Raw genomic sequence first — 72089 nt, forward strand, 5'->3', positions numbered from 1 at the left:
CGTCAGGTCCATAATAGATTTCTGGTATTTGTTCCTGAGGTAAAGAGGAAGTTTGAACAGTTATGGATGTTTGAGGATGTACCAGTTGATCTTCTTTTGATATGGTAACAAGTTCTGATTGTTCAAACTCAAGATCCAAATGTTCTGGTAAAAGAATAGGTTCAGGTTGGGCTTCTTGAACAACTTCTGGTCAGAAGTAATTTCTGATTGAACAGTGATAGGTTTAGGATCAACTTCTGGTTGAACATATTCAGGTTTAGAAGTAATTTCTTGTTGACCAACTTCAGGTTAAGAATCAACTTGTTGTTGAACAACTTCAATTACCGTTTCAATAGATTTAGTTCTGGTTTCCTCAGGTAATTATTGAGATTCCACTTTAGTAACAGATGTAGCAGTAACTGTAGGAGTAACAGGGTTCATAGTACTCATCAATATAAGTGCTTTTGGTAATTTAGATGAAGAACCAAAAGTTTGTGAAGTGTTGGATCCAATCAAACGAGACCGCTTCGACCGGATAGGTGTAGCTTCGAGCAGTAAAGGCAGTTTACTCACTTCTCTCCGTGAACGACGGGGTAAGGGTTGATGTTCCTCCATGATTTCTGATTGATTTTATTACAAAAAAGAAATAAACAAAAATGGGTAAGCTAGGCCAAAAGGTTTACCAAGCAATTGTGAACTACAGAATACCTCCCGGCAAATCGAGAAGTACAGGCAAGAAATCTCCCCGAATGTTGTGTTCAATGTATCACAGTGTACAAGGCGGCCGACTCAATTACCTAAGGAAGGATAGCAACCTAGTGTTGTCTTCCCATATATACCTGAAAGTACGTGGAGGCCCAATCCATATTAGTGTTATTTAATGTGAAACCACACAATGAGAGCATTTCTTTATACTTTACGTACTGTAACACCGCCCTATATAACCAAAGGTACGTGGATGAGCTACGATATACTCATGTACATGGAATGAGGTATCACACTCCAAATGTATTGGAGACAAGTTAGCGAGAGCTGCTATGTTTCACGATGCTGGAACACGTCTCTAGCCTAGAACCTCTAAATGTTTTGCGTTAGGTGACAATGCTCCATTAGGTTAATTGAGGTTAATTTTTAGTTTACCTTGATTAGGAATTTTCCTTTCAAGGTTCACCACGTGATGTATTTAAAATTCCTAGAATGAAACTAATATGATAAGCATTATTTTCATTCAATTTCAACAATGAAAACCTTAACTAGTAGGGATAGAGAAATCATATTCTTTTAATCAAAGAATAAAGAACACATCTAATGCAATTTCCCTAAACTATTCCTATGAGCACACTCAAAATTTTTCAATGCATAATGCAAGTTTTTCTTTTCAAATCCCTCAATGTTGAAATGAACAAAAGGAAACTAATGCACATACAATCAATCAATCATTTTGCAAGAACGAAGACTTTACGACAGTTCTTTTCGAATGAAATGAATACTTTTACAACACTTTATTTTGAACAGATATTAATCGACTATAAACTAACGTTGACAATGAGTTGATAGTGATAAAGAAATCATTTAAGAAACACTAAACACTCAAGGCCAAAGTAGGGCTAGCAAAGGAAACACAAATTGATTTCAGAGACACAAGCATCATTGATCTTTCAGTAAGCAAAAACAGAAGGAAATTTGGGAAAAATCAAGTCAAAGGAGGGATTTTTGGCCTAAGGAGGATCAACGTAGCCTTGAATGGGAGACAGTTTTCTTTAGAGCACTGTCCTTAAGTCAATGGTTCTCTATAGTGCTCTATCTCTTGACCAAACCTGCGCTGGTGCCAGAGAGGCCATCCTAGGGGCTTTCAAGCACAATTTTTACCAAAAAACACTTCAAAAAAGGTTGAAACAAGATCAATGGAAGCAAGTAAAGTCTACTAGGGTGTACTAGGATGAAGGTAAACTACCCGAAATGATGATCATTCCCCAGCGGAGTCGCCAATTTGTTATGTGGAATTTTGCATCTACAGATAAACACAATTTCCCTAGGTGGGTAGCTACACCTAGAACAACATATTTAAAGCGCTTAACCTTTTTCTATAGAAGATAAATAAGACAAGGGACCTACTTGTTATCTTTTGCTTTCCCTTTGTCTCCTTTGTATGGCTCTCATCGCTCCTTCTTGAACTTAATTCGCTCAACAAGTACCTGCAATCATAAATAGAGGACAAAAACCAATCAAAGAAAGAGATCTATCTACTATAAGCAAATGGAATCGAAAGCATTTACACATATAATCATCATACATAAAGACAACAATATGGGAAAAGATGTAAACAACTTTATTCAGTATACGGAAGAGTTACAACCATGAAGTCCGATCCAATGTCACCCCTCTAGCTTGGCTTCCAACCAACATCACATCAATAACACAACACTCAAGCTGCATAACAATACTTGCTTACAATCTCAAACCTGACACCAACAATATCTCCTTACAAATTCTCAAAGTCCATCCCCTGATCACTTAGATGAGTGCTCAATTTATAGGCAAATGGAGGAGGTTTGGTCATAAATGAGGGTATTGAATGCCCTTCCAAACTTAGAGTTAGTTTCCATGGAGGAAGGGATGAGAGGATAGGAGGTTACTTAACTCATTCCCTATCCAATTTTGAGCTCATAGGAGATGATAAGTGTGGGAATATTCTAGAAAGCTCTAGAAGATAAGAATATTCCCAGAAACCTATGATGATTTTGCTCAATCTCGCCTAGCGCAAGTCAAAGTGGGCCTAAGTGCTCTAAAGAGCACCCTGACATGGGCCTACCTACGATGAAGCGCACTTACCATGACCAAGGATACACTAGTCCCTCAAGGAGGCATTTGTGGAGGGCTTAAGGCCAAGAAACTCTCAGGGAAGGAGGCAATCAAAATGATGACTTGTCTAGGGCATGCAGCAACTGAATTAGGGTTTGATGAGCCCTAAAGGTACTAATCTGAATGATGCGAGTGATGTTCCCAAATGGATATGTAACAATATTTCCATAATTAGCGCATGAAAAATAGTAACCATTAAATAAACGAACATACCTGGAAGATTTTTCATTCTTATTTGGGGACGGTGTAGTAGTTTGTTGTGGTCCTTTGTTCTTGATTTCTTTGGTCTGGTTCTTTGGAGTTACAAAATTCTTCTTTGGATTTTTACTTTTATCAACTTCCTTCTTAGAATCATCCTACGAATATGTGGAGCTCGTACCTTCATCAACTAGAGCTTTACAATCTTTAATTTTCTTCATTTTTGCTTCTTCATCTATATTATCTTGTAAGTGTTATTTTTGTGATCCCTTGAGTTTGTTGATCTCACCACAGGTTGCATCAAGTTATTATTTCTTTTGAGCAATATCTTCTTGAAACCATCTTTTCAAGATCTTCCTTCTTTTTTCTGCCTCCTCAACCTGTAGCTTGAGAAGAGTGGTCTTCTCTACTTCTCTGTTGAGAACCAGTATCTATTCCTTCTGCTTCTCATTTTAAATCCTAAACCTGTTTATTTCTACTGAAGATGTTTCTAATTCCTTTTACTTTTGGCCAACAAAAGATATGTATCTTTGATCAGATTCATTCCTTTCAATTTTTTCTTCCTGCATCTGTTGTGTGATTCTACTAATATCTACAAACGTTGTGTCGAGTTCTTGTTGCTTATGTTGGAATTCTCTCTTGAGGTCTCGTGTCACTGTATTCTTGATTTCTTCCAATTGAGTTCTAAGACTACTAATCATCTTCTTAGACCCTTCATTTTCTTTGATGAGTTCTTTTTCCGCCTTCAATTCTGCTTCCAAAAGTCTTGTCTTTTCCTTTTGACTTTTAAGTTCCTTTATCACCTTGATCACTTTATTTTGAAAATCTGTTTTACTTATTTCTCCCATTTATTCATCATAATCAGAAGAATCCAAATTTTCAATAACATCTTGACCTGATTTCTTTGTTGAATAGAGATTATGAAGCTTTTCCCAAAGAGCTGTCGCTGTTGAACATTGACCAACTTTTGTTTTCACAGAATTTGGCAAAGCATTCAAAATTACATTCATGGCCTTTGAATTGTACCTTTTAGCTTTGTCTATAGATGTGTCTCCAGAAATAATTGATTCCCATACTCCATGTGCCTGCAAATTTACTTCCATCCTGGATTCCCATATCTAGTAATTATCTGCATCAAAATCAGGTGTTGGTACACAATACTCACTTTCTTCAAATTTTGTTGTACTTGTACCTTCCTTTGCAATCCTTGTAACCTGCTTCTTTGACTTTCCCATCTGTATGCTCTAAAAATTGACTTCTAGCAGTTAAGCTATTACTAAAGGAACCAAGCTCTAATACCAATTGCTAGAAATACTGGGGGGGGGGGGGGGGGGGGTGAATCAATATTCCTTAGAAATTAACACTTTTAAATATTTTTAGAGCATTAGTTAATCTTTAATTATTATTAATGTTTGTGCAGTAATAACAGTAAATAAAATAACACAGTAGACACAATAATTTTAGGTGGAAAACCCCCTCCAGGTTAAAAACCATAGAAAACTTTTCTAATAAATTCTTTAATACTTCAGCCCCAACTGAAATGAAATTAGCAACTTCATAGAATTCTAGAAAAGAATTCTTCTCCAGCTCCCACTGGAAGGATGCCCCAATGCCTTGGTTTCTTCAATATTCAACTGAATGGATGCCCCAACATCCTAGACCAACCTACCACCTTGAATTGTTCACAGGCTCCAACCTGTAAGTGACTTCATGCACCAGCGTAGCACCTCCCTGCCACCCTATAATGACTAAAATGAGACAAGAGTGTGGATTCCCATACCACGAACAACAATCCACGATACAATGTGATTTACAATGATTTTGACCGAACAACCAATCACATTATGACCTGAAACCTAACCATGACATCATCCCAACAGAGGCTCCTATACCTCCCAATAATTCCTTTTCGACTCTAGGCAGATTGACTCTTTTACAATAATGACTCTTCTAATGATGACACTTTTACAAATGACTCTTGGCCTTGACAATTCTTCACAATATACAGATGGTTGTCACATCTTCAAGGGATGTCCCACTACAATGCTTCCTTTGATTTGATACTTCTATTGTTAAATTCTTGCTTGAAGTTGTACTTGAATCTTCTTATACCTGCATGCAAAATTTTCCTGGCAAAACCAATCCCAAAACAGAACAAAATACCCTTCAACTTACCTTTTCCCGCAAAACACATGTAAGTGCATAATAATGAAAAAATACAAATTAAAATTGCAATGCGTACCTGAAGTGTGCTTGTCACTTTTGTTGTTGACTTGTTGCAGTAGTATACAAAGACCCCCACTCTTGATATAGGTCTGGACTCTATGCAAGACTATATCCAAAACTGACCTAAAGATATATACAATAAAAATTGATGGCAAACCCTAGACTTGTGATGGACCAAGTTCTAAGCACAACAACAAAGACCATTCTATCAACTATGACAAGACAAGTAACATGAAGTTACAATATCATATAGATTTAGCAAACTTAGTGTAGCATAAAGAATATGTAGCATAAAATGTGTAGTATCAAGAATAGGACATCCGAAAAACTAACTGTGAGATATAGAGACAGAGATATAACCGAGACACTGTATATACTTATGTTGTCCTACAAAACATATGTGAGAGATAATCCTCAAAATTAACATGTAAACACTAATAATACATACCTTGTTGTAGGAGACTTAGCGTTGACTATTGATGTCTGGTCCTTACTTTAGTGATCCTTGAATGTATGCTTTTTCTTGCCTTCTTGGAGCTCGATATTGAATCTATTGTATCTATGTAATTTCATATCTCTAGGGTCCAAAATTTCGTCTTGTAGTAGCCCTATGAGTCCTTTTTCCAACCTCACAGGTCTGATCAAGATTGGATTCTTCAAGAAAGAGTTATGCCCAACCTCGCACAATGACGTGATTATAGACTTGTTCAGTAGAACAAACTTGTACGAAGTAGCATGTGTCATTGTTGTGACCTTCGGCCTTGAAAACACTACTCAAAACAATGCAGTCCGTCCTCTTTCTGTGACTATTTATGAAATTTGAATCCAATTCTCAGAGAGAAAGTTATGACGATTTTCCCAATGTCACCTCTTTGACATGGAATTTGGGAGCCTCCAAAAACCCTAACTTCCTCAGATCATATCTCCAAAAATATAGCAAACTAAGATCTGAAATTCAGTCACGAGGTTCATTAAGATTTTGGCTCAAATGAGTTTTAATTTCCACTTCGGAAGTTTCACAGAAGAAAAGTTATAGCAAAACTTCCACAATGTCTTGTTTGAAGCCACAAAATCCCTCCTAGACGAGGATATGAGGGTCATTATTTATATAAATGTCTTGAGTTGAGAGGGTCTTCAAAAGTGAATGTTAGAGGGCTTTAGGAGCAAGAAAAACATATTATTAATTATTTACTATTCAATGACCACAACCAATTATGAGTGCCATGCCACAACCCCATAGGGTTTTAGCCCACTAACTAGGGTTACTAACTTCAAACATGAATATCTCTCATACCGTGAAGAATTACTTGGTGTGCCATATCTCAATGGAAACATCACAACGATTATAATACATCTAAAATATCCCTGACTCAAAATAGAGTAAGTTTTCAAATCAAAATTCCCTTGCAATATCGGGTAGCCCCTGGTGCTGCTTGGTTTGACATCAATGACAACCACTGATCAACATAAGTATGGTAAGTAAAGAGTATATTTTGAGGTACATCTCTTGGTGAAGCTTTAAGGACTTCTTATCATTGTCATATCATTCTATCTTCGATAACATGCATGTTTGCAGGCACACAATCATTTCATGTGTTTCCTTTATGTGTCTTACTTCCTTTTCACTTGTTTGACCAAATATATTCTTTGGCATGTTGATTGCTATGTCATGCTTGCAAGTTTGTTCTGGCAATTTTGAAGGATTTTCTTTAGGTGCATGAGTTTCTTTCGCTTTGTGAACATAGATCGCACTCACACACAAAGTTGCAAATACTGTCGTGCAAGTGTCATCATGGTCATTCGAATATCTGTCTCAAGTGTCACACTTGTCTCTCTTAACCTTTGAGTCAGTCCCACTAAGTACTTTCTTATCTTGTTTTTTTGAGGTGTCTTGTCATCGAGATGTGCTAAGTGTGTGATCACAATGTCATGTATACAGAAGTACACTTTCTTTCACAGTTAGTAATTTTTCCTGAAAATTTTTCAACCAGACAACCCTCCTTCAACCAGACCCCAATCTCAGTGACCTTGCACTGCTACCTAAAACTACATAGAGCTTGAGGTTTTCCCCCGGGTAGCCTGCACTACGCAAGTTTGGAGATGAGCCAACTAACTGACTCCCACAACTGTGTAAAAGTTGTCCCAGAAGCTGATCTAGTCTGCGCTTCCCCTAAGACCTCCCACCAATCCTTCCATTAGTCAACTAGAGAAAGAACTTGAGCAGTGACCAAGGGTTTTACTGAGCTCAGGAACTGTGCAGAGTTTTCCTGTCCTTCCCTTCTTCCTCACTTTTCAACCAGCCCAGGAATTGTGCAGAGCTGTCCTTCCCTCCCAACCCTTCTTCCCCACTCTGCAACTAGCTTGGGAATTGCGTAGAGATGTCCTGCCCATCCCTTCTTCCCTACTCTCCAACCAGCTCAAAAACTGCATAGAATTGTTCGAGCCTGGACTCTCTCTTAGGATTGCACAGTTTTGACGAGCAGCTCCCGTAACCTGACCTTGTGTTCTTCTGGAAAACTGCGTATATTTTTCTACCATCGCTTCCTGCTACCCATACTGTCTTCCCCAAAGAAATTGCGCAGATCCCAACCAGATGACCTACCCAGTGCTCCCTTAGAAAATTGCGTAGATTGGCCTTGTAGCTCCCTGACACCCCACCTAGTCTTCCTCTTGGAAACTACACAATTCTACCTCCTAGCTGGGTTTTCCTTCGCAACTATCACTGTTGTCTCAGATTGCTAAAATCTTTCTCCCAGTAACATTTGTGTAGTTTTTCCTGACAGTGCTCCGGAGCCTCACATCCCGGCCTATGTTGTGCTCCCGCAGTCTCAGTGCCTTATCCCTCTCCAGGTCACCTATGCCAAAACAGAAAATAATGCATAATGTTAGACTAGGAGATTTTTGGATTTGATGTTGTATCATCATGAGCGATTGCAGAAATAGGTACATGGATAGAACATGGCATGACAATGAACGAGATGAATAAGAAGCGCATGCTAGAAGACTTGCTCGTGGTTGAATGAACACATGAAGCACATCGATCAACCAACAACAAGGACACATACACATGCACCATCAAGCGAAAACCAGGACCATCAAAGACCCCGCACACTTTGTCATGTGGAGGTGAAGATATGATACACCAAGAGAACACTCATTACTCAACATCATAACAACTTGACCTGGACACCATAGTCATGTAGTACATGTCAGCAGTGTCATGTCAAATTGTGTCATGAATCGTCTCTTCCAAATCACTACTATGGGCCATACTTTTTGTAATCAATGTAATGAAGTTAAAGAGTCACGTCAGTTGAAAAGTCATAGGAAGTCAAATAGTCATGGGGGAAGTTGAAAATTCACAAGGGTCATATACCCCCTCATTGTATGAGCAAATGACTTTTCACCTTGGCTCCTCCCACAAAGCCTTGAGATTCTGTTAGAGCCTAGATTTGTCTCAGGCTGAAAAGACAAGGTTCTAGGTCCACATCAAACCACGCTCAGCCTCGTAGCTAGCCCTACGAGGACAGGAGAGGGCTCTCTCCAGGTTAATCTCGGCAAAAGGTAATTGATGAGGCTCAAGATGACTAAATTTGCAATTGATCTTAGGCTAGGTATGAAGTACAAGGAGTTTGAGGTTGATTTTTGAGGTTTTTGTTGAATCAAAGGGAAAGGCAATTTTGGGTGCGAGGATGAGACACAGTTTTTGTAGAGGTCTATTTGGGGCAAGGTAGGCGATCGTCTTGATGCTTTTAAAGAGAATGAATGAGTAGATCTGACTGGTGAGAAGCTAAGGAGAGCAAGAAGCTTTCAAGGATTCTCCTTAAACAGATGAAAACATGGAAAATCAAACAAATTCAAAGGCAGAGCATAACAATCTATGGATTCTACCTTAACACTTCATTTTTTCAATTGCAGAAGATGAGAGAAGGAAAATGATACACTTAACAACTTACAATTACTGAAATAAGCACACCATCAACACATAAAGCCACATGGATCCCATACAGTGCTGCAAAACCCTAGTCTTTCCTTTGCCAAAAATGCAGAAGTGAATGTACAATAGAGTGTCAAGCTTTTCCCCCAAGAGTCCAACCATGAAAATGCCTTAGAAATTACATAATATAGGCAAGCCAACCTCTTCCCTTGCCTCTAGGGGTCGAGCTCATCATTCTAGGAGCTGTTTCAACCAATTCTAAACGAAGCACTACAATCTAGGCAGTCAAAACAAGTTGCCTCTATAAGGTAGGAAACTGATTCATTCATTAAATTTTCACTCTTTGGTGAATGAATATTCTAGAACAAGTAACTAAGTGTCAAAATTACATCATGTTTAATCAATTACATCAAGAGAAGTCAAAAATTACATCACAAAGCAAAACTAGTCAAACTAGCCGAATTTCTAAGCTGAAAGATGAAAAATTGGGCAAAAAATCTATATGCGCCGTGCTGATTTCTATATGCACCGCGCTACTTTGCTACTAATTTTGAGGCACTTTCTGAAGTTCAAATTGAGCTTAGGTTGGCTTGTTGGAAAGCCCTGCCTGTCTACTTTCCAACCCAAGTGCATTCTCCCAAGACTGCTTCCTGTGTGTCAAAATAGGGGTTGTGAGGTCATTTTTTGCATGTTTTTTGACCTTTTGGGGACCCATAACTTGCCCAAATTTCTTGTCCAAGTACCAAAATTCATGATTTCTCATGAAAAATCCAAAACTGCAATCCATTTGTAATTTGGAGCTCCCAATCCTAAGCTCTGCGCAAGGTGCGCGACGCATATAGGGAAAAAGCCTGTTTTTTACACAAAAATTTCCAAAATCACCAAAAATGACCCAAATCTCTTGAAGTTTGGGCTGGAGCTTCCTTATCACATGTGATGCTGGGCTAAAGAGGCCTTAGCCAAAATCTGAAGATGATCGAGCTCCCTTTGCTTCTTGATTCCCTTCTTCAAATTCGCCTTTAGATTCCTTATCCGAGCCTTGCAAACTTTGTTCCGTGCCCTGTAGTGGACAACCATGTGTCTCAGTAATGCATTGTCCCTATTGGCCTTGTTCAGCAACCTCACCAAGTGAATGTTGACTCTCTCGAGATTAGACTCTCGATCCTCATTGATCTGTCGCTCTAAAGAAGTGAACTCAATCCTCCTATGTCGGGCAGCTTGGTGATTCTCACGGATGTTCTGCAGCTCCATGATCGCATGCTAGTCTTCAAGTTGCTTATTTCTTTGCTCCAGATACCTGATGTTCCATTTGGCCATCTCCAACTAGATTTCCAAGGCTTGAATGTCTGTTTCTTGCTCCTCGATGGTCCTTCTATGTTTGGCATTCTCTGAATCTGTATCTGTCTCATCATCATGAACGAGAATGAAACTTGATGGCTCACCTGAAGGCCCCTCCTCATGCTTGGGCTTCTTGCCCTTGTCCTATACCTGTGGTGCTGATGTCGGAAGCGAGGCCCCTTCCACGCCAGGTGGAGATAACACTCGCTTTGCTGCTGCAAACAAAGGTCTGGTGCCTTTCGGATAGCCTTTCTGATATGTAATGAATACTGGCATGGTCTCATGATGCTCATACTGCTGAGAAGGTTCACCTTCGTGTTTCACCTCTGATACTCTTCGTGAAGCTCTGAAGAAATCACGAGAGATGAAATCATCCCAAGTGATGCCCTGCAATCCAAGCTGATGAACCACCAAAATCTTTATAAGAGCAAAATGATAGACACTGTTAAGTTGCTGCTGAGGGGTTCTATGCTGTATAAAGGTGGTCATCCTCTCTATGTTCCAGCAAATGAAATACGGAATGTTCATCATCCGCACCCTGGTGAAATGCATGAGCAACCTGATGTGATAAGCATAAAGACGAGAGAACCGTCCCTCACAACTGAAATATTTCATAATCAATCTCATGAGTGGAGCATATTCATCTTTCAGGTATCGGAACGGGAACACTCTCTTGAGCTGCCTCAAGAAATTGGTTTTGATGTATGGCTCATAATGTTGCCGGTCAATCTGTTGTTTCTTGTGCCATAGTTCACCAATATTCGGTATACCTGTTGCTAATGAGACAGATTCTGGTGTAAGTGTGAAGGTGACACCAGCCAAGATAGCTTGATCTCCGTGCAAGTGCAAGACAAAAAGATGAGCCAACTCATGATGAAATTGGACATCAGCCACCTTTTGACAAAACTCATAGCATGACTGATGCTCAAAACACTACATAGCAAGAGGACAGGCATGCAATTCTATAAGGGTGATTGGTTCTTCCCTAACATGTTTGCCACTTTTACGAGGCCTCCGGGGTTCCTGTTCTTCCAAGGGAGAATCACTTTGGGTTTCTGCCTCATATTCAGATGAATGACCAGACGACATCACTGCTGATATACAAACTGCTTTGAATGACTGCTGATGTATGAATCTGTTGTATACAACTGAACTTGGACTGCTCTTTTTGATATAAACAATGTTGTAACCAAGGGGAAAACAAATGTAACCAGGGAATATTAGGAAGGGGAAAATATTAGGGGATTAGGGAATATTGAAATAAAATTTAATTAGGGAGAGGAGGGGAATTCTATATATGAGAATAGGATTTTAGGGTTTGGGATATTGAATAGGGTTGAGGAGTTTTTATAAGGGTAAGGGTTTAGGGGTTTAGGGATTTGAATGTAGTGTAGGATTGATGAGGGGATTTTTGGGAATGAGGAAACAAAAGGGAAATGGGGGAAGGGGAAAAATCCTTGGTGACAAAACAGTGTTTCAAAAACCCACAACAAATTTCCTTACTTTCAAAGGGAGGGTTCAAATTCTTGTTTCAACGGCTATCATCCATAAACCAATCACATTCATCACCAAATATAAAGCAACAGCATTGGATGAGAGCCTACCTGGAAAATTGATGCAAGGTTTGGGCGATTTGATGAGTTTCCAAGCAAGTTTCGGGCTTGAATCTATAAGCGCCACACTCATTACCCAGTGCACTGTGCGCACTATATGCGTCGTGTTGGTGCAACTTAACACTGGGCAAAAGTCCTATGTGCGCCGTGCACACTATATGCGCCGCGCTGCCTGTTATATGCGCCACGCAGGTGAACTGTGAGCCAATCTTCTCCAAAACACACAAACTCGACTTGAAACGATTTTCTCCAGCCTTGGCATGCAAAATGGCTTGAATCTTCATTGGAAAAACTTTATATAGACACCAGTTTGATTTTTGCCTCTTCAATAACCCAATTTGTAATGTTTTGCAATTGACACTTTTTCAAAATTAATAGAATTTTGACCTTTTTGTTTCCTCCTTAATTTCGGTTGAAATAATGAATTTCTTTGACAATTTTTTGCAGGGATAGCTGACATATGATCTGGCAAAGGAGACTAGGGCTGCGCCTGGAAAATTCAAGAACTGAAATTTTTGAAAAATTATTACAAAAACGAAATGTCGACTTATCTTCAAAACAGAGTTTTGAAGAGAAGTCATAATCCATCCATATGACGATAAAAATCTTTGAAATAACAACTTATCAAGGACCTCCCTCTGGACCTCTAGCTTTATTAGACTTTGTGAAAGACCAAATTGACTAACCCTAGACCTAATGACTAAAATAACTGTTATGACCTAGAAACTGAAACAGGACTGCAAATGACTTTTCAAGATTTGATTTTTATGAACAGACCTGATCCAACAGTACAAAGCATGAGGGGCATGAGTGACACAAGCCCTTCCATCAGATTTATGGCATGCTCCTAACGAAATGCAATTGATCGAAAGAGATGGGACACCTAAACATGAAATGCAAAAAAGAGTTTTGGTCTCTGATAGAGGGATGACCAGACCAACTCTAACAGATTCTATAGTTTGTTCTTTGAGGAGTGAAGAGTGGCTCCAATGTCTCACTACTGGGACTAGTGATGTATGGTGTACAGATGTGTCTTGGATATTTTGATTAATTCAGAGCTTGTCTTAGGCCAACCCATTTTCTCGCATGTTTTGTATCCGTTTGTAAGACTATTCTTTAAATGTTTGTAATGCATGTTTTCTTAACCTACACTAAGATAGTTGAAATAATCCAGTTATTTTAGTACTCATATTGTTGAAGATTTGTTGTATTGTTTATCACTGTTGTCCCATATGTGTCGACAACTCCGTCAGAAATTAGACAGAACATCTTTGTGTTTTCTTGGTTTTAATGATCGTCACCCCCGTGAGGACTATTCTGTTGGACAATGTACGTGTTTTCCCTTGAACTTTGGTTTTCACGATTGTCGTATATGCTGTGGACTATTCTATTGGATGCTGGGCAGACCCTTGTTGTTGTTCGCGTGTGTTTCTTCTTGGTTTGGGACTATTCCCTCTCATCAAGCGGCTCACTTTACTCGCTCCTTTTGACAGTAAGAGAACCCGGACATAGAGTTACATTACGCACTCACCAGGCACACTCGCCTCGCTTTCTTGAAGTTACAAGCATAACACTCTCATGTGTTGAACAACAAGAGCTAAGGAAAATATCTAAGATAAAGGAAACCGAACCATCATACCGGATGGGACTCCTACACCAAACGGTGTGAGGTCTAGTTGGGACTTCATAACCGAGGAGATCCCCTAAATGTCGGCAGGTCCAATAGTGTCAATATAATTTTAAAAATTAATGAAAAAAAAGAAGCAAATGGACTATGTTTCAACTATGACAACAAGTATAATAAGAGACATAAATGCAATAAGAAGAAAATGTTCCACATAGACTATGAGGATGAAGAATATCAAGAAGTGGAACTATCACAAGATCTAGAGTTAGAAGAGACTACTCCAACAATATGGTATCATGTTTTGGCCAACATCAATACTCTACAAACCCTCAAGATAAAATGATATATATAAAAGAAAAAGGAAACAATATTGATTAATTCAAGTACCCATAACTTTGTCTATTACAAATTGACATAAGTTCTTTATTACTTTATATATCCGATAAAAAATTCAAGTAATAATTGTAAATGGAGGCACCATAAATTGGTTAGGGAAGTTCTATAGTATTAAGTTGAATATGAGGGAGTATTTATGGGATAGTATCATGATTTCAATCCAAATGGGTGGTGCTAATGTAGTATTAGGGATCCAATTGTTACAATATTTGGGAACAATGACCTTTACCTTTCAATATATATTCTTAAGATTTCCCTCAGAAGGAAACAAAACTGAGCTTAGATGTTTCCAAGGAAATCAAGGTAAAATGATAAGCTCTAATATCATGGATATTTTTTTTTTAAAAGGACACCAAGGTAATTCCACAATTGTGTTCATTAGATGTCCAAACATATATATTATTTGCTCTAGTGGATCTCCAAAATTCTATCAACAATCATTCCAAGGTATTTGGAGAGATGATTAAGGGTCTTCCACCTACTTGATATCATCGCCATGCTATTCTTTTGCAACCTGGAAGTGTATCACCTAACAATAGGCCTTACAAGTATCCATGCACATAAAAGAGTGAGGTTGGCATATGGTTCAAGAAATGTTAGAGGCTTGCATCATTTAACCTAGACAGAGTGATTTCTCTTCACTAGTGAAAATGGTTCTAAAAAAGGATGGTTTATGGTGCATGTGTCCAAACTATAGACAACTCAACAAAATGAAAATCAAAAATAAAATTTCTAATACTTTCATTGATGAATTATTAAATGAATTACATTGAGAAATTTTCATTACTAAGTTGGATCTCCATTATGGATGTCATCAAATCATAATATGGTAAGAAGAAATTACCAAAATAACCTTAAGCACACATGAAGGTTCATAAAAACACCTCTTTTTGTAATTATCTTACAACTGGGTTATAACCTGCCTATGAGTCATACAATTACTATAGTTATGTACTCCTTTAGTTGATTATTCTTGTAGTCACTATAGAGAGTGATCTAATGCCTCTCACATTGTTGCACTATATTAATGGTGACCTTGAGTCATGCTACTAGGTCATTAATGTTTCATGCTATATATTCAATGAAATTAAACTTGGGTCGGTCATCTGCTTGCCTCATTGACCTTTTGTGTTGGTCATTCCTAGATTGGTTATTGGTGACTCTACCTCTTTTCATCATATCTCAATTTTTGTTTCATGTCGATTAATGGGGGATACATCAATTCCCTCCGAAAAATTTCTTCCTATCAATTTGAACTCTTTATCTAGGAAGTGGATCTAGAAACTAGTTGGTACCTTGAAGCTTACAGGTCTCAATGGTAGGTTTTCTTATGATCTACGATGGATTTACCTTGTTGATTCTTACTATTTCAGCTCAACTAGTGTTTAACACTAGTTCATTTATTCGCACTTATTAGATTGTACTTGGTACCTTGTGGTCCATATTCCTCCTTTATGAGTCCTCTCACTTCTATTTGCATTAATAATTGGTAATTAGATGGATTCAACCATGTTTGACATTAATGCATATGTTTGCATGTTGAAGAATCTACGATCATGATTGAGCCAAAGACCTTGGGGCTTCAAGGGCACCTCGGTCATGCATCATGACCCCACATAAACTACGTTTGTTTTTATCATTAGGCATTATGAATTCTACTTGGGAACTCCCATTGGTGTATGTTATCCTCCTAATATACATTGTGACATAGCTCCATATTACATCTACTTATAGTGATGGTCTCTTGCTTATATCATGGATCCACCATGTATTCTCTTGTGTCCATGATCTTACATATTATTACATAGATCCAAAGTGTATTGATGGTAGCCATTCTTTACTTCTATTTTGAGCATGGGTATTCCTACCTTAGGGAAGATCTATCCATTTTGGCTTATTACTAGTTCCAGTTACACACTAATTCCTCAATCTTAAGCTCCTTCCATATGTTCCCTCATGCCTTTTAGGTATAATTTGTTTTGGTCATCACTTCTTCTTCTAACCTTGCGCAAATCATTCTAGACAAATTTTATGTGTATGCCCAAAATTCAAAATTGTGATTTGCAAAGCTACAAGTCTTGTAGCCTTATTTTGCACCCCACTTAGTCTTTGAGGACCATTAACTTGTTAAGACACCATTTTTATTTCCCTTGTTTACTCAATTTTGAGGGTGGTGACACCCTCCACTCAGTGCAAAACATGATTTTTTGCACCTTGCTATACTTGCATCATAGGATTGTTATGGGCTACATACCTACTAATGTGTGACCACCTCATCAATTTTAAAAAATTAATGATTTCAAGAAATCTATGCATGATGGTTTAGATACTCCACATGCATGATCATGAAGTTATATTAGATTTTAAGCTCACTCAGATCATTGAAAGATCTAAAATTAACCCCCTAACCTATTATAGGTGACCTATCATATATATAATAATGGTTATGCCCCAAGAAAATGCGAGAGAAAAATTTATGTAGAATTAAACTGTCATAATTTAGATTTTATTTATAACCTTTTGCTATCAAGGTTATGATACTTTTGTGAGGACGACGGAAGAATTTGGACAAGGAGCCAAGAGAAACTTGCAACTTGGACTTGAGGTATTCTCATTTAGTTGTTTTATTTTTATTCTCTTTCTTTTATAGTAGATCTATACTATTTGCCCTTCCCACATATTGTGTATTGAATGTGCATGATAAAGTTCTTTGGTTCATCCAACTTTTCTTGAGTGAGCTAAATTAGTTTCAATTTTAGTCAAGATTTATTTTGGTTTCAAAAAGTTGAAGTGGGTATATTGTAAATTTCTGTGTAAAAAGCAAGAGCCATGGACCAACCAAGATCATGTGCCAATAACTATTTAAATATGTACAAAGCATATTTTTTCTCTTTTCTAACATAGAATAAGATTAATTGTCTTTGAATCTATTAAGACTTCCCAATGTTTTAACCTTCTCTATTTTCTATTTTAATTTATCTTAACTCAAGGGTGCGTCCAACAAAGAGCTCATGTATCCATAATTTTTTTTATCTTTATCATATATTTAGATTAAACAAATTCATTAAATTTGAAAAATAAACAAATAATTAATAATAAGTAAATGCATTTATAAGTAAATGGAAGAAAGTTAATATTAAAATTTTGAATAAGAAAATATACCAACGTTTTGACTTCTTGATAATATGATTAAAATTCCTTAATTAAAAGCTAAATGAGCCTACCACTTTTCAGTAAAGGAGACATGCATACAGATTGAGTAGACAACTTCAAACAATTTTTCAAATAAAAAATCATGAAATAAGATGCCTTGGTGCTCATCATGGTACACTTTCCATTTGTGTGAAAGAAAATATGGCTCCTTTGCAACTCCCAAAATCTGCCCATCTGTGGCAAACGTCACTATCCATCCCTTGTCGACATCTTCTCCATCCGCATCCAACTCACTATAGAGAGTTATCTATTGCCTCTCAGAGAGTGATCTAATGCCTCTCTTGTAGTCACTACAGAGAGTGATCTAATGCCTCTCACATTGTTTCACTATATTAATGGTGACCTTAAGTCATTCTACTAGGTCATTATTGTTTCATGCTATATATTCAATGAAATTAAACTTGGGTCGGCCATCTGCTTGCCTCATTGAACTTTTGTGTTGGTCATTCCTTTATTGGTTATTGGTGACTATACCTCTTTGCATCATCTCTCAATTTATGTTTCATCTTGATTGATGGGGGATACATGAATTCCATCCTTCGAAAGATCTCTTCCTATCAATTCCAACTCCTTATCTAGGAAGTGGATCTAGAAACTAGTTGGTACCTTGGAGCTTGTAGGTCTCAATGGTAGGTTTTCTTGTGATCGACAATGGGTTTACCTCATTGATTCTTATTTTTTCAACTAAACTAGCATTTAACACTAGATCATTTATTTTCACTTATTAGATTATACTTGGTAGCTTGTGTTACATATTCCTCCTTTATGAGTCCTCTCACTTCTATTTACAATATTCATTAATAATTGGTAATTAGATGGATTCGACCATGTTTGACATTAACAAATTTGTTTTCATGTTGAAGAATCATACTATCACAATTGAGACAAAGACCTTCGGGCTTTAGGCCCACCTCAGTCATGCATCATAACCCCACAGAAACTATGTTTCATTTTACCATTAGGCATTATGAAGTATACTTGGGAACTCCCATTGGTGTATGTTATCCTCCTAATATACATTGTGACATAGCTCCATATTACATCTACTTATAGTTATGGTCTCTTGCTTATATCATGGATCCACCATGTATTCTCTTGTGGCCATGATCTTACATATTATTACATAGATCCAAAGTGTATTGATGGTAGCCATTCTTTACTTCTATTTTGAGCATGGGTATTCCTACCTTAGGGAAGATCTATTCATTTTGGCTTATTACTAGTTCCAGTTACACACTAATTCCTTGATCTTAAGCTCCTTCCATATGTTCCCTCATGCCTTTTAGGTATAATTTTTTTTGGTCATCACTTCTTCTTCTAACCTTGCGTAAATCATTCTAGACAAATTTTATGTGCATGCCCAAAATTCAGAATGGTGATTTGCAAAGCTACAAGTCTTATAGCCTTATTTTCCACCCCACTTAGTCTTTTAGGACCATTAACTTGTCAAGAAACCATTTTTCTTTCCCTTGTTTACTCAATCTTGAGGGTGGTGACACCCTCCACTCAGTGCAAAACATGATTTTTTGCACCTTGCTATACTTGCATCATAAGACTGTTATGGGCTACATAACTGCTAATGTGTGACCAACTCATAAATTTTAAAAAACTAATGATATCAAGAAATCTATGCATGATGGTTTAGATACTTCACATGCATGATCATGAACTTATATTAGATTTTAGGCTCACACAAATCATTGAAAGATCTAAAATTAACCCCCTAGCCTATTATAGGTGACCTATCATATATATAATGATGGTTATGCCATGAGAAAATGCGAGAGAAAACTTTATGTAGAATTACAATGTCATAATTTAGATTTTTTTCTAACCTTTTTTTATCAAGGTTATGATACTTTTTTGAGGGCCACCGAAGAGTTCGTGATGCAGGAGCATATGGACTTAGCCAACAATGTGATTGTATGTTCACATTTTGTGGCTAACATGAGATGAATTTCATTGACCTGAGTGGTCAAAATTAGTTTAGTAGAGAGGGTTGGATCTCTCGAATTTATATTTATCTCAATTATTGTAATAATTGGATTATTGTATTATTTTTAGAACATGAGATAAGTTGTTAGAATAGGTGTGTATCATAGCTTGAGAATATGGATTTGATAGTTGAGTTGATAAAAATAAAGATTGAGTTGTCAATGTTGTTAGGATAAGATTCGATCCATAAAAGAAAGGAAAAAAATGTGATGATAGAGATTTAGTTGGAATGATAGAGTGAGAAAGCGAGAGATTGAGAGAGAGAGATAGGGTTGGAGAGTGAGACAGAGGTCAGAAAAATTGTTGTAATCAAGCCGAGAGGGCCAAGACTCTGTAATTTCTATATTATTGAATAATTGATTAAGTGTGGTGTTGCTTGTTATTCCTGGTGCAGGATTTCTCTTGAATCTGTGTATCGGCGTTTTGTACCCTAATCAGGTATTATTTCCATTTATGTGTTTATTGTTGATTACAGTCAATTAGCGTTCAGGGTTATTACTAAGAATAGGCGCTAAATCGTATTAAGAACATTTATTAAGGGTTCTTTATTAAGCACGTGGGTAGTATTTTGAAAACAGTAAGTGGTATATCATATGGAAAATAGATCGTAAATGGTATTTTTCCAATATGCGCGATTAACCTAAGCTGGTGAAACATAGCACGGGAAAACCACTTTTCTCATGCACTCTCAACCTGATATCAGTTGAGAAAAAGTTCACGCGAGATTGTGCGATAACCATTGGATCGAACGGGACAGATTGATGGTGGGGATCGTTCGACTAGTTGGCGCATGATATGACGCGATATTCGTCGGATCTGAAGAAGCCAGATAAATGGTGGAGATTGAAGCGCTCGGGGAGTAAGAAGTCAAAGTAAGACTGACGGTGATTGGTCAAACAAGCGAGACCCTCAGGAAGAATACACGTACATAATCTTATTAACGTGCAGCTGATTGGTTTTCAAGTGAACCATTAGTCTAATTCTAGACTACCACATCAATTTTGGTAACCAACCACATCATTTGATATCAAATCCCAAGGATTAAGTCTGCTACAGTAAACATGCCACCTAGGAGAGGAGCTGGCATAGGTCAGGGGAGACCTGTAGCGAATGCAGTTATGCTGGAAGAGATTCGAAATCTGTGTACAAGGATGGAAACAATGGAAACTGCTCAAAGGAGAGCACTTGATGAAGGAGATGCCAGTGCTACAGAAGAATCTTCTGAGGAAGAAGAGGATGAAAGTGAAGTTGCCGAAGTTCTCAAGATATTGGGCAAAGAAAGTGGAAGTCCAAAGGTGGAAATACCTTTGTATGATGGGAACCTCAATGTAGAAGAGTTGATGGACTGGATCAGTACATTGGACAAGCATTTCGACTATGAGGAGGTTGATGATAAAAAGAAGGTGAAATTTGCGGTTACTAGATTGACTATCTGGTGGGATGAACTACAAACATCCAGAGCAAGAAAGGGGAAGTCCAAGATCAAACAATGGGATAAAATGGTGAGTAGATTGAAAGCTAAATTTATGCCAAAATATTATCAGTTAAATCTTTTTAGACAATTGCAAAATTTGAGACAAAAAGGACTGACTATCAAAGAATATACAAAAGAATTTTATAAGCTGAGCATTAGAGCAGGATATGTAGAGGATAATGTAAGAAAGGTAGCCATGTACATCAATGGCTTGAGATATGACATACAGGATGAAATCAACTTGCTGAGTCTGAAGAAAATTGAAGATGCCTATCAAGTAGCTTTGAAAGAAGAGGAGAAGATGTTGAGAAAACAAAATCAAAGGAACAGAGGGAAAAGTTTAGCAAGACGTAGAGGAACTACCAGATCAAGATTTCAGCACCCTCGGGGTGAAGCAGGAGGTTCAAGTAGAAGACCACCATAGAGAGACTTAGAGGGAGATTTGCACCCAGAGGAAGAGGACGAGGAAGATAAATTCAGTGATATACATGTGGAGAATGGGGACATGGATCATGGGACTGTCCTCATAATAAAGCATCAAATCAGTGAAATGTGAATGTGGCTGAGGAAAAGGAAGAAAAAACTCAAATTGCAAATAAGGAAGAATCACCCGAAGTAGGAGAATCCTTGTTATGGAAAAGAGTATTTCTTAAAGTAGAGAAAGGGATAGGAGAACCAACTCAAAGAAAGAGTTTATTTAGGACTACATGCAAGTCCAAAGGAAAATGTTGTAAAGTGATAATTGACAGTGGAAGCATTGATAAACTTGTTTCTACAGAAATGGTGGACAAGTTAGGATTAGTGGAAACAGTAAACCCTACTCCTTACAAAGTATCATGGTCACAAAAAGGACATCAACTTATTGTCACAGAACAATGCAAAGTAGAAATCCAGATTGGTACTTATAAGGATGTGGTATTATGTGATGTAATGTCAATGGATGTATGCCATGTATTGTTGGGAAGACCTTGGAAGTTTTATAGAAACGTCATTCATGATGGTAGAAGAAACACCTATACCTTGGAGAAGGATGGAGTGAAGCATACATTGTTGCCATTAAAGGATGAAGCAAACAAAGGAACAACTGAAAACAATGTTATGCTAGTGAGTGGAAAGGAGTTGTTGCAAGAAGTTGGAAAAGGTGAAGAAATGCATTTTGCTGTCATAGGGAAACCTAAGGTAATTTTGACTTATACAAACTTAGATGATTTATCTGAAGAAATCAAAACTCTATTGAATGATTTTGCTGATATTATTGTGGATGAGTTTCCAAATGCATTGCCACCAATCAGGAGTATTAGTCATCACATTGACTTGATACCTGGAGCAAGTTTGCCAAACAAAGCAGCATACAGATAGACTCCTTGAGAGAATGCAGATGTTGGGAGACAAGTGCAAGAACTGATGGATAAGGGATTAATCAGAGAGAGTCTTAGTCCATGTGTTGTACCAACAACACTCAGTGCAAAGAAAGGAGGTGAGTAGTGCATGTGCACAGGCTCCAGAGTCATCAACAAAATCACAATCAGGTATCATTTTCCTTTACTATGAATGGATGATTTGATGGATTGTTTAAGTGGGTCAAAGTATTTTACTAAGATAGATCTGAAAAGTGGATATCATCAAATAAGGATTAGAGAAGGAGATGAATGGAAGATTGCATTTAAAACAAACATTTTATGAGTGGTTAGTGATGCCTTTTGGACTCACTAATGCACCCAACACATTCATGATATTGATGAATGAAATCTTGAAGGAATATGCAGGCAAGTTTGTCATTGTTTATCTTGACGATATTCTAGTTTTCATTAGAAGCAAAGAAGAACATTTGGAGCATCTTAAGTTGGTTCTAAGAACTCTGTAGAAAGAGAAATTGTTGATAAATATGAAGAAATGTAGTTTCATGAAAGAAGAATTAATCTATTTGGGATTTGTAGTTTCTAAAGAAGGTCTAAAAATGGATCTAAAGAAAGTCCAAGCAATTTGGAACTGGCCTATTCTAAGAAACATATTTGAGGTAAGAAGCTTTCATGGTCTTGCAAATTTTTATAGAAAATTTATCAGAAGTTTTATTTAGATTTGTGCACCAATTATTGAAACAATCAAAGAGACTAATCAGGCCATTCAAGTGGACAGAAGAAGTAGACAGAAATTTTAAGCTGCTGAAGAAGAAAATTACAGAAAAGCCAGTTTTAACTTTGCCTAATTTTGGAAAAGTTTTTCAAGTTGAAACTGATACTAGTGGATTTGCGATTGGAGCAGTTTTAAGTAAGGAACAGAGACCGATAGCATACTTTAGTGAGAAACTAAATGAAGCTAAGAAGAAATATTCTTCTTATGATAAAGAATTTTATGCGATTGTGCAAGCTCTAAAAAAATGGAGACATTATTTACTACCAAAGGAGTTTGTATTGTATTCTAATAACCATGCATTGCAGTTTATAAACAAGCAATCAAAATTGAATCAAAAGCATGCCAAATGTGTAGAGTTTTTACAGAGTTTTTCTTTTGTGATAAAACATACAAGTGGTAAGTTGAAAAAAGTTGTTGATGCTTTAAGAAGGGTAAATTTCATTGTGCAAGAATTAAGAGTTGGCATTGTAGGATTTGAAGAAATGGTTGATATGTATAAAGATGATGTAGGATTTAAAGATATTTATGCAATTGTACGAAATCCGACAGTTCATAATAGAAGCCAGTGGTTAGATTATCTTATCCAAGGAGATTTACTGTTTAAAGGTAACAAATTGTGCATTCCCAAATGTTCTATGAGGGAAAACATAATCAAGGAGAAACACAGTTGAGGGTTATCTGGGTACTTTGGACAAGACAAAACCTTTGCTCAGGTAAATGCTTTTTACTACTGGCCAAAGCCAAAGATGCAATTGATGTTAATAAATTTGTTGAGAAGTGCAGGATCTATCAACATGCTAAGGGGAAAAGCCAAAATACAGGATTGTACCAGCCATTACCAATACCAGACCGACCATGGATGCAGTTAGTATGGATTTTGTTTTGGGATTACCTAGAACCCAAATAGGAAACGATTTAATTTATGTTTTCGTAAATAGATTTTCTAAAATGGCACATTTCATTTCATGTAAAAAACTAGTGATGCAACACATATTGCTAATCTATTTTTTTCAGTAGTTGTGAGGTTGCATGGATTGCCTATAAGTATTGTGTATGATAGGGATACAAAGTTAGTTGGGCATTTCTGGAAAACTCTTTGGAAGAAACTAGGTATCAACCTTATTTTTAGTTCAACATATCACCCTCAAACAGATGGACAGACCGAAGTGGTAAATAGAAGCTTGGGAAACATATTGAGAAGTTTGGTGTATCAAAATCCTAAGCAGTGGGATTTAGCACTTGCTCAAGCTGAGTTTGCTTATAATGACACTACTAACCGGAGTACTGGGATGAGTCCCTTTCAGACTGTTTTTGGGATGAATCCAAGAGGTGTGTATGAGCTCAAAAATTTGAGAAAACTGAAGACAAGAAGTGCAAAGGCTAAAGAGTTTGTAGAGCATATTCAAAGACCACAAGAAGATGTCAAAGACAGATTGCAGGAAAACAGTGGCAAATACAAATAGAGAGCTGATACGAAGTGAAAGGAAAAAAGAATTCCAGGTGGGTGATCTAGTGATTGTACACTTGAGGAAAGAAAGGTTTCATGTTGGGACTTATAATAAACTGAAGATGGAAAATATAGGGCCATGCAGAATTGTGAGGAAGTTTTCAACTAATGCTTATGAAATTGATTTTCCATAAGGGATTGGAATATCACCTATCTTCAATGTTGCATATTTATATCCATACAAGGAGACAGAGGCAGAGTTACAGAAAGAGCCTGCAGAAGATGAAGAACATACTGTACATTGGGAAGAACAAATGCCTAAAACAGTCAAGAAGGAGGTGGAAGTTGTTCTAGAGAAAAGAATAACTAAAAGAACCAGAGGATAGGTTTATTTTAAGTATTTAGTCAAATGGAAGGGACAACCAATAGAGGATGCCAGTTGGTTGACAACAGCAGAGTTGCAAAGTTATGGAGTCAACCCTAAAAGTTTGATCGATGATTCTTTTCTTCCTCGGGAGTTTTATGCGGGAGCATCTAGACTTAGCTAGCAATGTGATTGTATGTTCACATGTTGTGGCTAACATGAGATGAATTTCATTGACCTGAGTGGTCAAAATCAGTTTAATAGAGGGTTGGATCTCTCGAATTCATCTTTATCTCAATTGTTGTAATAATTGGATTATTGTATTATTTTTAGAATAGGAGATAAGTTGTTAGAATAGGTGTGTATCGGAGCTTGAGAATATGGATTTAATAGTTTATCTAATAAAAATAGAGATTGAGCTGTCAATATTGCTAGGATAGGATTTGATCCATAAAAGAAAGGGAAAAAATGTAATGATAGAGATTTAAATGGAATGATAGAGTGAGAAAGTGAGAGATTGAGAAAGAGAGGTAGGGTTGGAGAGTGAGCCAGAGGTCAGAAAAATTGTTGTAATCGAGCTGAGAGGGCCAAGACTCTGTAATTTCTATATTATTGAATAATTGATTAAGTGTGGTGTTGCGTGTTATTCCTGGTGCAAAATTTCTCTTGAATCTGCGTATCAGCCTTTTGTACCCTAATCAGGTATTATTTCCATTTATGTGTTTATTGTTGATTACAGTCAATTAGCGTTAAGGGTTAATATCGAGATTAGGAAATAAATCGTATTAAGCATATTTATTAAGGGTTCTGTATTAAGCACGTGGGTAGTATTTGGAAAACACTGAGTGGTATATCGCGTGGAAAATAGATAGTAAATGGTATTTTTCAAATTTGCACGACTAACCTAAGATGGTGACACATAGCACAGGAAAACCACTTTTCTCGTGCGCTCTCAACCTGATATCGGTCGAGCAAGAATTCATGCGAGATTTTGCGAAAACCGTTGAATTGAACGAGATAGATCAACGGTGGGGATCGTTCGGCTAGTTGGCACATGATACGATGCGATATTTGTCGGATCTGAAAAAGCCAAATCAACGGTGGAGATTGAAGTGCTCAGGGAGTAAGAAGTCAAAGTAAGACCAACAGTGATTGGTCAGACAAGCGAGACTCTCGGGAAGAATACACGTACATAATATTATTAATGTGCAACTGATTGGTTTTTAAGTGAACCATTAGTCTCATTCTAGACTACCACATCAATTTTGGTAACCGTCCACATCAATTTGGACAAGGAGCCAATAGAAACTTGCAACTTGGACTTAAGGTATTATCACTTAGTTGTTCTATTTTTGTTCTCTTTCTTTTATAATAGATCTATACTATTTCCCCCTCCCACATATTAATTGTTTATTGAATGTGCATGATAAAGTTGTTTGTTTCATCTAACTTTTCTTGAGTAAACTAAATTAGTTTCAATTAGTTCAGATTTATTTTGCTTTCAAGAGGTTGAAGTAGGTATATTTCCAGTTTGTGTGTAGAAAGAAAAAGCCATAGACCAACCAAGTGTAGAAACTTTGAATAATTTAACACATATTCAATTGAGATTATCCTGATCATGTACTATTGCGGAAAACATACACAATACATAAGCTCATCTACGTTGATCAACAATATAGCAGCATCAATAACATTAAAACATCAAGAGCATTCACACATTAACACAGTATGTATCCCGGGGAAAGCATCGCGCTAAAAACCCCAACTATCTTTATATTAATGATTGAGTCATGTAACATTACACAGCATAATACTTCTCACAAGTATCTCCACCTCTGTTACACACAATACAGCTCAGATCTGATCTCCAAATCTCTTCCACTGCTTGCCTGCCTCCACTGCTCAATACCTGCTCAAGAACTGATGAGAATGGCTTCTCAAACTCGTTTTTCACCTGCAAAATAGTCACTCACTCTTTGTGGACGTGAGCAAAGGCTAAAATGTGGGCAAATACGTGAGCAAACTCATTGGCATACTCAATCCCTTGATTTTGCAAGATCTAGTGCACAACTATAGTCACAACTGATAGCAATCTGATTCTCTACCACCTGTCCCTGTTGAACTAAACATGCACTGACATGCAACTGAGTTAACTGATGTATTCATTAGTTGTATTATGAGTTAATAACTTGTGAATTAATTAATAACTAATTCACCCAACTCATCTCTAGTCTATTTGCCAGTTAGACTAAATACAACCAGTTTAACAAAGCTAAACTGAACACAACTCCATCAACTCCACAATCAACTCCACCAAACTCAACTGATTGAGTTCTAACTGAAGTCATGCATGCAACAACTCAACTGACTCATAAGAAAAGTGTATTTCCTTCTGACAGCTGCATGTGCCACTTCTGTAGCTCAAACTGAAGTGCTCCAAGAGAATAAGATTAAGTTTATAGTCCAAATATTATTGTGAGATAATAATATTTGACTTTTCTATTTTTGACAGCCAGTCTAAAAATAGACTTTGATCACTCACACTGTGATCACTCACACTTTCATCAAAAATAGAAGTCCATCTATTTTTCCCAACTTGATCAATCATCCATAAACATAGACATGATCCATATGTCTAAAAATAGACTTGCGCCAAAAATAGCCTGCGGGCCCACTTAGTGAAGGCGACTCTTTTCACTAAGCTCCATCATCTTGTTGCAATCTCAACACTGCCTCTCAACAAGATATGGATTATCAGCAACCCCTATCTTGCCTCGGTGGTACTCGAATTTGCTCCTAGTGAGAGCCTTCGTCAGAATATCAGCATCCTGATCCTCCGTTGGAATGTACGAAAGTAACATGATCCTCCGCTGCACACAATCTCTGATATGATGGTACCTGATGTGCTTGGACCCGAAAAACCCGACCAGGATCATCCTCATCCACATAGATCTCTGCTTCCTGCTGTACCAAGAAACTACTATCGATCCAACACTGAAGACCCCTCCTGATGTGCTCTTTCTGTCCGTTGGGCTCCCTGCCCAATCTGCATCCGTGAAGCCACATAGCTTCACCTCATCCTCCTGTCTGTACCACAAACCATATCCCGATGTGCCTCTCAAGTAGCGCAATACATGCTTGCCTGCCTTCCAGAAGAGCTTGGTAGGCTTAACCATAGCTTGTGAAAGCTGGTTAACTACATAGCATATATCAGGTCGTGTATTGACCAAATACATTAGCGACCCCACCAACTGTCGATAAACAGTGGCATCCACTTCTTCTCCCGAAGTGGCATCCTCCTTCCTCCAACCTCCAGGAAGAGGAGTATCAACAGGCTTGCAGCCATGCATGTTGAACTTCTCCAGTATCTCCCGAGCATACTTGCCCTGAGAAACAAACAGTCCACCACTGCGCTGCCATATTTCCAATCCTAGGAAATAGTGAAGGAGGCCCAAATCCTTCATCTCAAACTCTATAGCAAGATCCTTCTTGCATGACAGTATCAACAGCTCATCACCCGTTAGAATCAAATCATCAACATACAGTACAATGATAAGCAACTTACCCTCCACCACAATCTGGTATAGGTTCAGATCCGCCTCGCTCTTGGAGAATCCAAGTCCTGTGAAATAGTTGTCTATCTGTGTGTACCAAGCACGTGGTGCTTGCTTCAACCCATACAGCGCTCTCTTGAGCCTGCACACATGCGACTCGCTGCTGAAGACTTCAAAGCCTTCGGGTTGCTCAATGTACACCTCCTCCTCAATGACTCCGTTGAGGAACGCAGTCTTCACATCCATCTGATGAATGTGCCATCACATCTGCGCTGAGAGAGCAAGAATCGTCCGTATGGAAGAATACCTTGCGACAGGTGCAAAGGTCTCCTCATAATCGATCCCCTCAATCTGTGAAAAGCCTCGGGCAACAAATCTTGCCTTGTACTTCTCCACACTCCCGTCAGCTGCCTGCTTAACTTTGTAGATCCATCTCGAACCCACCACTGATTTCCCTTCCGGTCTAGGAACAATCTCCCATGCACTGTTTCTGACAATAGAATCATACTCTTCCACCATGGCGTCTACCCATGCGGGATCCTCCACAGCTTCCTCGAAAGAGGATGGCTCAGTCACAACACACTTGCTCATAAGAGCCATGTATCCAGTGTACCGATCAGGTGACTGTCTCTACCTGCGTTGGGCTGTAGGTGGTCCTACAACTTTCTCTGCATCTTGAGCCAGTCGCTCAGCTTCTGTCAAGCGCTTTCGCCCTCTGATGGTTGGCGCTGCATGAGTGGTCTCTTCCACTCCATGAACCTCGTCCTGTGGCTGATCCACGTCCTGAAGCTCATCCTTAGGAACTAATAGCTCCTCATTTGCATGCAAGTGTAGCTCCCTCTCAAGCGAACACTTCATGGCTTTCTCCTCCTGAAATTTTATATCCCGTCGCACAACAGTTTTACCACTGTCTGGCAAATACACACGATAGTTGTGGGGCGTATCAGTGTACCCCACAAATATCCCAACCTCTGCAGTCAGCTCCAACTTCTTTCTGGCATCCTTCGTCACATGCATGTAAACGTTAGCACCAAAAATCCTCAAATGAGAAAGATCAGGCTTCTTACCAGAATAAGTCTCCTCAGGTGTACTCATTCCAAGTATCCTATGAGGACAACGGTTCTGCACATAAACTGCTGTATTGCATGCTTCTGCCCACAAGTGATCGGGTAGGCCCTGATCATGCAACATTGCCCGTGCAGCACCCACAATCGTTCTGTTCTTCCGCTCAGCTACCCCGTTCTGCTGTGGGTTATGGAGAGCTATGAGCTCTCTACGAATCCCTTCTGCCTTGCAGAAATCCTTGAACTCGTCCGAGATGTATTCACCACCATTATCACTCCTAAGAGCCTTCACCTTCTTCCCCGACTCCTTCTCGACCAGTGCTTTGAATTCACAGAACTTTGAATATGTCTCGCTCTTCTTCTGCATGAAGAAGATCCAGCACTTACGAGAGAAATCATCAACAAAAATCACATAATACTTGTGTTTTGCTGTCGAAGCAACTGAGAAAGGTCCACACACGTCTGTGTGAATTCTCTCAAGGATCGTCGTGGCGCGACTATCCTTCTCGTCAAAGGTGGCTTTCACAAACTTCCCCAAAGTACACCCCTTGCACTGATCTGACTGCGCAAGTGTGCCTTTAGGAAGCCCTGTAGTGATCTGCTGCAGTATCTTCAAGGCTCCATGGTGAAGGTGACCCAATCTCCTGTGCCACAACTCGCCATCATCCCGGCTCACCAATCCTTCTACCTTGCCTGCCATTGCTGCGCATCCATCGATATGCAACTGATAAAGGTTCCTCACTCGAACCCCCATCTTCCGGGTCTCACCAGTTGTCTTGCTGCGCAGGAAGGCCTTTCCCTCGCTGAAAACAACATCATACCCCTTGTCTTCTAACATTGCCACTGAGATGAGATTCTTCTTCAATCCTGGAACATGCATGACTTCCTTCAATACAAAGGGTTTACCAAACTCCCTCTCAAAGGAAATGGTACCGATACCGGTCGCACTGTATCTACCATCATCGCCCATCTCGATGTGCACTCCAAGATCTTTGTCCTCCAGATCAGAAAACAAATCTCTATCTCCCGTCATGTGAAAAGACGCACCACTTTCCAAGAACCACACTGATCCCATCACACTTGAAACCAAGCATGCGATCAATGAAAAATCAAGCTCAAACTGAGAAGCTAAGGCCTCTCCCCCTGCAGATCCAGCAGCTTGCTTGTTCTTCTTCTTCTGCGGACAATTAGTGGCATAGTGTCCGTGCTGGTGACAGTGAAAACACTTCACTTTGGACATATCCTACTTCTTGCCTTTCACACCGGAATGAGAAGCTTTCTTGTTCTTCCCCTTCTTTGCTTTGGCAGCCAAAGCACAATTCTCTTCATCAGCTCCCTTTGACGAAGATCCGTCCCTGGTACTCCGCCTGATCTCCTCCTGCACAAGATCTGACCATAGTCTTTCCCATCCTGGCAACTTCTCCCGACCATTGACAAAGTCCTGATAGGAATGCCAACTCTTCGGAAGACCAAGGAGAGCCAAGCTCACCAAGTCCTCATCATCGACAGTAACCCCCACACTTCCCAGCTCATCTTGACACTGAGTGAACTTCGTGAGATACTTGGGAATACTGTCTCCCTTCTCACATTTGATGTTTCTGAGTTTATCTTTGAGCGCCAGCTTCCTCTGATCGCTCTTGCTTTGGAATAATTATGTTAATGATTTCCACATCAAATATGGAGTAGCCTTTCCATGGAGGCTGGACACAATGTGATCCTTCACGCCCTCCAACAGAATCCTTCGACATTTTGCGATCTTCTTTTGCCAAGCATGAGCTTGAGTAGCATCAGTAGGCTTTGGGATATCCGTATCTATGAACTCCTTCAGCCCATTATCATCCAATACTGCCTCCATCCTGTCCTTCCATGCAATATAGTTTGAGCTACCCTCAAGAGCATACTCCAATCGCAATCCGTTGAAAGACATTGCTGCGTTGTCACCAAGAAAACACTGCTGCAAATTCGAATTCCACCAGCAACCAACTCAGCTGCTTCCGATCTAGAATTCGTGAGAACAAAATATTTCTCGTACAGAGATTGACTGTATGGGCTTTTATCGGATATTTCACCTTCCAAAGGAAGGATGAATCCAGAGGCTACCTGGCCCGATTACAGACTCTGCCTGAAGAAATAGAATGTAAACACTTCCTGAATAGTAGATCTGATGATCAACAGCTCTGATACCATGTAGAAACTTTTTCTACAATTATCTAGCTTGCTCCGATACCATGTAGAAACTTTGAATAATTTAACACATATTTAATGGAGATTATCCTGATCATGTACTATTGCGGAAAACATACACAATACATAAGCTCCTCTACGTTGATCAACAATATAGCAGCATCAATAACAATAAAACATCAAGAGCATTCACACATTAACACAGTATGTATCCCGGGGAAAGCATCGCGCTAAAAACCCCAACTATCTTTATATTAATGATTGAGTCATGTAACATTACACAGCATAATACTTCTCACAAGTATCTCTACCTCTGTTACACACAATACAGCTCAGATCTGATCTCCAAATCTCTTCCACTGCTTGCCTGCCTCCATTGCTCAATACCTGCTCAAGAACTGATGAGAATGGCTTCCCAAACTCGTTTTTCACCTGCAAAATAGTCACTCACTCTTTGTGGACGTGAGCAAAGGCTAAAATGTGGGCAAATACGTGAGCAAACTCATTGGCATACTCAATCCCTTGATTGTGCAAGATCTGGTGCACAACTATAGTCACAACTGATAGCAATCTGATTCTCTACCACCTGTCCCTATTGAACTGAACATGCACTGACATGCAACTGAGTTAACTGATGTATTCATTAGTTGTATTATGAGTTAATAACTTGTGAATTAATTAATAACTAATTCACCCAACTCATCGCTAGTCTATTTGCCAGTTAAACTAAATACAACCAGTTTAACAAAGCTAAACTGAACACAACTCCATCAACTCCACAATCAACTCCACCAAACTCAACTGATTGAGTTCTAACTGAAGTCATGCATGCAACAACTCAACTGACTCATAAGAAAAGCGTATTTCCTTTTGACAGCTGCATGTGCCACTTCTGTAGCTCAAACTGAAGTGCTCCAAAAGAATAAGATTAAGTTTATAGTCCAAATATTATTGTGAGATAATAATATTTGACTTTTCTATTTTTGACAGCCAGTCTAAAAATAGACTTTGATCACTCACACTTTCATCAAAAATAGAATTCCATCTATTTTTCCCAACTTGATCAATCATCCATAAACATAGACATGATCCATATGTCTAAAAATAGACATAGTCTAAAAATAGACTTGCGCCAAAAATAGCCTGCGGACCCACTTAGTGAAGGCGACTCTTTTCACTAAGCTCCATCATCTTGTTGCAATCTCAACACCAAGATCATGTGCCAATAACTATTTAAATATCTATGCAACATAATTTTTCTCTCTTCTCAAATAGAATAAGATTAATTGTCTTTGAATCTATTAATACTTCCTAGTCTTTTAGCCTTCTCTATTTTAATTTATCGTAACTCAAGGGGTGAGTCCAGCAAAGAGCTCATGTATCCCTAAGATGATTTCTCTTTATCATATATTTAAATTAAACAAATTCATTAAATTTGAAAAATAAACCCATAACTAATAATAAATAAATGGAAGAAAGTTAATATTAAAATTTTGAATAGGAAAATATACCAACATTGTGACTTCTTGATAATATGATCCAAATTCCTTAATTAAAAAGTAAATGAGCCTACCACTATTACTGTCCATACAGATTGAATCAACAACTTCAAACAATTTTTCAAATAGAAAATCGTGAACAAAGATGCCTTGCTGCTCATCATGGTACACTTTCCATTTCTGTGAAAGCTATCAGCCCATCTGTGGCAAACGTCACTATCAATCCCTTGGAGACATTTTCTGCATCTGCATCCAATTCATTTTCGCTGCCATCTGTAGAGAAATATACAACTGCTTCTGTGGGTATCTTTAATCTTTTAGCAATTTTGAGTATATATACGTAACAACCCCAGCACTAAGATTGTTGGTAATAAAGCACATGAATATGCTTTGTCTGAGTCAGGTCGAGATTATCTACCCACACATGAGATCTAGCTGCAGTTGTTGTGGGGACATCCAGCACCGTAATACGGTAAAAATGGTTTAGCACACATCGCATTATCTTCTAGTGAAAAGTCTGCACAAATTTAATCAGTTTGTTTCAGTCGATCGTCCTGATTCAAAGTTTTAATTATGATATCAAATCCAATACTAGTTCAGATTTCTCAAAGACCCACTATGTGATCATTTCCTTTTCCTCTTATTTATGATATCAAATCCAATACTAGTTCATATTTCTCAAAGACCCACTATGTGATCATTTCCTTTTCCTCTAAAAATAACAGTTGCCATTTAAGAAGGCGATGTCTGCACAATTTTCCCAAATTCAACGAATACCATTCGACTACACAAGTATATCATTGCTTCAAATTCGAAGTATGACATGCCTGGCTACAATCTTTTTATTTCAGACGGACGAAAAAAATACTTTCATTGCAGGAATAGAGCAAGTTACATGGAAAGTTACATTTTTATACGATTATGAGATCATGTAATTTAGCTAGATTGTCTACATGACAGATCCATCACAGAAGAAGTTCAAGAAAGCAGAAAAATAGGGGAGTTTGCAGGGATCCTCACTCCAAAAGATACTCGAAAAAAAAAAACCAGAACATCACAACAGAGATGAGAGTTAATATTCAAATAACTCTATACCAAAATCCCTAAACGATCCCATACCACAACCCCTAGATCCCTAGAGGTAAAAAACTTTTCAAAAAACATAAAGCCCTCGCAGAGGGAAAGACCAACTTTTAAGAGTGCATCAGCTTCCATGTTCTGCTCCCGAAATAATCCATGCCCGGCTACAATCTATCTTCTACTACAATCAAATTTTATCACACTATGCCTTTGCCACGGGAACAACACAAGCATCCTCAATGTGTCTCTATATCTATAATGATGAAGAAGAAATACATTGGAGAGATGAAATACATTAGATCGATACTCACAAAAAATTGGAAACCATTGTTCCGAGTTTCAACCTGTCCCGCTGACACAACCTTCTACAATCTGCATCTTAGGACACGCTTCCACTTTGATCTCTTGCATTGGGATTCTTCCAATGATTTCTGACCTTCATCATTCAGGCTTGCCAGTTTGACGCACCCATCTATGTTGGGAAATTGAAGATGTACACAACTTGAAAGATCTGGCAGTTTCTTTAATTCGAAACAAAATTTCAGGTTTAGGTACTTTAAAGACCTTTGTTTTGCCATTCCCTCTGGCAAGTGTACCAATTTAGCACAACCTCTGAAATCAACATACTCAAGTGTTGATATGTCTCCCTAAACATCCTTTGGGATGGACAAATTAATGCAGTATTGCAATGCTAGATATTGAAGACACAATAATTCAGAGAAGGAATTAGGCATTTCACTCAGATTAATGCAACGCGATAGATCTAAACGCCTTAAGTTCTTAATTTCCCCAAAATCAATAGGGAACGATTGTAAAGTTGTGAAATATTTGAACGCTATTTTATTCATCACGGTTCCTATCCATTGGGAAAAAGATGGCATGGCGCCTTGCTGAGCTCTAGAGATATGTTTACAGAAATTCATGTAATGTTCAACATCAAACGGTTCACGGCTACTCGAAGCAGTTGCAGATATGGCTCCGCTAGCACCACTAGTCGACTTACGCAACTCACAAGGAAGTTGCGATGTACATTATCTGTTAATGACTGGATTAAATAAATTTCTCTCTAAAATCGTTGATCAAAATAGACTATAATGTAAATTACTTACCTCATTAAATCTATCGAATATATGTTGCAGGTGGTCACCGGAACCGTGAAGTTCCAACACTGTTAATCTGGCCAATGAAATGGTAGAAGGAATGGAGATGGACGGAAATTTGTTCAAGCGAAGCCAAATTAAATCACCCGACATAGCAAAGGAGGACAAGTCCATGGGATGATCAACCACCAAAAGGCGAACAACCCTAGTGTTTATGTGATTTGTGAGTTGTGGCGGATTCTGATCTCTAAGAATGCGAATTCCTCGTGTCAAACAGGACTTTGACCCGTCCTAACAAGCACAATCAAATTAAACCAAGTTAAATGGCTACCTCCTCAAAATACTACAAAATTATATGGAGACCTGATAGGCATACCTGCAAGTGTAACATTTCTGTTATATTACTTACGCAACTAACTAGGCGGAGGGGCTTATGTTTTGGGAACTCGAAAAACTCTTTTCTCACCATATGTCTTGCCAATCCCCTAACTTGATTGTGCATTATAACCCGGGAAAGCTTAGGTCGTTCATCGTGGCACTTTAGCTGTGCACTTTATTTGTATCAGCAAAAGATAAGATTTCACTACTAGGAAACAAAATAAAACGCTGATCATTTTCCTTACAGAATTTCTTTTGTCCACATGATAATCATACTCCACAAGGCATTTTTGATGTAGACTTTCAAGGCAGTCTCTTACATAACAGCAACCTAATCCCTCTAAGACTCGAACTACTAGCTCTCTGTCTTCTCCCACCAAGAAATGTTGGAAGTACTACACACCTACATGCGGACACTTAGTTAGAGCATGGGACTACATGCAAGATTCCTTGTGCATGATTTCCTCCTTCTTTAACTCTGCAACTGGTTAGTTCTTCTGCATGATTTACTCCCTGATTTGCTCTTTCTTTCACTCCGCAACTGGCTAGTTGTCTTCGGAACTTGTTGTAGGTGTTGAGTCTGTTAGCCTCCTGCTGCAGCAGGTTAATCATCTTTCATGATCGACATTTTTACATGCAAAATATGTCGTACTATGCATGCTGCAATGCTCCATATTTCCTACAGATGACCAGAGAAGTATCAATGAAGGTGTGCTAGTTTTAATGCTACTGCTTTGTTCCAGCCTTGATGAGTAAGCCATTTTGATCAGTTTTCAAGCATGGGAAGGCCAAACAACTTAATCTTGGCTTCCCTAGGTTTCAATTTCATGTTGTAGAATATAGAGAATGAACATCTGTCCAAACAGCTTAATCTTGGCAGATTTGTAGTTAGGTAGAGAAACAAGGGTGCTCAACAGCTTAATCTGAGCCCCTCGCTGAAATAAGTGTAGAAGTAGATAGGAGCACAAGCAACAAGAAAGAATGAAAAGCTGGGTATGCTAGTTCAAGTGCACCCAAACCAAAAGAAGAGAAAATGCTAGGTGAGTAGGTCGGGTAGGTAGCTTTGTGGTTGCAGAATCATGGCTTGTGATCCATTTCATATTGTCAAGTGTTATATCTATCATATCACAAGTTGAAGGCAGTTGTTCAGTTGGAGGACTTCAAGAAATGCATGTCTAACTTCCCCCTCTTCCTCTTTCCCCAAATCACTCACTAACTTCCCCTAAAAGAGGTCAAGATCTGCTTGATACCTCTTAGATTCATCATGTTCCATATCATTTGCCTTGGTGAAGATCTGCTTCACTCAAGGAATGTCCATACTCCTTCTATAAGTCATTTTCCCTCTTAATAGCCTAAGATTCACATACTTAGCGCTTTCTTATCACTTGTCATGTTAACTACTAACACTACTATGTAGCTCCCTATCTATTTCCTCTTCCCCTACTAAAACTATGTATATAACTCCCATATATACTTATCCTCTCCCCCTGGTTGAAAAATAACCATATACATCCTTGGGAATTGCTAAGTTTATCCTAAACTTAGCAAGAACCCTCATTGAACCCTCTAACCATCTTCCAAATGCATAAGGACTCATTCCTTTGCATAGTTTCCCTTCACATATATAAGAATCATCTCTTTGGCCTTGGTTTGCCTTTATGAGGCATGAAACCCTATTTGGTCACTAAACCCCTCTCAAAACCACATCACTTTCCTCCTAAGTGCCTTTGGACTCCTTTCAAGGCATAAGAATACAAAAACCATGAAAAACCTTCAAAAATTGATAAAATTCTCCCTTTTTTGGCTATCGGACCCCTTCCGACGCCTTAGAATCCATCCGAAACACCAAAGGTTACCCCTCCGAATTCATTTTTCTTTCGCATTTTAATAAAATGCATGCTCCGATGAGAAAAGGATCTATTTGGTCCCCCTCCGATGCGATATCGCTATCGGGAGGGGGCAGTGGCATATTATAAGTGAAAATGGCTAACTCTCAAGGCATGTGCCCTCCCTCCGATGCGATATCGTTGTCGAAGGTTGGGCGATATAATGTATTAACTCTATGTTGTATTGCCGAAAGCCCGGGCCGGACCCGATTTCAAAAATAATAAAGAGCTTGCAAAGGATTTCGGGTCCGCCATATTTCGGCGATCACATATATGCTGCCCCCCGATCCCTCCGACTGCCGATCTGCCGACGGATCCAGGACCGTTGGATCGGGCCCCAGATCTGACGGCCCAGATCTTGTCACGCGACCCCCCACTTCGCATCGCCCCATATACTGCTCCGATTTGGCGGAGCCGATGAGTTATCAAATGCAGTGTTAAGGGTTTTCGGGTCCGCGGACCCATTCCACTGTTAAAACCGCTGATTTGGGTTCCGCCGATGGGTCGAACCCGAAATAAAATAAAGAGGGCCTGTATAACTTATCGGGTCCGATTGATTTCGGCGTTTCTATGTGGCAACCCCATGACCCCGCTGATAGCGAATTGCCGAGTTAATCTCAGCCGCCCATTCAGGCCCAGAGATCAATGGCACATATTTAATCGCATCACTCCTATATGGCTCCGACCACCGGAGCCGAAAAGTAATAAACCGCAGCATATAGTATATCGGGTCCGCTTACCCATTTTTACCAAATCCGCCGATATGAAAGCTCCGACGGGCTGGACCCGATCTCCATAAAGAAAGGGCCTATAGCATATCGGGTCCGTGCAGTTTCAGCGATTGTTTATGTGCCACCCCCTAGTCCGCCCCGATGAGATATTGCGATGAGATCTGGGCCGTTGGATCGGCCCGCGCCGGATCCAACGGCCAGGATTTAATAATTGCTACAGTGTCCACTTAAGCGCCAAATTTTCACAATTTCGCAGTGTTTTGAGAGCATTTTCATATTATGATAAAATGGCCATTGTTTAAGGTTTGTGTAAAGCGCTCCCTCCCGCCACAACCAATAAGGGAAATCATACATCCTTAAGCCATTTAGGATTGCTCCAAGCTCGGTTTTTCTCCAAGGGGCCAGTCTCGGCCTCGACACAGTTCGCAACACTTTTTCCTCCTGTTTGCACCATTTTTCAAAAAGTTTAAGGCTAGTTTTGATCAGCCAGAGCGCCGATAGCATTCCAAAGGCCACGAAAACCTTTGTAGCAGTTAATTTTGCATTAAAAGGCAGAAAAGGGGCGATTTGACAGCGTAAAGTGTATCAGAGGAAAGAGAAGGCTCAAGTGCATGTCAAAGAGTATCAGGAAAGCGGCAGAGAGTATCAGTATTGTGGTTCAAAGCAGATGAATTCAAAATGGCCCCAGCAGATCTAGCAAAGCATCATTGAGTTGTAATGGCTCACCAACTCACAGATTTTGGCCATTTAAGGCAACAGGACCACTTGAAGGCAGATTAAAGGATTTCAACGCAGATTTATGACAAGTACAATGGTCCAGTCACATTTTGGAGCAGCGCTGCTTCCTTAATTGTGCAGTTATGACACAAAGGACAACGCGTGGCTCAAGGCACTCTTTCAGTCCATTTTTGAAGCTGCAGGACCATGTGCAGCCCTAAAGAACCATTTTGATGAGGCTGCTCCCTCATGCGCAACCGTTTTAAGTTATTTCATGCATTTATTTCCAGCATAGATTAGGATCAATGACATTGACTGCACAGATCTCTTTTGATCTGTTTTTAGAGATATTTTTGAGATATTTTTCCCCCTTGACAGTTGTTCAAGGGAAGTCTGTAGCTATTTTTCTTTATATACCACCCTCTGCACAGTTTTAAGGGTTGGTTGGTTGTATGACTCCTCTAGAGACTCGCTCTGTATCTGATATGATTTCTTTAATCAAAGACTGCTTAAAGCTTGGAGGATGGACTGTTTGACGTGTTTTTAATGGTTGAAGAGTGAATGATGGAATTCATGTGCTGCTATATGGATCAATAAGTGTTTCTCACCTCTGTTATTTCAATTTCATACATGCTCAAGTCACAGAACAAAAGATTGGTCTAGAATTTGCTTAGCTGCACTCTATGCTCAGTTTCTGTGGCTTCTTAATGTTTTCCTCTTGATTTAGGCATAAATATGAATTCCTTTATGGCTCATGTTTGATCTATTTCACATATGAATGACTGTTGTTTAAGGATTCTTAGTTGCTCCTAGATAGAGCTCATTCATCTGCCCTCTGTTAAGCTGAGTGAGAACTTCTTTGTTGCCTCTCATTCCTTAGCCCTCATTCTATCCTTTTAAAACTTAAGTGTTGTTTCATAAGCAACTACCTTGCTCCTCATTCCTCTTGTGACCAACAAAATGCACCAGCAGTCCTACTCCATGACTCCATGCCCAATGGTTTGAAACTTACCACACTATGCATTGCCTCTCTACTTGAAAACATCCTCCTTCCCACCAAACATAAACAAAACCCGTTGAACTCAATAACTAGCCTAATATCATCTTCAACAAAGCTAAATCATAAAGAGAGAGCCCTCTCTCACTGAAGGTAGGCTAGGACCTGTAGTCCAAAGATTGGTTTGTGGTTACCTCGGCCGTATCCCTTTAAGGAGCTTTAGGGACAACCTGAGTGATAACATAATGGCGACTCCACTAGGGATCATCCTCAGATAATTTCACAAATCAAGGTGGAAAGCTCCACTGGGAAGGAACTAGAATTTCAAAAGTTTCTTTCTAACCCTTATATTCTTAGAAAAATCCCCAAAAAACAAGCTAGAAGCTGGCTTCCAAAAAGAATTCACGTTATACAAGGTCAAATCTAGACCCAAATCCCCCAGCAGCTTTTAAAAATCCCAATATAATCCCAAGGAACGTCAGGAAATTAGAGCTAAAGGAGGATTTTGCTGATTCTACTCTTGTGATAGTTCAGCCAAACTGTGGCCCAACCCCTGCCAAAGTTTTATTTCGTTCAACCCCTAGTTCCCCTTGTTCATCATCCACGTCTCAAAGCACTCCTTCCACACCTCCATTCACTGCACATACTACCACTACTACTCCTATTATCCCAGTTGTTTCTGTTGTCCCTCTTATCCCTGTGAATATGGCTAATAGATATGCACCTTTGCAATTACCTGCTAATCCTGGAGCTATGCCTCAGGATTACCAAACTAATCACATATTTTGATGGCACAAGTGCCTGCACAGCCCTTCAGCATACAAAGAAAATGCAGGATTACTTTGAAAGCTATGAGATTGACGATGATAGTGTGAGAATGAAGATTTTTGTCCAAAGTTGGACAGGCGATGTTAGGACTTGGTTTAGAGCACTCCCAGCTAATTCCATAGCAGACCCAGAAGCCTTATACCAGTCATTTATCAACAGATGGGAGAAAAAGAAAGACCCCTTGCACATACTAGCTGAATATGATACAATCAAAAGAGGTCCACAAGAAACAGTCTTGGACTATTGTGCAAGGTTCAATAGCGTTTATAATGCTATCCCACAAAACTTAAGGCCCCCACCTGACCTTGCCTTATATAAATTCCTTGATGGATTCGACCCAGATATGGCCTACCAGTTAAAAGAAAGAGCCCCTAACAGCCTTGCAGACATGCAAAACGTGGCTGTCACTGTGGAGGCAAATTTAATTGCCAAAAGAAACAGAGCTAGAATTGAGAGAAGAACCACCTTCAAGGAAGAGCCCTCAGCCTTAGATCAAAAGCTAGATGCTATTATCAATGGCATGCACAGGCTGGGAGACAGAGTAGAGAGTGTTGAGAGGAAATCATCATGGGACGAGCAGTAAGCTAACACTGTCAGGAACCCGAATTTCAGGAAAAATCAAAATCCAAACGCTGGTAGGTCTAGCCCAGACCATGATATAAGACCTCTTTTTCAAGAAAACTATGCAGAGGCATCCACTTCTAATGAACCCATAGAAGACACTCACATGAACTTAATGGATTTGAAGGGTGAGCAACAAATTTTTCTAACCCAAGAAGACCAAGATGACCATGAGATAAATAAATTTCAGACTAACTCTGGTGAGTCTTTTGACTTTAAACAAGGTTATGATTCAGCTATTTATGAAGTCCACAAACAGTATAAGCTGAGGACAAGAACCATAGATGTGCCCGAAAAAGTTAAACCAAAGGAGGGCAAACAACCCAACTAGATTAGAGGCAAGGCTATTATAACATAAACAGCTGATATAACTGTCTCAAACCTGCACCAAGTGACTGTAGAGGACATAACAGACATACAGCCTTATGTTGATCAACCTCTGCCACCTTCTTCCTCAAAAGAGAACTTGAACAGCGTTCCAAAAATCCCTCTTAAAACTGAAAAACCGCAAGCAATCAATTCCCATAACGTTGATATACAAGAGAAAATCGCTGATAATTCAAATGAAAAAGAAAAAAATGTCGTCATCAACACCAAGACTCCATTGGAAAAGCCATTTAATTTAGAGGCAGAGATTGGAAAACTTAAAATATCCATCCCCCTCTTAGAACTTGCCAAACATGATGTGTATAGGCAACAAATTCAAAGATCACTTCAAATGCCAGAGGTCAAGGATGATGTACATGTTTTAGATGATACCCCTGAGCTGTTGTTCGGTCCTGAAGTTAATGGAAAATCAACATATGGATCTGTTCCACCCTTTTATGTCAGTTTGCACATTCATGACAAAGTCTTTCACAATGCTATGTTTGACTCAGGTGCCTCACATAATCTTATGCCCAAAGCTGTAATGGAGAAACTAAACCTTGATTTCACAAGACCCTACAAAGATCTATTCTCCTTTGACTCAAGTCAGGTCAAGTGTTTAGGCTTAATCAAAGACTTATGTGTCTCCTTAGTCCAATTTCCCAACAAGACAATCCTAATGGACGTGGTGGTTGCTGACATCCCACCAAAGTATGGCATGCTCTTGTCAAGATCTTGGGGGGCAAAACTCCAAGGATCTCTCCAATTAGACCTCTCCTATGCCACTATTTCAGTCTTTGGGCAACCAAAGAGACTGTATAGAGAAACACTGATGAAGTATGTGGTAAGTAGTGAGGAAAAGCCCCAGAATTTCCCTATCTATTCAATCCATTCTGATATGGATTCTTTTATTTTGTTTAATGATGAAACAAGTCCTCCAACTGATGATAAGCCTATGGCTTTAGTACAACAAGCGCACATCAATGAAGAATCAGTTGCACATACCCATGAGACTGTTACAATAGCCAATGCAACCAGCACACAAGAAAAACCTCCCGAAACACAAGACTCGAGTCTGCCCAATCCTAAAATGACTGAAACTCTTAATACTAACCACAAGCAAGAAATCACATGGTATTTAGAGTTTGATGGCTCTATTAACAAGTTAGGAGCAGGGGCAGGAATATGGATTCACAATACACATAACAACCATGCAAAGGGTCATGCTTATAGACTGAATTTCAAATGCACCAACAACATGGCTGAGTATGAGGCACTCCTCTTAGGCCTTAAGCTGCTCAAAACTTTAGGAGCTGCTAAAGTTTCCATTCTAGGTGACTCAGACCTAGTAATCCAACAAATGAAAGGCAACTTTGTTACCAATGATAGAAGGCTAAGAGCTTATAGGACTGCTGCCACTACAATACTTGATACATTCACTGAATCCAAGCTTGCCAAGATTTCAAGAAATCATAACATTCATGCTCACAACCTAGCCACTTTCGCTAGTACATGCAAGCTTCCCTTTGAGCCAAATCACCATTTCACTGCTGAAATAAAACATAGGCCTGCTGTCCCAAATAACATTAAAGACTGGCAAGTGTTTGAGGATGATGCTCAAATAAACAATTTTCTTACCTTACAGTATGAATTTGCAGGCCTAAACATTGATGAGGATACCATGGAGGACCCACAACAACGAGCATTAAACGAAAATCAGCAAGTTGTAACAGCTGTAATAGCCAGACAGATCTTAAGCCCAACAGTCTTTGACAATGCAAACATTGAAGAGCTGAAACAAATGCATTTGGAGGAAATAGATAAAACAGAGGCCGAGATTATTGATCTAAAGGACAATTTTCTCCCGGTTGGCCTCACTCCACTAGAAGACATGTTTGATGCAAATGATGTGCCCAAAAAGCCAAAAATGCAGCCTATAAACACTGCCATAGAAGAATATAATATTGGAACAGCAGAGAAGCCCAAAATGATCAAACTGTCTAAATCTTTGCCTCCTGATCAAAAACCAAAGTATGTGGATTTGTTCAAAGAATTCCAAGATGTCTTTGCTTGGTGTTATGAGGACTTGAAGTCCTATGATACCTCAGTAATCCAACACACCATTCCCTTAAAACCAAATCAAAAGCCTTTCAAACAAAAACTTAGAAGAATCAACCCCGTGCTCCTTCCCTTGGTTGAGAAGGAGGTAAAGAGGATGTTTGAGGCAGGAATCATAGCACCAATCAGATTTTCCGAATGGGTGTCAAACTTAGTTTCCACAAGAAAGAAAACAAATGAGATCAGACTTTGTGTAGATATCAGAAATCTAAATCAAGTCTCCCTAAAGGACCACTATCCTTTGCCCAAAATGGATCACATTCTACAGAGAGTAGTGGGGTCATCACGAATTTCCCTCCTCGATGGCTTTTCAGGTTTCAACCAAATACTTGTTCACCCAGATGACCAAGACAAGACAGCGTTTACCACACCGTGCGGAACATTCAAGTATGTTAAAATGCCTTTCGGCCTAAAGAACGCTGGTGCCACCTTTCAAAGGGCAATGGACATTGCATTCGCCAAGGAAATCCATGATATCCTAGTTGTCTACCTTGATGACTTAACCCCTTTCTCCAAATCTGATAAAGAGCACATCAAAAACCTAAGGCAAATATTCATCACATGTAGGAAATATGGCATTTCCTTGAATCCTAAGAAGTCTCTCTTTGGCCTTGAAGAAGGCAAATTACTTGGACATATCATCTCAAAGGATGGTATTAGAGTTGATCCGGAAAGGATCCAAGCCATATTGCAAATCCCATATCCTAGAAATATAAAAGAATTGCAAGCATTCCTTGGGAAAATCAATTTCCTAAGGAGGTTTATTCCAAACTTGGCTGAGCTAATAAGAATGCTAAACAACATGCTCAAGAAAGATGCCAAGGTAAAGTGGTCTCTAGAGGCCAAGCAAGCATTTGAGGATATTAAATCAGCCTTAACTCAAGCCCCAGTCCTCACAAGTCCAAAATTTTATAGGGACTTTATCATATTTTCATTTGCATCTGATAATACTATAGCCGCCGTCCTTTTGCAAAAGGATGATCAAAGAACTGAAAAGCCAATTGCATTTTTCAGCCGAGCCTTAAGAGATGCACCCCTGAAATACTCAATCATGGAGAAGCAAGCCTATGCCCTTGTTAAAGCAATCAAGGAATTCTGAATTTATATTTTATATTCACATGTGATTGCTTATGTGCCAAATGCTATTGTAAAAGACATATTAACCCAAGAGGGGTTAGAAGGCAAAAGAGGCAAGTGGATTGCTAACATTCTTGAGTATGACATAGAGATAAAACCAACCAAGCTGATAAAGGGATAAGGTTTAGCTAAACTGATGTCCGAAACAAACTTTCAAGCCTTAGACATCAACCAACTGGACAATGAACAGGAGCTGGCGACTCCACAGATCAGTGACACCTTTTTGCAATCCCCATGGTATGATGATATTTGCTTTGTATTGTTAAACCTGTGTGCTCCCCCAGGATTGTCCAGGACCAAGAAGAGATTTTTAAGAATGAAGGCTTTGGAATTTTGTGTCTTAGATGGTGCATTATTTTGGAAAAATCACAAAGGTATATTACTTAACTGCTTGATTGTGAATGAAACTAACAATGTCATGAAAGAATTCCATGCAGGGGACTGTGGAGGACATCTATACTGGAAGTCCACTGCTGATAAAATTCTAAGGGCTAGTTTCTATTGGCCCACTTTGTTTGCCGATGTAAAAAAGTTTGCCACGTCATGCCACAATTGCCAAATCTTTGAGGGCAAGAGAAAGCTTCTCCCTTTGCCTCTTAAACCCATCTCAACCGAGAAGCCTTTTCAACAATGGGGTCTTGACTTCATTGGAGAAATCCATCCCTCTTCCTCAGGCCAGCATAAGTGGATCTTAATAGCTACCAAGTATTTCACTAAATGGATTGAGGCCATCCCATGTAGGCAAGCCAATGACACCACCATTATCCAATTCCTTGAGTGCAATATCCCTTCTAGATTTGGCTGCCCTGAGAAGATCATCACTGACAATGCCGCTGCTTTCAAATCCAAAAAGATGATCAATTTTTGCCATAAATTCCATATCACTTTAGGCCATTCCACAGCCTATTACCCTCAGGGTAATGGCTTAGCCGAGTCATCCAACAAAAGCCTGATCAGTATTATCAAGAAGACCTTAGAAGAAAACAAGAAGAACTGGCATAAAAAGCTCACCAATGCCCTATGGGCAGACAGACTTTCAACAAAGAGATCCATTGGAATGAGCCCTTATGAGCTAGTATATGGCATGGAAGCCAGATTTCCGTCTTCTTTAGGCATTCCTGTTATCAAGCTGCTGCAGGAGGTTCAAGCTGAACCAAATGATATTCAACGAAGGATCAATCAGACCATTCATCTTCAGCAAACCAGAGAGCAGGTGTATGACAGAGCTCAAATGTTACAAGAAAGGCTAAAGAAGGCATTTGACCAGAGGGCTAAAGCTGAGGATTTCTTTATTGGCGACAAGGTTCTAAAGTGGGATTCACGAAGAGAAGACAAGGGAAAGCATGCAAAGTTTGACTTTCTGTGGAAAGGCCCATTTGTCATCAGCGCTATTCAAGGCAATAATACATATTTTCTCAAGCCTCTAGATGCCTGCGCAACTGAAGAGGGCCCTGTGAATGGCTGCATGCTGAAGCATTACCTTGATCCATTGATCTAAGGGATACAGGGTTCTTATGTATATATTTGTATATTAATCCGTGTACATATAAGCGTTTTTCTTTTATGTTTTATAAGCAATCTGATTGCTTGGAACCAAGCAGCGAAGTTATGGAGGCAGAGCAGCGCAAGTCCCCCATTTCAAAGCTCTGTCTTTGCATTGATTTTGAGAAAAGAGCGCAGTCCCGAAGAAAAGACCCAAAGGAACGTGACATTCGAAGCCTCTGTTCTTTTGAAATGAAGTTCAAAGAGAAGCACATCAATTTTTCCCCCGGCCATGATCGTACTTCAAAGGGTGCACAAGGCAGGTTTGGATATATTTTAAAATGCACTCAATGGTAAAGGGGCAACGCTGTTATTTATAACAACAAGTTCTATTAAAAATGCTGCATTCAGGCTTCCAGTTATTCAGTCAATAGTATCAAAACAGAGGAGTTTTTTTAGCGTTACATCTACAACCTGTTCAAAGACAAGAAAAGAAGAGCTCCAGTTTTTGTTCCCTTTTTGTTTTTATTTCACAAGGCAATTCTCAAGCAAAAGTGTATGCAATATCAAGCACGCAGAAGAAAGCAGGCGATGCTTTATTTTTCACAGTGTTTCAGCTAAGGAGGAGTGCTGCATTCAGAAGTTAAAGTTCTAGTCATTCAGCAGTTAGCACAGAAGAAGTTTTCAATGTGCAGCAACTACAGAAGATCAAGGCAGTCTGACCTGCTGTTCTTGGCTTTTCACAAGGAAAAGCCAACCCCAAGTGGAGCCACTGTTAGCCTCTTGCTGCAGCAGGTTAATCATCTTTCATGATCGACATTTTTACATGCCAAATATGTCGTACTATGCATGCTGCAATGCTCCATATTTGCTACAGATGACCAGAGAAGTATCCATGAAGGTGTGCTAGTTTTAATGCTATTGCTTTGTTCCAGTCTTGATGAGTAAGCCATTTTGATCAGTTTTCAAGCATGGGAAGGCCAAACAGCTTAATCTTGGCAGATTTGTAGTTAGGTAGAGAAACAAGGGTGCTCAACAGCTTAATCTGAGCCCCTCGTTGAAATAAGTGTAGAAGTAGATAGGAGCACAAGCAACAAGAAAGAATGAAAAGCTGGGTATGCTAGTTCAAGTGCACCCAAACCAAAAGAAGAGAAAATGCTAGGTGAGTAGGTCGGGTAGGTAGCTTTGTGGTTGCAGAATCATGGCTTGTGATCCATTTCATATTGTCAAGTGTTATATCTATCATATCACAAGTTGAAGGCAGTTGTTCAGTTGGAGGACTTCAAGAAATGCATGTCTAACTTCCCCCTCTTCCTCTTTCCCCAAATCACTCACTAACTTCCCCTAAAAGAGGTCAAGATCTGCTTGATACCTCTTAGATTCATCATGTTCCATATCATTTGCCTTGGTGAAGATCTGCTTCACTCAAGGAATGTCCATACTCCTTCTATAAGTCATTTTCCCTCTTAATAGCCTAAGATTCACATACTTAGCGCTTTCTTATCACTTGTCATGTTAACTACTAACACTACTATGTAGCTCCCTATCTATTTCCCCTTCCCCTACTAAAACTATGTATATAACTCCCCTATATACTTATCCTCTCCCCCTGGTTGAAAAATAACCATATACATCCTCGGGAATTGCTAAGTTTATCTGAAACTTAGCAAGAACCCTCATTGAACCCTCTAACCATCTTCCAAATGCATAAGGACTCATTCCTTTGCATAGTTTCCCTTCACATATCTAAGAATCATCTCTTTGGCCTTGGTTTGCCTTTATGAGGCATGAAACCCTATTTGGTCACTAAACCCCTCTCAAAACCACATCACTTTCCTCCTAAGTGCCTTTGGACTCCTTCCAAGGCATAAGAATACAAAAACCATGAAAAAACCATGAAAAACCTTCAAAAAATGATAAAATTCTCCCTTTTTTGGCTATCGGACCCCTTCCGTTGCCTTAGAATCCATCCGAAACACCAAAGGCTACCCCTCCGAATTCATTTTTCTTTCGCATTTTAATAAAATGCATGCTCCAATGAGAAAAAGATCTATTTGGTCCCCCTCCGATGCGATATCGCTATCGGGAGGGGGCAGTGGCATATTATAAGCGAAAATGGCTACATCTCAAGGCATGTGCCCTCCCTCCGATGCGATATCGCTGTCGGAGGTCGGGCGATATAATGTGTTAACTCTATGTTGCATTGCCGAAAGCCCGGGTCGGACCCGATTTCAAAAATAATAAAGGGCTTGCAAAGGATTTCGGGTCTGCCATATTTCGGCTATCACATATATGCTGCCCCCCGGTCCCTCTGACTGCCGATCCGCCGACGGATCCAGGACCGTTGGATTGGGTCCCAGATCTGACGGCCCAGATCTTGTCGCGCGGCCCCCCACTTCGCATCGCCCCATATACTGCTCCGATTTGGCGGAGCCGATGAGTTATCAAATGCAGTGTTAAGGGTTTTTGGGTCCGCGGACCCATTCCACTGTTAAAACCGCCGATTTGGGTTTCGCTGATGGGTCGAACCTGAAATAAAATAAAGAGGGCCTGTATAACTTATCGGGTCCGATGGGTTTCAGCGTTTCTATGTGGCAACCCCATGACCCCACCGATAGCGAGTTGCCGAGTTAATCTCAGCCGCCCATTCAGGCCCAAAAATCAACGGCCCATATTTAATTGCTTCACTCCTATATGGCTCCGACCAGCGGAGCCGAAAAGTAATAAAGCACAGCATATAGTATATCGGGTCCGCTTACCCATTTTTACCAAATCCGCCGATATGAAAGCTCTGATGGGCCGGACCCGATCTCCATAAATAAAGGGCCTATAGCATATTGGGTCCGTGCAGTTTCGACGATTGTTTATGTGCCACCCCCTGGTCCGCCCTGATGCGATATTGCACTGAGATCTGGGCCGTTGGATCGGCCTGCGTCGGATCCAACGGCCAAGATTTAATGATTGCTACAGTGTCCACTTAAGCGCCAAATTTTCACAATTTCGCAGTGTTTTGAGAGCATTTCCATATTATGATAAAATGGCCATTGTTTAAGGTTTGTGTATAGCGCTCCTGCCCGCCACAACCAATAAGGGAAATCCTACATCCTTAAGCCATTTAGGATTGCTCCAAGCCCGGTTTTGCTCCAGGGGGGCAGTCTCGGCCTCGGCACAGTTGGCAACAATTTTTCCTCCTATTTGCACCATTTTTCAAAAAGTTTAAGGCTAGTTTTGATCGGCAAGAGCGCCGATAGCATTCCAAAGGCCACGGGAACCTTTGCATCAATTAATTTTGCATTAAAAGGCAGAAAAGGGGCGATTTCACAACGTAAAGTGTATCAGAGGAAAGAGAAGGCTCAAGTGCATGTCAAAGAGTATCAGGAAAGTGACAGAGAGTATCAGTATTGCGGTTCAAAGAAGATGAATTCAAAATGGCCCCAGCAGATCTAGCAAAGCATCATTGAGCTGTAATGGCTCACCAACTCACAGATTTTGGCCATTTAAGCAAGGATAATTTTAGGGGCGAATGTTCGCCCTTTGGCGAAATTAAGGAGTTTTAAATTTTTAGTGGGCGAATATTTTGTATCATAGTACATTTTTACAAATCACCTCAAATAGCCCACCTTATTTTAAGGGAGAGGGTAAAAAAGGTAAATTTAGCCCTTGAAATTAGGACTTACAACCTTCCATTCGCCCATTTTCAAGAATAGGTTTTATTAAGTGAATCCATTCGCCCATTTTCAAGAATAGGTTTTATTTAAGTGAATCCTATGGGCCAAATACCATATTTATAAAAGAGGTATGGTAAATTAATAAAAATATAAATAAATGAGAGGTATGGTAAATAAATAAAACATTTTTTATATTTACTCCATAAGTCACCTTATATACATGTAAGGGTGTAAATAAATAAAAATATAAGTAAAGTGGAGGTATGGTAAATAAATAAAACGTCTTTTTATACTTACTCAAAAGGTATGGTAAATAAATAAAAATATAAATAAACTAGACGCATCGTAAATAAATAAAACCTCTTTTTATATTTAGTCCATAACCCTCGTTCTATTTATGAAGGCTCAAGAAAGAGGTTTTATTTAAGTGAATCCTATGGGCCAAATACCATATTTGTAAAAGAGGTATGGTAAATTAATAAAAATATAAATAAACGAGAGGTTTGGTAAACAAATAAAACATTTTTTTATATTTACTCCATAAGTCACCTTATATTTACGAACACTCAAAAAATGGGTTATATTTAGGTGAAACCTATGGCCAAAATACTATGGGACAAATACCATGGACTAGATTGTTATTAATACCATGCAAAAAACCATTATTAACCCCAATATTAGAATTAATAAAAATAAAAATAGCACATGGTATTGACCCATGGTATTCACCAAAATGGCACATGGTATTGACCCATGGTATTCACCTGGAATGTAGCCTATTTAAATGGGGGAATTAAACCAGCATGTAGCCTATGTTAAGATTCACTAGGACTTTACAAAGTTTTATTATTTAGTGAAAGACTCGCCAAGATCTTACAAGATTTTATAATTGAGTAAAATATTCGCCATGCCTCGTGAGAGATTCGCCAAAAAATTATATATACATATTATATTATTGATAAAATCGCCTTTCATTTTTCCTATATACCATGGAGATTCGCCCATTTATTATATTTATAAATTTAGGGGGGGTTCTTAAAATTTTCCCTGCATTTAAGGCAACAGGACCACTTGAAGGCAGATTAAAGGATTTCAACGCAGATTTATAACAAGTACATTGGTCCCAGTCGCATTTTGGAGCAGCGATGCTTCCTTAATTGTGCAGTTATCACACAGAGGATAGCGCGTGGCTCAAGGCACTCTTTCAGTCCATTTTTGAAGCTGCAGGACCATGTGCAGCCCTAAAGAACCATTTTGATGAGGCTGCTCCCTCATGCGCATCTGTTTTAAGTTATTTCATGCATTTATTTCCAGCATAGATTAGGATCAATGACATTGACTGCACAGATCTCTTTTGATCTATTTTCAGAGATGTTTTTGAGATATTTTTCCCCCTTGACAGCTGTTCAAGGGAAGTCTGTAGCTATTTTTCTTTATATACCACCCTCTGCACAGTTTTAAGGGTTGGTTGGTTGTATGACTCCTCTAGAGACTTGCTCTGTATCTGATATGATTTCTTTAATCAAAGATTGCTTAAAGCTTGGAGGATGGACTGTTTGAAGTGCTTTTAATGGTTGAAGAGTGAATGATGGAATTCATGTGCTGCTATATGGATCAATAAGTGTTTCTCACCTCTGTTATTTCAATTTCATACATGCTCAAGTCACAGAACAAAAGATTGGTCTAGAATTTTCTTAGCTGCACTCTATGCTCAGTTTCTGTGGCTTCTTAATGTTTTCCTCTTGATTTAGGAATAAATATGAATTCCTTTATGTCTCATGTTTGATCTATTTCACATATTAATGACTGTTGTTTTAGAATTCTTAGCTGCTCCTAGATAGAGCTCATTCATCTTCCCTCTGTTAAGCTGAGTGAGAGATTCTTTGTTGCCTCTCATTCCTTAACCCTCATTCTATCCTTTTAAAACTTAAGTGTTGTTTCATAAGTAGCTACCTTGCTCCTCATTCCTCTTGTGACCAAGGAAACGCACCAGTAGTCCTACTCCATGACTCCATGCCCAATGGTTTGAAACTTACCACACTATGCATTGCCTCTCTACTTGAAAACATCCTCCTTCCCACCAAACATAAACAAAACCCCTTGAACTCTATAACTAGCCTAATATCATCTTCAACAAAGCTAAATCATAAAGAGAGAGCCCTCTCTGACTGCAGGTAGGCTAGGACCTGCAGTACAAAGATTGGTTTGTGGTTACCTCGGCCATATCCCTTTAAGGAGCTTTAGGGACAACCTGAGAGATAACAGAGTCTTCTCATTGATCACCACTATGGTGCATTACCTTGGGATCATCACCTAGTAATGCTATATCATGAGCATTGTAACCTATTTTTTAATGGATCATTCTTTTGTTCTTTTGATTTTCTTTTACTGTTTTTTATCTGCAAAGCTGTGTGTTCAACCTTTACTAGTTAGATTCATCTGTGCAGGTTTTATAACACATTTACATGGTATCAAAGCCCACAGGTTGCTATATAAAAGGCGCACAAGTACTTTATTTTGCAGGTATTACATCTTGGAGATTGAAGATCGACAAAAAAATGGAGTTTCCCAAAGCATCGATCCTAACACCGTACAACTGTCACGAATGGAAGGACCAAATGGCTCGAAACCTTCATCAAAAAGGGTTGGCTAGGATTACCATGGCTGCAGATGTGGAACCCACTTTAGCCATAGAGAAATCCAAGTACCTCAACCGTATGGATGAGGCCCACGGATCCATATGCATGTGCATCTCTCTAGAGTTGCAGTTTCATCTATTTGCCTACAATACACCCAATGAGATTTGGAAAAAGGTTGAAGAACTCTACGGGAAACAGGTTGAGATGAAAGGACACCTGCTCGAAGTGGAGTTGTTGTCATTGGATCCACGGAACTATGACATAATTCAAGACTTCTTCACCAAATATAATGATCTATTGTTGCAACTCAAGGGTTGTAGAATTGACAAATCCAAGGAGGAGATTCACCAAGTTCTCTCTATCATGTCAAAGCTCGGACTGGAATACTCTGTCTTTGTGTCTACATTTCATTTAGTAAGGCTCGTAACAGGTAAATCCTACATTATGCCTTCTCTTAAAGAGTTCATGGAGTCCCTTACTTTGAGCAAGATAAACTCATTATGGGGAAAACCAAACCTCCAAAAGCGCATGCACTTGCTGTGCATGATGGCGGCCACAATAAAAATCGTAGATCTGATTCAAATCAGAAAAATCAGCAGCAAAAAGACAAGGGAAAATCGCATTCCCATCCAAAGAAGGAAGGGTACACCAAGTTCTTCAATGACTCCTCCAGCTCGAAAAATGAGAAAGGGAAGAAAGGAAATAGATGTACCTACTGTCAAAGAGGATTCCATCCAGAATCCTCTTGCATGAAGAAACAAATTGACCAAATGGTAGAAATCCTTCAGAAGCACAACCATGGGGACCACATCCCTCAGGGCACCAAGAAGAAAACTGAGGATCCGCCACACGGGAAAGGTAACAATTTTCATGCTTTAGTTGCAATTAATTCTCCCCCTGATGCATGGATTATAGATTCTGGTGCACCACATCATATGGCTGCTGCAAAGGAAGTCTATTCCTCTTTGGATGCATGCAAAGGACCTCCCATCCTCATGGGAGATGACTCACCTATTGAGGTCACTAGAAAAGGCAGAGTGGAACTTTTTCATGGAAGCTTTGAAGATGTGCTTCATGTTCCAAAACTTTCAGTAAACCTGCTTTCAGTTTATCAAATCACTCATTTCAGCACCGGAAAGAGAGTGGAATTCACTCCAGATGCAGTGAACATATATGACCTACATAGCAGCTCCAAAATTTCAACTGGTGAGGTAAACAATGGAGCCAGACTGTATACATTTTCTGAATTTATTGAATCTGAATCCTCCTTATTGCTTACACACGCTGAAGATAGTAGTAGGCTTTGGCACGAGAGGTTTGGTCACTTAAATTACAGGTATATGCAGCAGCTAAGCAAGCATGAGATGGTGGAAGGCTTGCCAAATATCAGTTTCTCCAAAGGAGTTTGTGAAGGGTGTGTCCTTGGCAAACATACTAGAGAAACGTTTGACACTGGCAAGACTCACAGAGCATCCTCTCCTCTAGATTTGATCCATAGTGATCTCATGGGGCCTTTTCCTCATCCTTCCATCAACAAAGCAAGGTATGTGCTTACATTTATTGATGATTTCTCACGGTATACTTGGGTGTATCTTCTTAGGAACAAATCTGAAGTTTTTGCGCACTTTGAAGATTTCAAAGAACTAGTTGAGACATAGTCAGAGAGAAAGATCAAAGCCCTCTGTACAAAAAATGGGGGGGAATATGTTAACACAACACATCAGAACCTTTTCCTTCAGTCTGGAATACATTTGCAGTACACAGTTCCATACACTCCGCAGCAGAAGAGAGTTGCTGAGAGAAAGAACTGATCTCTCAAAGAGATGGCTCCCTGCATGTTGCATGCTAAGTCACTGCCTCATAAGTTATGGGCTGAATCACTTAATTGTGCTAACTACATCCAAAACAGATCTCCTCATAGGTCTATCAAGGATCAGACCCCCTTTGAGGCTTGGAGCGGCACTAAACCAGAGGTCACCCACTTCCGTGTTTTCGGCTCCCAAGCATGGGCTAGGATCCCCTCTAAAAAGAGGAAAGCTCTTGATCCACCGAGCATTGAGTGCATCTTTGTTGGATACCCTGATGGTGTGAAGCGATACCGACTCCTGATTTCCTCTACGGACAAGCTCATCATTGAGCGGAGTGTCAAATTTGAGGAAAGTCTCTCGCATGCACCTCAATTGCCACATGCAGACACCTTTTATCTACCTCATGTCCAAGATGATGACTCAGCACACTCAGATGTAGATACAGAGCATGCAGATGTCGTGGTAGAGCATGCAGATGCAGAGACAAAGTCTTCAGATACAAATCTAGTGCATGCATATGATGGTCCACATCCAAACCCAGATCGGGCTTCCAGCAGTGAATCAAATTCCCTTGTCATAAATCAGAGAACAAGGAGCTTACGTGAGATATATGCACAAGACCACCCAGCTACTATAAATGGTCTTGTGGGGGATAATTCTGATCTATAGAGGACCAGCTCAGAGTTTATTGAGCCTCCTCTTACCCTCACTGCCACTGAACCATCGCCATCCTGTCATTGTCATTTGGTTCAGTCTTCTGATCCACAGTCTTATGCTGAGGCTGTTGGGCATCCATCTTGGGAGTCTGCCATGGAGGAGGAGTATAACTCCCTCCTCAAGAACCAGACCTGGGATCTGGTCCCCCTTCCTTTAGGAAGGAAACTTGTCCGATGCAAATGGGTCTACAGGACCAAGAGTGCTGCAGATGGGCAAATCACCAGACAGAAAGCTAGGCTAGTAGCCAAAGGCTTCTAACAAGTGCATGGCATTGATTATGATGAGACCTTTGCTCCAGTAGCAAAGATGGATTCCATACGCCTTGCACTTGCCATTGCGGCTGCCCAGGGGTGGGAAGTACATCAGATGGATGTGAAGAATGCCTTTCTTCATGGAGACCTATCTGAGGAGATCTACATGGAGCAGCCACATGGTTTCATTCAAGATTCATCTTTGGTCTGCAAACTGAAGAAATCTCTCTATGGCCTTAAGCAGGCCCCGAGAGCTTGGTATGCGAAGATGGATTCTTTTCTTTTATCACAAAACTTTAAAAGATGTAAGTCTGATCCGAATGTTTACATGCTCAGGACACATGATTCTCTTCTTCACTTAGTTTTGTATGTGGATGATCTCCTGATCACCGGCAACTCGGCTTCAGCCATTGCTACAGTCAAGAGGGCCTTGCATGATAAGTTCTTGATGATGGACATGGGTCCATTACACTTCTTTCTTGGTCTTGAGATCAGCCAGGATTCCACAGGCATCAAACTATCTCAGGCTAAGTATGCACAGGATCTCCTCGAGAGATTTCACATGACTAACTGCAAGCCAGCACCGACTCCTTTTCTATTTGGGGTCCGCCTTGAGGATGGAGGTGACACTCCATTAGTTGAAAACACTCTCTACTGACAACTAGTGGGGAGCTTATTGTGCCTCAACCACTCTAGACCAGATCTCTCATATGCAGTAGGGGCAGTTTCCAGATACATTCAGGAGCTGCATGAGCTACACTAGAATGCTACCAAGCGCATCCTCCGATATGTGCAAGGCACCATCCCCTTCGGGATTCACTATGCAGCAGGCAATGCACTGAATCTCCTTGGCTTCACTGATTCTGATTGGGCGGGCGATAGCATTGATCACAAGTCCACCTCCAGATATTCACTTAGTCTAGGGTCTGGCCCTATCCGTTGGTCGAGCAAGAAGCAGGCTGCTATTGCTCTCTCTTCAGCCAAGGCCGAGTACAGAGGAGTAGTCAACATCACCATTTAGGCTCTGTGGCTACAACACTTCCTCACTGAGTTAGGCATCCAGTTTCACCAGCCCACTGTCATCTGGTGTGACAACCAGAGCACTCTCAAATTTTGCAGGAATCCAGTACAGCGGCAGCGGACGAAGCACATAGAGATCCATATGCACTACATCAGAGACTTAGTACATGATCGGGTCTGCAGAACAGACTACAGATATCTTCACCAAGACATTCATGAAGAAGAAGTTTCGCTCTCTGCACGATCGTCTTGGAGTGAAGGACACAATTGCTTAGCAACTATCTTTTCTTCCTCTTTTATTTTGATTACATTGTATTTTTAGGGGGGGGTTTTCCCATAAGGTTTTCCCTCTTTCCTAAATTTTATTACAAGTTGCATTGTATTTTGGGTGACCTCTGGCCTTAGTTGCCAGGGCCCATTTTCTATTTTTCCCCATAGTGGTGTTCAGGGGGGGTGTTGGAAGTACTACACACCTACATGCAGACACTTAGTTAGAGCATGGGACTACATGCAAGATTCCTTCTGCATGATTTACTCCCTGATTTGCTCCTTCTTTAACTCCGCAATTGGTTAGTTCTTCTGCATGATTTACTCCCTCATTTTCTCCTTCTTTCACTCTACAACTGGCTAGTTCTCTCCGGAACTTGTTGTAGGTGTTGAGTCTTCTCATTGATCACCACTATGGTGCATTACCTTGGGATCTTCACCCAGTAATGCTATATCATGAGCATTGTAACCTATTTTCTAATGGATCATTCTTTTGTTCTTTCGATTTTCTTTTATTGTTTTTGCTCTGCAAAGCTATGTGTTCAACCTTTACTAGCTAGATTCATCTATGCAGGTTTTCTAACACATTTACAAGAAACACCCAATGCCCAAAAACATCTCTTTCTCTTCTTTATTCAGAGCCTCATAACTCACTTTTAATGTGTTTATTGTATCATTTGGTAATATTTTAGAAAACGTTTCCACCTGCAGCTTCCAATACGTTTTGTCACGATTGCTAGTAAGATGTTGGCTGAAATTTTTTAAGGATGAAGGAAACCCACCACAAATTTCTATGAACTCCTCCACCAAATCTTCGAACCCTTGAACTCGTTTTGATTGATGAAAAGCATGAAAGCAAAAGAGCTCTAGGGCATGCTGTCTATTTAATGGATTTACATCATATAACAAAGCTTTTGGGGATCTTCGGAGTAGATCCCTATGCCGAGATGTGAACAAAATCAGACTACCACGTCCAACTCCATCAATATCTAGTAAATTGTGGGTTTGCTCCATATCATCAACGTCATCCAGAACAATCAGAGCTAGCAACTCTTGTAGACTGCGTTGCAAAATAACCCTTCCTTGGATGCTATTATCAATATCCAAATCATGACCCAACAAATCACGAATTAACTGCTTCTACAAAGATGGTAAATCCCTTCCCCACGGTGGGCGTTAGTCATCCAAGAGTACCTCGGCCTATAGTCATGTCAGAAAAACATGTGTTACCAGCAATTCAAGAAAATGAACAACCTTCTGGAAGTTGTAGAAAATCTTTTTACTGTCATATTCCTTCACTAGATGAAGCCAGTTCTTCCACTAGTATACCATTGTCTACAAATCAATTGTACATACCAGAAGAAAAACCATTCTTTGTTGTAAATAAGATGTTTCAAACATATGTTAGTCATACTCTACCTATTGATGAATTCCAGTTTTCAAATCGTAGATTTGTAAAAGGAGGCAAATGGTCGCCTAAAACAAAATTCATTGCTTCTTCATTCATTACTAGACAGCCAACAACAAGAGCTGACTGCGCTCCTTTACTAGAAAAAAATTCACAAAATCCAAATGATATGGACCAGGTATACCAGATAGGAAACTATCTAACCACTTGGTGTTCACACGCTGAAGATGTTCTAGATGACTTAGGAAAACAAGTAGATTTGATAAATGCTAATCTGAAATTGCTCTATGATGAGCAACAATCAGAAAAGATAGAAAAGGAAGAAAGAAGAAGAAGGAGACAGAAGAAAAAGGCCAAAGAAATCCCAAGATTTCAAATAGATATGAGTGCACCCAATTATTGGGATCAGGAAGAAGAAGAATCAGAAGAAGCAGTAACTGTGACTAGTGCAGAAGAGTCCACTTCAAAGAACACTGGAAAACTAACCAGTGAAAAAAAGGAAGCATATAAAACAGATAAACCTTTTGTTTCAAAGAAAGAAGTGATGACCCTTGATCAAGCTGCCTCCAAATTTCCTTCTTTTATCTTGCCATCCATAAATAACCAGAACAAGGCTCATATCCTGAAAGAAGTGAATAAGTATCCACATGTTGAAGAGGATCTGTATGTTGCCAATACAAGTGGCTATATTCTAGATTTGGATAATTATTCAAACCCTAGAGAATCAATCTGGATTTGGATAGGTGCTCTGTATCAGATGCAGATTACAACAAAATTGGATAATGTATCCATTATGGTCCTAGCAGAAAAACACATGACTAGTATAGTCTATGATTGGTGGATGGGACCATCAGAAGAAGAGAGAAGAGTCGTCATGGAAGCCGGACTGTCTACATTAGAATTATTGCTAAAGACACAGTTCGTGCTAGAACCGGTTGATGAGAGAAAGCAATTGATAACAGATCTTAGTCGAATGGAATTAAAAGATTTGAAATCATTTGATCAATTCAGTAAAGATTTCATGACTAAGGTTTTCAAAGCTAATCTCTCAAATGATGTGGCTCAAAAAAATTCTTTTTTGTCAAAATTACCGGGCAATCTAGGAGACCTCATTATGAAAGATCTAGATGTACAGAACAAAAGACTAGATCAAATTTATTGGGTTGACCTTCTTTTCAGAATTACAGAGAAAGTTAAATACCTATGTTGGCAAAGGAAGGCGCATGACATCACACCCAGTTCAGATGTCTGCAAAATCATGCTACCATGGACACCATTCAAAAAGAAAAAGAAAACAAAGAGGTATGGTAGATTTAAAACCAAGAGAGTCTTAAATCCAAGAAAGTCATTCTGAAAGTATAAATTCTTGAAGAAAAGATCAAAACCAAGAAACAATAATTGTTGTTTCATTTGTAAAAAGGAAGGACATTTCGCACAAAAGTGCCCACAGAATTCATCAAGTAAACTTAAAGCTTGTATAGATATAGAAGAATTTCAAGATGATTGGTCTATAGTAGAATCAGAAGATGATATTTCAGATGTATATATTTTGACTGAAATATCAGATGCAAAAGAAGAAGAGTGTGTCGATAAGATGAATATCTGTTTATCCTGTTCAGATGATGATTTTTCAGAAGAGCTCCATTATAGTGAACAAGAAGAAGAAAGTGAAGAAGAAAGTGACAATGAAGTCACTGGCGAAACAACAGATGTTTCAGAAGAAGAATCCAAAATTTCATGGTCAGAGAAGCCAGAACAAAAAGGTAAGCAATCTATGTTACCTTTTCCAGAAGTAAATTATTTCTGTACATTTCAGAAAAGAGCCACAACCTTGACCAGCGTTCCAAAACTAGAGATCAATAGAGTAGAAGAAAATATTTTGTTAAAAAAGATAGTCAAGACTAATAGCCTTATTTATATCTCGGTTCAAGTTCAAGTAAAGAATGAATGGATGTCTGTTGATGCATTCATAGATACCGGTGGATCGAATAATTTGGATAGACCATCTCTGTTTAAATCTCTATGGAAACCATTGCAAAATATACTAGTGTCTGAAACCATAGGAGGATCTGTGAGTTTAACTCATGATGTAGACAATATTCCATTAAAAGTTGGGGGGAGTATAGTTAAGATTTCTGCAATACAACATTTTGATCCCTAAGCTAGTTTAATGCTGGGAATGCCATTCTTAAATTATGTGCTTCCAGTAACAATAAGCCAAGATAAGCTGATTATAAATCTGAAGAAGAAGGATATTGCTGTACCTAGATTGTTTATTGCAAATTTAGAAGCAAGACATGAAAATAGCCAGAAAAGAGTAGGAGCCAGAAAGCCATTAAAAGATTCTGACGACTCGCAGGAAGTTCTACAAATGTATGAATCAAGAGTAGAATCTAAATCAAAACAAATTGCATGCATAGATCCCAATTGGTATATAGAACAAACTGCTATCCATGACAGACTTCTAAAAAGCTGTTCAGAAAATCCACAACAGTTTTGGGTAGTAGAAAGTCCAATGCAAGAGATTGTGACCTTGCATGATAATGGAGTCAAAGGGAAACTGATTCCTTGCACCCCTTCAGATGAGCAAGAAATAAAGAGACAAATTAAAGAATTGTTAAAAATGCAACTCATCGAGCCAAGTGAGTCTCATTATTCTTGTTCAGCGTTTCTGGTAAGAAATCATTCTGAGATAGTCAGAGGCAAACCTAGAATGGTGATAAATTACAAACCTCTAAATGCAGTTACTCAGAGTTTTAATTATCCACTGCCAAGACTAGAAACCATAATGCAGAAAATACAACACAACAAAGTATTCAGCAAATTTGATATGAAGTCTAGATACTATCAGATACAAATACAGAAAGAGGACTGACATAAAACTGCTTTTATTTGTCCTGCTGGATTTTACAATGGAAAGTTATTCCATTTGGTTTGAAAAATGCCCCTGCATTCTTCCAGCGAAGAATGGATTTCATTTTTTCCAAGTATGATTTTATTGTAACATATATTGATGAAATTCTTATTCATAGTCCAGATGTAAAAACCCATCTAGAGAATTTAGAAATTTTTCTAAAAGAAGTTCAGCAGCATGGGATAGTTTTATCAGAAAGAAAAATGTCTTTATTTTAAGACATAATAGATTTTCTGGGAATTCATGTAGTCAATGGTGCAATTCAGATGCAACCACACATATTGACTAAATTAACCCAATTTCCAAATGAATTGAAAGATACAAAAACAATTCAGAGGTTCTTAGGAGTCCTGAATTACATTCACAAGTACATCCCAAGATTGACAGAGAAAACAACTCCAATCAGAAAACATCTCAAAGAGGGATGGTCACCAGAACCAACAACAATAGTTAAACAACTGAAAGTAGAATGTCAGCAATTGCCAAAACTCCAACCACCAAGTGATGGTCTGCTTATACTCCAAACTGATGCTTCTTTACATTTTTGGGCTGTCGTTCTTTTTGAACAAAGGGAGAAAGGTGAAGAAAGACTCTGTGCCTATGCATTAAGTGAATTCACATGCAGCCAGAAGAATTATTTCATAGCAGAAAAAGAAACACTGTCTATATTCAATGGGATACAAAGGTTTGAGTTATACCTTACACCTGTGAAATACTTAATAAGAACAGACTCCAAGAATTTTAAATATTTTTAATCTGCCAAGATATCAAGACAAATTGCAAAAGGAAGAATTCTTACATGGCAGATTTGGTTCCAACAGTTTGATTTTGAAGTCGAATGGATCCCAGGTAATTCAAATTATTTGACAGATTCATTAATCAGGGATATGAATAAAGCATTCGTTACTTGTCCAGGTTCGTGTTTTACCATTCCAGGAAAAGGACCACAGGACGATAGTTTCTATACATTTGTTCACAGATTCAGATTGCTTGAAGGACATGCAAACCATCTTGCAGAAGAAATCAAGAAAGTTGCGGGAATGAGACTGAGAAGAAACACTTGGATTAGAAAATGCCAAGCCTGGCAATCCAAGAATGTAGGAGCAAAAATTTTAGATATTAAAGCCATTCCTTTTAAGCCTGAAGTAGAGAAATACATTCTATCTCTAAAAATCCCAGACATTTTTGAGGAATTAGAAGCATCCCTTCTGCAAAGGTTTGATGAGAATTATGCACCAAATGACACTTTTCCTCAATATGAAATTTTTGAAGGATTTGTTGACTTGGAGATAAAAGATGGTTTCTATAGAAAAAAGCCAACCACTAGGATATCTTAGTGCATTCAAAGGACTTTGAAATATCTCAGAACTTTCTCATCTCCATGGGATTATCATAGTCTTAGACTAAGGGAAAGTATCACTCGTAATCCTTTTGCACAGGTTTTTAGTCATGAGTAGATCGAAGAAATCTAGACCAGCAATAATGAAGAAATGATTAAGCAACATGCTGGATGGTTCAATGAATTCAGGAATCTGAGGTTAACAGAAAAAATATAGATTCTACAAAAAATGGATGATTTACAAGGAGAGCCAAAGGCATTAAGATTCATAATTAATCAAAATGCTTTGGTAACTATCAGCGTTATTTCAAGTAATTGGAATGAAAATGTAATCCATATTATTAGTCCGATGATTTCAAATAGGATCTGCACATCTATGATTTTTGAATTAGGTTGGCAAAACAAAGGTTTTATGAGTGATAATTCCAGAGAATGGGTTCAACATGCAATTTAAAGTTCCACTAATATGTTTCAAGTTTTTAAATGGGAACTTTTAAACGGCATCGAATTGGCAGTACAGAGGTCACCCATGATCAGAAATGTCTTTAAAGATTCTTTCCTAGATATCGAAATCAGTCTTTTATCTTTCCTTACCAAGTGGGGAAAACAATTGGCTAGGTACACACCTCAGCAACAGGGTCTCCACCAAATAAAGAAAAATACGGAAAAGGGAGAATCACCAAGAGCATCGTCAAGAAGGACAATTATTTTAGATGAAGATGCCAAAGGAAAAGGAAAAGCAAAAGAATCTACTTTACAGAACGAGCAGCCGAATGCCCAAGACCCAGCAAATATCAATTGGGACAAAGAGAACTCTAAGTTGATTGAACATCACTACCAAAAGATGCTCGACGAGTCTAGGCCAGCACATGCTTCTTCAGAAGAATTTGATTTTGATAATGACTATGATTCAGATATAAGTCTGACAGGACCATGGTAGAATCTTTTGTACATATGTACCAGAAAATTTGAGTAGACACCATCGGTGAAAATATGCCGAAAGGACCCTCAATTATTTATGCTTTTTCATTGTAGTTCAGATGAATAGAGTTAGAGAGTCTATAAAAAGAGAGATCAACAGATGTTCAATACATCGCTTGACTGAGAACTTTGAGATCTCATGTTTTAAAAAGCCTTATGTATTTTGCTTATTTTTATTAATATCGAAGCCTACTGGGCCGCCTGTCTGAGGACAGTTTCTATCATCCAAAAGAACCTGGAACTGTAAGGTGAAGGCATTGAAGACCCGTGGAGAGAGGTCATAGTTGTGCGCGCATATTCGGTTGAGGAGAAGTAACCCATTCAGATTTGTTGCTTGAAAGTCTTCGAAATTGATCAAAAGTAAGTTTCTTATATCAATGCTTTTGTTACATTGTCCCTTTGTGGTCAGTTTACTAAAGCTTGCTACAGTGCTGCTACAGTTCCGCGCGCTATCCTGTCGCCTCTTAGTTTGTCGATCACTCCATTTGTGATCACCCCATATACCAAATGGGGTGATCGCAAATGGAGTGATCGAAAAAATAAGAATCAACAGGATAGTGCGCGGAGCGTGTGGAACTATAGCAGCACTGTAGCAAGCTTTACTAAACTAAGCACAAAGAGACAATGTAACAAAATCCACGATATAAGAAACTTACGTTTGATCAATTTCAAAGATTTTCAAGCAAAAAATCTGAATGGGTTACTTCTCCTCAACCGAACATGTGGGCGCAACTATGACCTCTCTCCACGGGTCTTCAACGCCTTTGCCTTACAGTACCAGGTTCTTTTGGATGACAAAAACTGTCCTTAGACAGGCGGCCCAGTAGGCTTCGATATTAATAAAAACAAGCAAAATACATAAGGATTTTTACAACATGAGATCTCAGAGTTCTCAATCAAGCGATGTCTTGAACATCTGCTGATCTCTCTTTTTATAGACTCTCTAACTCTACTCATCTAAACTACAATGAAAAAGTAGAAATAATTGAGGGTCCTTTCGACATATTTTCGTCGATGGTGTCTACTCAAATTTTCTAGTACATATGTAGAAAATATTCTACCATGGTCCTGTCGAACTTCTATCTGAATCATAGTCATTATCAAAATCAAATTCTTCTGAAGGAGCATGTGCCGGCCTGGACTCGTCGAGCATCTTTTGGTAGTGATGTTCAATCAACTTAGAGTACTCTTCGTCCCAATCGATATCTGCTGGGTCCTGAGCATCCGACTACTCGTCCTTTAAAGTAGATTCTTTTGCTTTTGCTTTTCCTTTCACATCTTCATCTAAAATTATTGTCCCTCTTGATGATGCTCTTGATGATTCTCCCTTTTCCGTATTCGTCTTTATTTGGTGGAGACCCTATTGCTGAGGTGTGTACCTAACCAATTGTTTTCCCCACATGGTAAGGAAAGATAAAGGACTGATCTCGATATCTAGGAAAGAATCTTTAAAGACATTTCTGATCATGGGTGACCTCTGTACTGCCAATTCGATGCCATTTAAAAGTTCCCATTTAAAAATTTGAAACATATTAGTGGAACTTTCAATTGCATGCTGAACCCATTCTCTGCAATTATCACTCATAAAATGTTTGTTTTGCCAACCTAATTCAAAAATCGTAGATGTACAGGTCCTATTTGAAATCATCAGACTAATAATATGGATTACATTGTTATTCCAATTACTTGAAATAACGCTTATAGTTACCAAAGCCTTTTGATTAATTATGAATCTTAATGCCTTTGGCTCTCATTGTAAATCATCCATTTTTTGTAGAATCTATATTTTTTCTATTAACCTCAGATTTCCGAATTCATTGAACCATCCAACATGTTCCTTAATCATTTCTTCATTATAGTTGGTCTGGATTTCTCCAATCTTCTCATGACTAAAAACCTGTGCAAAAGGATTAGGAGTGATACCTTCCCTTAGTCTGAGACAATGATAATACCATGGAGATGAGAATGTTCTGAGATATTTCAACGTCCTTTGAATGCACTGAGATATCCTAGTGGTTTGATTTTTCTGCAGAAACCATCTTTTATCTCCCAGTCAACATATCCTTCAAAAATTTCATATTGAGGAAAAGCGTCATTTGGTGCATAATTCTCGTCAAACCTTCGTAGAAAGGATGCTTCTAATTCCTCAAAAATGTCTGGGATTTTTAGATATGGAATACATTTCTCTACTTCAAGCTTAAAAGGAATGGATTCAAGATCTAAAATTTTTACTCCTGTGAAAATGCTGAGACCAAAATCAATTCCTCCAATAAGTTGATAAAAGTTTAAAACCTTTAGGATCCATATCATTTTTTCAGTATATTCACTAGAACATAGATCTGAGAGACTTTTGAAAAATAACTTTACTTTCATGTTAGGAAAAGGATATACCTTTACCAATTCAGCATCTAGGCACTTTCTGATCCAAGTGTTTCTTTTCAGTCGCATTCCCACAACTTTCTTGATTTCTTCTACAAGATGGCTTGCATGTCCTTCAAGCAATCTGAATTTATCAACAAATGTATAAAAACTATTGTTTCGTGGTCCTTTTCCTGGAATGGTAAAACACAAACCTGGACAAGTAATGAATGCTTTATTCATATCCCTGGTTAATGAATCTGTCAAATAATTTGAATTACCTGGGATCCATTTGACTTCAAAATCAAACTGTTGGAACCAAATCTGCCATGCAAGAAATCTTCCTTTTGCAATTTGTCTTGATATCTTGGCAGATAAAAAATATTTGAAATTCTTGGAGTCAGTTCTTATTAAGACTTTCACAGGTGTAAGGTATAACTCGAACCTTTGAATCCCATTGAATATAGCCAATGTTTCTTTTTTTGCTATGAAATAATTCTTCTGGTTGGGTGTGAATTCACTTGGTGATTGGAGTTTTGGAAATTGCTGACATTCTGCTTTCAGCTGTTTCACTGTTGTCGTTGCTTCTGGTGACCATCCCTCTTTGAGATGTTTTCTGATTGGAGTTGTTTTCTCTGTCAATCTTGGGATGTACTTGTGAATGTAATTCAGGACTCCTAAGAACCTCTGAATTGTTTTTGTATCTTTCAATTCATCTGGAAATTGGGTTAATTTAGTTAATACGTGTGGTTCCATCTAAATTGCACCATTGACTACATGAATTCCCAGAAAATCTATACTGTCTTGAAATAAAGACATTTTTCTTTCTGATAAAAGTATGCCATGCTACTGAACTTCTTTTAGAAAAAATTCTAAATGCTCTAGATGGGTTTTTACATCTGGACTATGAATGAGAATGTCGTCAATATATGTTACAATAAAATCATACTTGGCAAAAATGAAATCCATTCTTCACTGGAAGAATGCAGGGGCGTTTTTCAAACCAAATGGAACAACTTTCCATTGGTAAAATCTAGGAGGACAAATAAAAGAAGTTTTATGCCGGTCCTCTTTCTATATTTGAATCTGATAGTATCCAGACTTCATATCAAATTTGCTAAATACTTTGCTGTGATGTATTTTCTGCATTATGGTTTCTGGTCTTGGCAGTGGATAATTAAAACTATGAGTAATTGCATTTAGAGGTTTGTAATTTATCACCATTCTAGGTTTACGTCTGACTCTCTCAGAATGATTTCTTACCAGAAACGTTGAACAAGAATAATGAGACTCACTTGGCTCGATGAGTTGCATTTCTAACAATTCTTTAATTTGTCTGTTTATTTCTTTCTTGTCTGAAGGGGTGCAAGGAATCAGTTCCCTTTGAATCCATTATCATGCAAGGTCACAATATCTTGCATTGGACTTTCTACTATCTAAAACTATTGTGGATTTTCTGAACAGCTTTTTAGAAGTCTGTCATGGATAGCAGTTTGTTCTATAGACCAATTGGGATCTATGCATGGAATTTTTTATGATTTAGATTCTGCTCTTGATTCATAGATTTGCAGAACTTCTTTCCAGTCATCAGAATCTTTTAATGGCTTTCTGGCTCCTACTCTTTTCTGGCTATTTTCATGTCTTGCTTCTGAATTTTCAATAAACAATCTAGGTACAACAATAGCCTTCTTCTTCAGATTTAAAATCAGCGTATCTTGGTTGATTGTTACTGGAAGCAAAGAATTTAAGAATGGAATTCACAACATTAAACTAGTTGAGGGATCAAAATGTTGTATTGCATAAATCTTAACTATACTCCCCCCAACTTTTAATGGAATATTGTCTACATAACGAGTTAAACTCACAGGTCCTCCTATGGTTTCAAACACCAGTATATTTTTCAATGGTTTCCAAAGAGATTTAAACAAAGATGGTCTAGCCAAATTGTTCGATCCACCAGTATCTATGAATGCATCAACAGATATCCATTCATTTTTTACTTGAACTTTAACCGAGATATAAATAAGGCTATTAGTCTTGACAATCTTTTTTAACAAAGTATTTTCTTCTACTCTATTGATCTCTAGTTTTGGAAGATTGGTCGAGGCTCTGGTTCTTTTCTGAAATGGACAGAAATAATTTACTTCTGGAAAAAGGTAACACAGATTGCTTACCTTTTTGTTCTGGCTGCTCTAACTGTGAACTTTCAAATTCTTCTTCTCAAACATCTGTTGTTTTGCTAGTGACTTCAATGTCACTTTCTTCTTCTTGTTCACTATAATGGAGCTCTTCTGAAAAATCATCATCTGAACGGGATATATAGATATTCATCTTCTGGACACACTCTTCTTCTTCTACATCTGATATTTCAGTCAAAATATATACATCTAAAATATCATCTTTTGATTCTAATATAGACCAATCATCTTGAAATTCTTCTACATCTATACAAGCTTTAAGTTTACTTGATGAATTTTGTGGGCACTTTCATGCGAAATGCCCTTCCTTTTTACAAATGAAACAACAATTATTGTCTCTTGGTTTTGATCTTTTCTTCAAGAATTTATACTTTCGGAACGGCTTTCTTGGATTTGAGACTCTCTTGGGTTTAAATCTACCATACCTCTTTGTTTTCTTTTTATTTTTGAATGGTGTCCATGGTAGCATGATTTTGCAGACATTTGAGCTGGGTGTGATTTCATGCGCCTTCTTTTGCCAGCATAGGTATTTAACTTTCTCTATAATTCTGAAAAGAAGGTCAACCCAATAAACTTGATCTAGTCTTTTGTTCTGTACATCTAGATCTTTCATAATGAGGACTCCTAGATTTCCTGGTAATTTTGACAAAAAGAAATTTTTTGAGCCACATCATTTGAGAGATTAGCTTTGAAAACCTTAGCCATGAAATCTTTATTGAATTGATCAAATTATTTCAAATCTTTTAATTCCAATCGACTAAGATCTGTTATCAATTGCTTTTTCTCATCGACCGGGTCTGGCACGAACTGTGTCTTTAGCAATAATTCTAATGTAGACAGTCTAGCTTCCATGATGACTATTCTCTCTTCTTCTGATGGTCCCATCCACCAATCATAGACTATACCAATCATGTGATTTTCTAGTAGGACCATAATGGATACATTATCGAATTTTGTTGTAATCTGCATCTGATACAGAGCACCTATCCAAATCCAGATTGATTATCCAGGGTTTGAAGAATTATCCAAATCTAGAATATAGCCACTTGTATTGGCAGCATACAGATCTTCTTCAACACGTGGATACTTATTCACTTCTTTCAGGATATGAGCCTTGCTCTGGTTATTTATGGATGGCAAGATAAACGAAGGAAATTTGGAGGCAGCTTAATCAAGGGTCATCACTTCTTTCTTTGAAACAAAAGGTTTATCTGCTTTATATGCTTCCTTTTTTTCACTGGTTAGTTTTCTAGTGTTCTTTGAAGTGGACTCTTCTGCACTAGTTGCGGTCACTGCTTCTTCTGATTCTTCTTCTTCCTGATCCCAATAATTGGGTGCACTCATATATATTTGAAATCTTGGGATTTCTTTGGCCTTTTCCTTCTGTTTCCTTCTTCTTCTTTATTCCTTTTCTATCTTTTCTGATTGTTGCTCATTATAGAGCAATTTCAGATTAGCATTTATCAAATCTGCTTGTTTGCCTAAGTCATCTAGAACATCTTCAGTGTGTGAACACCAAGTGGTTAGATAGTTTTCTATCTAGTATACCTGGTCCATATCATTTGGATTTTGTGAATTTTGTTCTAGTAAAGGAGTGCAGTCAGCTCTTGTTGCTGGCTGTCTAGTATTGGATGAAGAAGTACTGAATTTTGTTTTAGGCAACCATTTACCTCCTTTTACAAATCTACGATTTGAAAAATGGAATTCATCAACAGGTGGAGTATGACTAACATATGTTCGAAACATCTTATTTACAACAAAGAAAGGTTTTTCTCCTGGTATGTACAATTGATTTGTAGACAGCGGTATACTAGTGGAAGAACTAGCTTCATCTAGTGAAGGAATATGATGGTAAAAAGATTTTCTACCACTGAAAGGAGGTTGTTCATTTTCTTGAATTGCTGGTAACACATGTTTTTCTGACCTGACTGTAGGCCAAGGTACTTTTGGTCGGTCTGGAAGAATTCTAACACGACCATTTGATATAGACATTCTTTTAATATTGCTCTTTGAATTATCTGCGGATGCCAGAGATTTATATTGGATATACCAGTCATTAGGCAAAGCTTCTTTGTCATAATGAACACCTTCTACTTGAGCATTTATCACACCTACAACAACACAATCTTTTAAAACTGGTTGTCTTAGTTTAGGATGTACAATATTGGTCCGCTGGAAAGAGGTTTGGATTAACATAGATAAATATTCACTGTCTTGAACCATTTCTAGACCTTGTACTCCAACTAAAGCTTTCCAACAATATTTTAAGTGAACATCAGACAAACTAATGGCATAATCTGGATATATAGTGCCATATTGACATCCTGAGGATAGATTTCCATGTATTGTTCCGATCCGAGCATGATCATATATGTTATGTCTAGTGTCGAAGACTTCTGCTATACAAGGAGTATTGAGACCATGACGGAATAATGGAGCTAATCCAATTCTAATTCCCCCAAAATGCAAATAGGAGAATTTCTTTTCAGCAACATATTTTTGGAATTTTCTAATTTCATATTCAGAAAACAAATTGAGACCAACAATTTGTACAGATAGACCTGATATTTTTATCTTTAGTTCAACTTCTTTTAGCCAAACTTTCTTGGATAGACTAAACAAAGATTGAACAGGATAAACTTCTTTAGAGCTCAAAACTGGCAGGTTCCAACTTTCTGGATCTTCAACCTTTTCATGTTCTACGCTGTCAGATTCAAGGGATCTACAATCTACTTCAATTACATATTGTTTATCGATATTTGAGAATGATCTTAAGAAATTGGCCTTTTTACAATATTTTTCAGAGATTGACCGAAGAAGCTTTTATCTACTAAGTATTTGTATAACAAATACTTTTCGAAGGCTTCCTGGCTAACTTCAGACTCTCTCTATAGAATGTATTATTCTCTAACAGGAATGGATTTGTGGCTCTGATACCAAATGGGGTGATCGCAAATGGAGTGATCGACAAACTAGGAGGTGACAGGATAGCGCGCGGAGCACGTGAACTGTAGCAATACTGTAGTAAGCTTTACTAAACTGAGCACAAAGAGACAATGTAACAAAAGCCTCGATATAAGAAACTTACTTTTGATCAATTTCGAAGATTTTCAAGCAACAAATCTGAATGGGTTACTTCTCCTCAACCGAACATGCATGCACAACTATGACCTCTCTCCACGGGTCTTCAATGCCTTCGCCTTACAGTTCTAGGTTCTTTTGGATGATAGAAACTGTCCTCAGATAGGCGGCCCATTAGTCTTCGATATTAATAAAAGCAAGAAAAATACATAAGGCTTTTTACAACATGAGATCTCAAATTTCTCAGTCAAGTGATGTCTTGAACATCTGCTAATATCTCTTTTTATAGACTCTCTAACTCTACTCGTCTGAACTACAATGAAAAAGAAGAAATAATTGAGGGTCCTTTCGGCATATTTTCGCCGATGGTGTCTAATCAAATTTTCTGGTATATATGTACAAAAGATTCTACGATGGTCCTATTAGACTTCTATCTGAATCATAGTCAATATCAAAATCAAATTCTTCTGAAGAAGCATGTGCTGGCATGGACTCGTCGAGCATCTTTTGGTAGTGATGTTCAATCAAATTAGAGTACTCTTCGTCCCAATCGATATCTGATGGGTCCTGGGCATCCGGCTGCTCGTCCTGTAAAGTAGATTCTTTTGCTTTTCCTTTTCCTTTGGCATCTTCATCTAAAATTATTGTCCTTCTTGATGATGCTCTTGATGATTCTCCCTTTTCCGTATTCGTCTTTATTTGGTGGAGACCCTGTTGCTGAGTTGTGTACCTAACCAATTGTTTTCCCCACTTGGTAAGGAAAGATAAAGGACTGATCTCAATATCTAGGAAAGAATCTTTAAAGACATTTCTAATCGTGGGTGACCTCTGTACTGCGAATTCGATGTTGTTTAAAAGTTCCCATTTAAAAATTTGAAACATATTAGTGAAACTTT

This window comes from Pinus tabuliformis, chromosome 8 (assembly GCF_031772625.1).
Source record: "Pinus tabuliformis cultivar Carrire ecotype Pingquan chromosome 8, CPIR1, whole genome shotgun sequence".
NCBI classification, from domain to species: Eukaryota; Viridiplantae; Streptophyta; class Pinopsida; order Pinales; family Pinaceae; genus Pinus; species Pinus tabuliformis.